The sequence below is a fragment of the Lissotriton helveticus genome, chromosome 9, assembly GCF_964261635.1.
Source record: "Lissotriton helveticus chromosome 9, aLisHel1.1, whole genome shotgun sequence".
In the NCBI taxonomy this organism is placed as follows: domain Eukaryota; kingdom Metazoa; phylum Chordata; class Amphibia; order Caudata; family Salamandridae; genus Lissotriton; species Lissotriton helveticus.
In genome coordinates this window covers 1181018314-1181090402 of record NC_136070.1, presented here as the reverse complement: position 1 = coordinate 1181090402, position 72089 = coordinate 1181018314, and the positions used below count along the sequence as shown (strand labels likewise).

Genomic DNA, 72089 nt, shown 5'->3' with positions numbered 1-72089 from the left:
TGAACTGCTCTCGTTAGTCCTGAGAAACAAGAGAGCTCTAAATATGATGTTGCCTCATATATGCATGGAGATGTGAGTCGAAAATGTAACTGAAGGGTAAACTGAGCAAGAGTTTAATCAGGAAATCCACTTGACCTCTCCACAGGTTAATCAGTCAATCAGCTAGTGTTTGTAAAGCGCTGCTTATCACCCCAGGGGGTATCCAGGCGCTGTGCTGTTGGTTTTGGTCGAAGAGCCAGGCCTTGAGTTCTCTCCTGAAGTGGATGGGCGAAGGTGCAGTGCGTAGGTGGAGAGGGAGGGAGTTCCATGTTTTGGTGGCGAGGTGACAAAATGGGCGTCCTCCGATGCCGTTGCAGCGGATGCAAGTAGTCTGTGCAAGGGCGAGGTGTGCGGAGCACCGGTTCCTGGTGGGTTGGTGGAAGGTCAGACGGTGGTTCATGTAGTGTGGTCCAATGTTTTGGAGGGCCTTGTATGTGTAGTTAGAAGCCTGGATTGGCATCTCTTGTGGATGGCGAGCCAGTGGAGGTCCCTGAGATGTTGGTTGATGTGTATTTTCTTGGGTAGGTTGAGGATCAGACTGGCTGCTGTGTTCTGGAACGTCTGGAGTCTTTGCAATAGTTTGGAGTTTGTGCCAGCATAGAGGTCGTTGCCGTTGTCAAGTCGGCTGGTGAGGAGGTCTGTGTCACTGTTTTTCTGGTGCTGGCGGGGAACCATCTAAAGATTTTTCAGAGCATGCAGTTGGTGTTTTGTGCAGGCTGATGAGACAGAGTTGACCTGGCATCTCAAGGTGAGCTCACTGTCCAGTATGATGTCGAGGTTGTGACCGTGGTCTTTTGGTCTGGGGGTTGGTCTGAGCTCCGGTGGCCACCAGAAGTCGTTCCAGAGGATGGTGTGTCTGCCGGAGATGAGGAATTCCATCTTGTCTGTGTTCAGCTTGAGGCAGTTGACTTTCATCTGTCTGACTAGGTTCCTCATGCAGTTGTTGAAGCCGGCCTTAGTCTAGGTGGGATTCGCTGTGAGTGAGAGTATAAGTTGGGTGTCTTCTGCGAAGGAGATGATGAAAATGTTGTGAGACTTGATGATGTCTGTGAGAGGAGCTATGTAGACATTTAAGAGGGTGAGGCTGAGGGATGAGCCCTGGGGTACTCCACAGATAGTAGGCTTGGGGTGCGAGGTGAAGGCGGACTCTCTGGGTGCTTCGTCTGAGGAAGGAAACTATTCATCTGAGTGTGTCACTTGTGATTCAGAACTGGCAAAGTCTTTGGTTAAGTGTGTGGTCTGACACCATGTCGAAGGCAGCAGACAGGTCAAGGAGCATGAGGGTGGTAGTTTTGCCTCTGTCTAGTGGGGCTCAGATGTCATCTGTTGCTGCGATGAGGGCTGTCTCTGTGCTGAGGTTGGCTCTGAAGCCTGATTAGGATGGGTCCAGTACATCATTGCTTTCCAGGTGTTCTGTGAGTTGGATATTGATGGCCTTTTCCAGGACTTTGATGTGGAACGGGAGGAGGGAGATTGGGTGGTAGTTCTGAGGGTCGTTAGTGTCAGCTGATGGTTTTTTAAGTAGGGGCCAGACCTCCATGTGTTTCCATGCATAAAGGAAAGTAGTTGTGCCTATGGAGGTGCTGATGATGGTGGTGAGTTAGTGGCTGATTTTATTGCTTCCAAGGTTGAAGAAATGTTGGGGGCAGGGGTCGGTGTGTGGATGGTTTTCATCAGGGTGGTTGTTGTTGGTGTGCTGAGTAGTTCCCAAGAGGTGATTGTGTGGTTGTACCGATGGGTTGCAGAGGGTGTCAGAGTGTTTGGGTTTGAAGTTTGTGTACATGGTCACTATCTTGTTGTGGAAGTGGTTGGCGAGGGAGTCGCAGAGTTCTTGGGAGGGCAGGATTGTGTTTTCTGTCACTGTGGGGCTGGATAATTCTCTGACGATTGTGAAGAGTTCCTTGGTTCATTTGGAGCTGATTTTGATGCGTTATGCGAGGGCTTTCTTTTTCATGGCTTTGAGCTGGCAGTGGTAGTTGTTGAGGATGGTTTTGTATGTGGCCTGATTGATGGAGTTCTTGCTGATTCTACATCTTCTTCCTTGTTGTTTGCATTTCTGTTTCACTGCGCTGAGTTCTGGAGTGTACCATCTGGCTCACTTGGTGGGTCTGTGCATCTTGGGAGGTTTGGATGGGGTGTCTTGATTGGCAGTAATGGTGATCCAAGCACTAATGTTTTCTACAGTTTGTTCCAGGCTTGCTGTGATGTTGGGCTGGGTGGTGCTGAAGGTGTTAGTCCATTGCTGCTTGATTACTGTGGTCCAGCTGCAGAGGTGGGCACTGTCTCAGACATGGGTGGGCTGCGTGCAGTCAACGAGGGTGAAGTGCACTGCACCATGGTAAGTCCAGGTGACTTCTGATGTGTGAGTGTATTAATTCTGTCGCTGGAGGTAAAGCTGGAGTCAGCGCGTGTCCTGCTCTGTGTGTAGGGTCAGGGAAGATCTGCTTGAAGCCCATGTTGTCAAGTCTTTCCAGGAGGTTGGTGGTGTTCGTGTCAGTGGGGTCATCTAAGCGGAATGTGAGGTCCCCTAGGAGGATGTAGTGTTTGAATTTGATGGCGAGGGAGGTGATTAGCACTGCAATGGAGTGGCTGATGCCAGTTCGTGGGCCAGGTGTTCTGTAGCCAAGGGTGCCTCTGATGGAGGTTCTGGCGTCAGCTTTGGAGCTGGAAGTTGATGTGTTTCATGATGGGTGTGCGGACGTTGATGGTGATGGATCAGGGGATGGATTCTTTGTGTACAATGGTGATGCCACTGCCTTGTTTGTTCGTGCAGTCTCAGTGTTTCATTTTGTAGCCGGCAGGGGTTGTGATGGCAACGTTGGGGGCTGATGCTGGAGTGAGCCATGTCTCGGTGATGAAGGTGACATCTGGGGCGTGGGTGTGGATGGTGTCCCAGACCTTGCTGGCAGGTTTCCAGAGTGATTTGGCATTGAACAGGAAGCAGTTGAGTGGAACTAGAGTGCGTTGTCTGTAGTGGCTGTGTTGTAGTTCGGCGGGTCATTGATTGTGTAGAACCGGCAGTGGATGTAGATGAATGGTCCCTCTGTGGTGCATGGTGAGGCGATGCAGCAGTTCTAGTCACATGGGGGTGCGGGCGTGGAGCTCTGTGGTCCAGTACCGGTGTGATAACGAATGGGCCAGGATTCATGGCGCTGGGCACGGTCTAGGCATGGACGGGAGCACACGGGCTTACCTTTGGCACTCCTTCGGCATGCTGGTGGTGCGCTCGTGCTGCAGACAGGTAGAAAAGGAGAGCTTCAAGGAAAGAAATCTGTTCAGGCTGCCATCATTCTCTTCATTAGCATACTATTGAAGCTTGCTTTAGGTGTGATCATTGGGGCACAGGAGCAACAGAAACAACTGCATGCTCTCATGGTCTGTGAGACACATGGTAACCCAGGTGCCTTTGACTATGATGATGAGATGAGGGGGATGAAAATCAAGTTCCATAAAGGAAAATGAATTGCAACCGCTCAAGGAAGATCCTAAGCATTCATACTCCTTCATCCCAATGACAAAGACACTGGGAAGTAATGTACTACATATATTAAGGCAATGATCTGATTAAAGAGTATGATATAATGCACAGGGAAATCACTATATTCAGAAGTAAAAGACTGAAGGCAAAGACTGAGGTGAACTGTGTTATGAAGGGACAATGTTGTTATGGAAAAATGTTTTCAGACATCAGACATTGCCGCTTTCAATTCAATCAGGGGCAGCACTCAATTCCCACTCACTTTGAAGTAGTGACCTTTAATAATGCCTACCAATGTTGATGCATCAAGTATTCATAACCCAAGAGCATGTTCCCAATCCTCCCTGACGACACCACCCTATGGAAGAAGGGTCTAGGGACTGGAACACAGGAAAAGAAATTACACCAGAAAAATAAAAGAAAAGAAAGGCCAGTATTTTGACTGCCGGTAGATTAAACCCTTCAAGAATCCTGAGGCAGCGCTCTGTAGGACAATATTGACAGACTGTATGAAGCTGGATAATAGCTTAGATATACCCTGGCTAAGGTATGTCAAAACGAGTTTTGCTAAGTTGGGTGTCCCAGAATATTATACAAATCCTGACATCCTAAAAAATGTATCGTCTGCCACTATTAAGTCACTCTTTTATCAATGTCATGAGCTGGCAGGCCTTATATGTAATCTGACTGGTCACCAAAAGCCTTTCTTTCAGCCTCAAAGAGAAGTTGCTCTTTATTTGCAAATTGATTTAAATGAAAGCCGTAAATTTCTGTTGACGAGGCGGCGTCTAAAAACTGTAAGTTTTTTTGTTGCCTTTCCCACTCAAGGGTCATGGTTTGCATCACTCCCGGTATGTCCCTGTGATAGCTGCTCATGACAAAGCACTACGCACTTTATTTTATTCTGTAGATTTTATACCCCCCAGAGGAAGCAGTTCATCTGCCAATTATTGCTTGCAGCAAGGATCAGGAATCATAAACTGACAATGGAATACCTACTCTCTCTAAAAACAAATGAGATTATATGTTGTATTTTAAATTATCTTTTTACTGTTTTTAAGATTCGCAGTAAATACTAGATATTTGTATAACTCTCAACCTTTGTGTATATGAATTTGCTGTCTTTTTTAACCCATTGACCGCTGCGCGAATTCCGCCGCGGTGCTGGCGTTTTAATCAGTGGGCGGGGTTCTGACGAGGGCCATCTGCAGCACTAAAGGGGTTAATGAATACATGTATGTGAAATCTATTCTGGCTCTTTTAGAGTCGAATAAAGTATTCCTGGCTTGGCTTGGACTGCGGGTAGGAGGGGCACATAGCTACATTTTGTCCACACAAACACAAACTCATGGATATAAGTTTGGTTGGGGTGAACCGGGGTGAGGTAGCAAGAAATGTGCCTTATACACAAAGTCTTCTTGTTACTAAAAGTGAAAGTGTCAAAACAGTGCTGTGTCCTGGCTTTGGTTCCTCGGGGAAAGAATTAACCGGTACCAATTATGTGCACACAAGTAGACACGAAGAGGGACTCCTAGAAAAATTATAACCATGGCTGTAGATGTAAAAATATATTTACTCACAGTAGCTATCCTTCTGCAACTTCCAGAACTGGTCATATTAGGGAATGCCATTCACGATTTGAAGAACTAGTGTATAAATATGATTCTCAGAGAGATTTGAGGTCTGAAACCTGATTACCTACTGTTGTGATAGGAATCAATCACAGAAGACCAAGAAAAGTCAACAACGTGTAAAGAATAGTAAACATTAGGGCTGCTGGCTGCTCAGCTTGCCTGCTGGCTTACCGCATTCAAAAGACTGGGGGGCATATTACCAACGTTAAGCGATATTTATCGCTAACGATGCTTAGCAACGAATTTTTTAACGCTAAGCATCGTCAGAAATTATCGCAGATAAACCTTGCTATTATCAAGGTTTATCGCAAATGCGATAAAAAACGGCCGCAATGCATGAATATCGCTGAAAAGTCCGCGATATTCATGCATTACCGAGCTAATGCTCTTAGCCATGTTATCCACCTCCCATTGGATAACATGGCTAAGAACTGCTCAGGGCAGGTGTTAGTTTTTGGAGATATTCGCGCTTAGCGCAAATATCTCCAAAAGTTGGTAATAGGAGATAGCGGTGTTAGCGACTGTTTCCAGTCGCTAACATCTTGGCACGCCCACTTTGCATGTCATTAGTGATAAATATCACTGACATGCAAAGTGGGGCCCAAGATGGTCGCTATCTCCTACTAGCTGTCGCTAACTGGTGTTAGCGACAGCTAGGTAATAGGGAGATAATTTTATCTCCGCTTTCTTGGCTTTTAAAGCCAAAAAAGCGGAGATAAACCCCCTTGATAATATGCCCCACGGACTTCTAAAATTGACTCTTTTTCCACTGGGAGCAAAATCAAGATCCCACGTTACGCCATACCTTACTACGGTCAAGGAAAGGAAATTAGATTAACCCTGTGCTGGCAAACCCACATTGTGAATGGGGCAAGGGGTGTGATGATCGAGTTATCTTGTGGCAGAATTAACCCAAACAGAAAATCTCGCTCTCTCAGTCTCGCCAAGCCAATCTTTCCTGTAAGTCTGGCTCTCCCGATGGCCCATGCCATACTATACATGGACACTGCCAACCACCAATCAACCAGATTCTCAATACATCTTTATGTTCACCTAAAGTCCCTTCAAACTGGCAGTTGTGAAACCCCTAAAAAAGAGCCCCCTAGCAGACACCACCATCCTCTTAAACCATAGCCCCATATCCCTACTTCCTTCACTGCCCAAAATATTGGAAAACAATTAATGGGCAACTCATCTCCGTTCTAGAAAATTCCTGTTCACTACACATCTGATAATCCGGATTCAGACCCAGAAACTCTTCTGTATCAGCTCTGCTAGTAGTATCTGAAACCATTAAAATTACTCTGGATGCTGGTAATAATACGGTGTTGATATTGCTTGGTCTCTCCGCAGCATTCAGTATTGTTTCTCACACCATACTCCTTCAGTGGATCCAAGTAATAGGCATCTCCCACAAGGCTCTATCCTGAATTAAATCCTACCTGAGTGACAGGAGACAAGCGGTAGCCTTAGGCTAATTTTCGTCATCTGAAAGACTAGTCGCATTAGGAGTTCCGCAGAGCTCATCCCTTAGCCCCACTCTATTCACTATTTCTATGACCCCTCCTTTCCCTGATAGCCTCAAATGGAATAGCTACCACATCCTAAGCTAACATTACACAGATGGTCGTCCCCTCAGAAAAAGGTTCTTTTGGCTCCAAATTTAATTTCCAAAATTGGTATACCAACATTATCCTCTGGATGAAAAACAATCACCTTAAATGCAACACAGATAAAACCGACATCCAGCTTTTTGGCAAACCGAACCTGTTCCCCACTATCCAATGAGGGGCCAACTCCAAGCCCCCGTGGAAGTTGAGAAAAATATAGGGGTCAAATCTGACACCACATTTCTTCTTTAACCCATAAGATTTGGGAGTAGCAGGCACTTGTTTTAACCAAATAAATCCCTAAAAATATTAATTGACTTTCTTTCTCTGGCTTCCAGAAAAACTGTCGCCTTCACCCTAATTACTTCAAGACTTGACTATTGCAAGAGGTTTTACGCAGAATGCTCCAAGCAGTTAATCCATAAACTCCATATGGTACAACATGCCACTGCAAGACTGCTGATACAACTTCCTAAACAGAGTTCTGCTTCTGCAGTCCTGGAAAAAATCCTTTGGCTACTAATCCATATTTAAGATCCTACTACTGGTCTTCACAGCCTTTAAGTCCACTGGATCCAAATACCTTACTGCCCGCTTCTGCCACTGCAGGACCCAGAAGGCACTGAGATCGGTTATCACCAATCTTTTGAAGTCGCCAACCATTAGACTCCAGTCCTGGTGGGGGAGGGAGTCCTTCATGGTGCTGGGCTCCAGAGCCTTGGAACCAACTCCCCAGCTCTCTCCGCTTCATTGCACTAAAGACAAATTTAAAAAATGACGCTTTCTTGCCCCTGACGCTCTCTGCTATTTCTTAATCTAGCCACTCCATCAATGTTTCTTTTCCTTCCAGTGCCTTCATGTACAAATCCATGTCAGTCCCCAGCATAGCACAAGGATGCTCAATTGCGAGTGATAATGCGCTGTGAGTTTAGTATTCATTAATTCATTTATTCTGGAAGAACTGCTTTTCTGCTGTGTTGCCCTTCTGCCTGCTACCCTCTGCCCTGCTGAGGAAGTACTGGACCCATCTCACTCAAACCCAGAGTGACTCCATGAGCATACTGGCTGACCCCCTGTTTTATGTCTCCTGGACATCAAAGACTTCTCATCAACCTGCAATAGCACCTGGATCATGCTTGCTCCAAGTCTTGCCCTACCAATTGGTGCAATTCCAGTCCTGGGCCTCTCGAAAAGGGTTAAAGTGCTGCAACTGCTAAAATCCATGCATCTACAACGTTGTGCCGATTGAAACCCGTACACCTTAATCAACACCAACGCATCGCCACTGCTGCACGGACCATGGACTTTGCATCCCCGACTGCAGCACATCACCTCCAGTTCCTGACGCATTGTCTACAGTCTGCAGCTCATCAATGACTCATCTCCGATTTGCACGGCTTGAGGACGATGCATTGCCTTTGATTCAGTGTTTCAACTCTAATGCATCACCGCTTTGCTTCTCGCATCCATTGAAAACGCATTCCGGGTACTTTTCAGCAGATCAAGGCTGGTCCCTGTTTTTCGTCTGTGCTCCATCGCAGTTGGCCTGAACAAAATTACCCCGGTCAAGCACGACCAGATGTCTCCGGTTGGCACTTTAAACTTTTAAGCAGTATATTTTCATTTATTCTTTAAAATTCATAATCCTGGTTATACTTATTGGATTTTTATTGTTTGGTCTTGTTATGTTCATCGAGATATAAGTTATTTTCTAACTTGGTGTGGAATCTCTTTGTGGTGTTTTCCTTGTGTTACTGTTTGAAGTGTTGCACAAATACTTTACACAATGCCTCTTAGTTAAGCTTGCTTGTTCTGTGGCAAGCTATCAGAGGGGGTACACAGTCAAAATATCGAGTTGAAAATTTCGACCTACCAAAATATCGTGTTTAAAATTTCGAAAGTACAGAATATCGATGTCAAGAATATCGTAGGACAGAATATCGACCCTGAGGTAAGTAATATCGAAATCATTTATATCGATGTAAGTAATATCGAAGTTAGTAATATCGATAGCATATATATCGATGTAACTAATTTCGATGTTATTAATATCGATATTTGTATTATATTTTTATTATGTATGTGTTATATGTTTTTGTTAAGTATTAAAATTAATTGATATTATATGTGTATTATTTTTATATATTAATAAATGTATTTTTAAGTAAATTATATGTTTTAGTACCGGAGCGGGTTGTGGGTTTATAGGGGAATAGGGTGGGAAGTAATTTAATTGTAATTATTAATTGGCAATTAATTATTTTAATTGATAAATTAATTATTTAATTGGTAATTAATGTTAATTTTTATTAAATGTTATGTTTTAGTACCAGAGCGGGTTGTGGGTTTATAGGGGAATAGGGTGGGAAGTAATTTAATTGTAATTAATTAATTTTTTGTTTAATTATTAATTGGCAATTAATTATTTTAATTGATAAATTATTTATTTAATTGGTAATTAATGTTAATTATTATTAAATGTTATGTTTTAGTACCAGAGTGGGTTGTGGGTTTATAGGGGAATAGGGTGGGAAGTAATTTAATTGTAATTATTAATTGGCAATTAATTATTGTATTTGATCAATTAATTATTTAATTGGTAATTAATGTTAATTTTTATTAAATGTTATGTTTTAGTACCAGAGCGGGTTGTGGGTTTATAGGGGAATAGGGTGGGAAGTAATTTAATTGTAATTAATTAAAAAATTTTATGTGTAATATATTTTGTAAATATTTATTAATTGGCATTCCCTACTGTTCCACCCTTTGGAGTTGGAATAGTAATTTTTCTCCCTACGCTATCCAACGCTTTCCCTGCTGTTGCACTCTCTGGAGTGGGAATAGTAATATTTCCCCCAACGCTATCCAAAGTTGTCTGTACTGTTGCACCCTCTGTAGCTGGAATAGTAATTTTCCCACCTACGCTATCCAACGCTTTCAATACTGTTGCACCCTTTGGAGTTGGAATATAAATTTTTACCCATACGCTATCCAACGCTTTCCCTACTGTTCCACTTACTGGAGTTGGAATAGTAATTTTTACCCATACGCTATCCAACACTTTCCCTAATGTTGCACTCATTGGAGTGGGAATAGTTTTCTTTCTCCCTACGCTATCCAACACTTTCCCTACTGTTGCACTCTCTGGAGTGGGAATAGTAATTTTCCCCCCTACGCTATCCAACGTTTTCCCTACTGTTGCACCCTCTGGAGTTGGCATAGTAATTAGAAAATCTACGCTATCCAACGCTTTCCCTACTGTTCCACTCACTGGAGTGGGAATAGTAATTTTTACCCACCGTTATCCAACGTTTTCCCTACTGTTGCACTCTCTGGAGTGGGAATAGTAATTTTTACTCTTACGCTATCCAACGCTTTCCCTAATGTTGCACTCATTGGAGTGGGAATAGTCATTTTTACATACCCGCTATCCAACGCTTTCCCTACTGTTCCACTCACTGGAGTGGGAATAGTAATTTTTACCCACCCGCTATCCAACGTTTTCCCTACTGTTGCACTCTCTGGAGTGGGAATAGTAATTTTTACTCTTACGCTATCCAATGCTTTCCCTAATGTTGCACTCATTGGAGTGGGAATAGTAATTTTTACATACCCGCTATCCAATGCTTTCCCTACTGTTCCACTCACTGGAGTTGGAATAGTAATTTTTACCCACCCGCTATCCAACGTTTTCCCTACTGTTGCACTCTCTGGAGTGGGAATAGTAATTTTTCACCCTACGCTATCCAACGTTTTCCCTACTGTTGCACCCTCTGGAGTTGGAATAGTAATTTGCTAATCTACGCTATCCAACGCTTTCCATACTGTTGCACCCTTTGGAGTTGGAATATTAAATATTATTTTTTACGCTATCCAACGCTTTTCTTACTGTTGCACCCTTTGGAGTTGGCATAGTAATTTTTACCCATACGCTATCCAACGCTTTCCCTACTGTTCCACTCACTGGAGTGGGAATAGTAATTTTTACCCACCCGTTATCCAATGTTTTCCCTACTGTTGCACTCTCTGGAGTGGGAATAGTAATTTTAACTCTTACGCTATCCAACGCTTTCCCTACTGTTGCACTCTCTGGAGTGGGAATAGTAATTTTAACTCTTACGCTATCCAACGCTTTCCCTAATGTTGCACTCATTGGAGTGGGAATAGTCATTTTTACATACCCGCTATCCAACGCTTTCCCTACTGTTCCACTCACTGGAGTTGTAATAGTCATTTTTACCCACCCACTATCCAATGTTTTCCTACTGTTGCACTCTCTGGAGTGGGAATAGTAATTTTTACTCTTACGCTATCCAACGCTTTCCCTAATGTTGCACTCATTGGAGTGGGAATAGTCATTTTTACATACCCGCTATCCAACGCTTTCCCTACTGTTCCACTTACTGGAGTTGGAATAGTAATTTTTACCCACCCGCTATCCAATGCTTTCCCTACTGTTGCACTCTCTGGAGTGGGAATAGTAATTTTTACTCTTACGCTATCCAACACTTACCCTAATGTTGTACTCATTGGAGTGGGAATAGTCATTTTTACATACCCGCGATCCAACGCTTTTCCTACTGTTGCACTCACTGGAGTTGGAATAGTAAATTTTACCCTTACGCTATCCAACGCTTTATCTACTGTTGCACCCTCTGGAGTTTGAATAGTAATTTTTACCCTTATGCTATTCAATATTATTTATATTTATTTATGTATTTAAGATGTTGTTTAATGTTGTATTTAATTAATTTTAAAAATATTGAAAGTATATTTAATTGTTGTTATTTATTAAATATAATTATTTATTAATATTTATGTTATTATTTTATGAGTGTTGATGTAATTTTTAAATTGTAGTATTTGTTAATATTTTATAATTGTTTAAAAAATTATGTATATATTATAATTAATTAAGTATATATTATATATTTTATTATAAATTTTAATTAAATGTTTAATATTTAATATGTATTATTTATTCATTTTAAACATTATAACACATTTTAACATAAGTTTAAAATATATATAAGTACTATTTACTTAATTTTACCTTTTTTTTAAAAAACGATATTTTTAATTACGGTATTTTTAACATCGATATTTTTGTTTCGATATTTTTGTACTTACCATGTTGTAGATAGGGTGTCGATATACTTGCCTTCGATATTCCAGCATCGATATTTTGTCTGTCGATATTTTCAGCCTCGATATTCTGTCAGAGATTCATCATCATCATCAATGTTCATTTATGGTGTGAATCTGACTTACCCTGACTAGTTATTGTGGTTCCTGCTTGGACTGGGTGCATACCTCTGCCAACCAGAAACCCAATTTCAAACAAAGTCCCCCTGAATTCTGTAGCTAAAGATCCTACAGACATGACATTCCTTGTAGCAACACATTTGCAATTCTCAAGGGATTAAAGGGAATTCAAAGGTAACTACACTGTTCTGTACCTTTATATATTTTCAAAGAACCAGGTCAGATGTCTTAAAGCGTTCTTCTTCCAAGCCCCCCTTGTTCTGAATGTTTTCAAGTCGGACCCTCTTCAAATCTATTTGGTCGGAAAGGTAGTGGGCAGGGAGGGATTGAGGCATAGTCTGGCAAAAAAGGGAAACAATCCGCAAAAGCCAATGTTTTTCATATTTGAAATATACACACAAAACAAAAACTGCTGATGTGTTTTCTTCTGGTATTTCATTTAAGTCTAGCCTATTCCTAAACTACTACTCAACATACAGATGTAGTGCTGGCACCCAAAAAACGACAACTTTTATAAGTTACGGTATGATGCATACTTCTCAATTTGTCGTGTCGCTAAGGAGGGTGAGATAAAAGGATTATGGAGGGTGATCCCATTGAATTCAATAGAAATTACTTTTTGGGTGGAGGAAAATAGTCAGAGCTCATGAGCCCACTCAAGTGAATGGGAGGCACATCCAGGGTATGGACGGTGATGATTCCAGGGAAGCTGCTACCCTCCAGAAGAGGGTAAAATGAGATGCATCCCTGATGCTCTCAGCCTCTTTGCTACAGAGACAGAATCCTTTGGAAGACAGAAAAAGCCAATCTCAGAGCGCTTTTTATTACTGATTGCTTTCTAATTTATAATATTTTCTGCATTATGGTAGAGAATCTGTGGGAAGAATTCGTGCCATTGGTTTTGTGATTCGTTGGAAAATCTTTTTTTGTGAATGTTTGGTTGCAGGGTTTTTAAAGTTTCAAGGCTGGGTTAATTCCTCAGACTTGGGGTCACTGTTCCAGAACTGGGCTACCACAACATAAACTTACTAACTTGTATGAGTCTTTAAATTAAATTTGGTCTCAATGAGTAGATTTGTATTACTTGACTTCAGAATGGGATTTGGTGAGTTGTAGGGACTAGAGCTTTGAAGGTATTTGGGCATGATTCACTTAAACTTTGAAAACAGGTCAGAGGAGTTTCATCTCTATTTTCTCTGCCGTTGGAAGCCAATGCATTGATTTTATGGACAGTGTTATATGATATGTTATCTTTAAGTTGAAGCAGAGTTTGACTGCACAGTTTTGAATTATCTGCAGTTCAAATGTCTCTTCTTTGGGGCTTTAGCATCTACACCATTGCAGTAGTCTAGCTTTGACAGCACCAAGGCCCTGATCAGTTCAGTTTGGAGAGGCACCTGAAATCTCAGAGGTGTGATGACCAATGCAATGCATTATGATAATCTTCCAGTTCTCTGGGAGCACCCAAACTCTCAGATGAGGGAGACCCTAAATTTCAAGCCACACATTCCCTAAGAGCAGTGTAGTAACAAGGTCCACGCAGACAGGTTGTAAAATACATTACATTAACATATGCAGGATACTACATATCCCCTTTCCTTCCAACAGAAGCACAAATCCAATATATGAATAAAATATAACGAGAGTAAACAAAGAACAGAGTGCAAGGGAGGAACAAAGGTGTGACAGAATAAACGTAAAGGAAAAGAGTAAGCAAAGCAGAGCGAAGATACAGGTGGAAGAAGATGAGAAGGAAGCAAAGAGCAAGAATACTCAAATGGGAAAGACCCAAACTCTACGACAACGAATACATTAAAGAAGCAAAGAAATGAACGAACAGGAAAGAGTGACGAGATGGGTGAAAGAAGCGAAGAGTAAATATACAGGAATGGAAACGATGCATACCCTCCAACAAGAGGTAGAAAGGTGAAGGAAGCAGAGAAAATACGAAGTAAACAACAAGTGAACAGAAAGACCTAAACGCACCAAAGGCTACCCCCCTACCCACGGGCCAGGCAGGCAAGCAAAGAAAGAAGGACAAGGCATGACAAGAACAGAAGACATACCCAAAAACAAGAAGAAGAGAAGGACGGACCTCCTCTTTTCTTTGGCAGGTCTCTGAAGAGCAGATGTAGACATAGGTTCTTCTCCAGCTTGCCAAATAAATGTAGTAACGAGGTCCACGCAGGCAGGTTGTAAAATACATTACATTAACGCGTGATACTACAGGCAGGTCTAAAGTGACCCCACACTTTGATATAGAGGTGGACGAGCCCTTGAAGGTGACTGTCTCTTGCTCAGCTCGACTTCTCTTGGACCCTTGAGCCCAACACGAGCTGAGCTTGGCACCAGCCCCATGGTAAACAAAGGATAATCAACAACCCTTCAAACCTGCCAGTCTTCAACTGTGCCTTCACAGGACAGCAAGGTGCGTTGGGCTGTCGTATTACACCAGCAGCACAATGGTAATAATGATTACCCAGCAGCTCGATGGTTCTTCCTTACATAGCGGCCTCTACTTGCCCAGGAGTGGAAAAGCTTCCACATAGACCTTACATTTTCATTGCAGTTAGCTAATTTAACTGGGGTGGAATGAGTTTAAGGACGGCAAGCCGATAACAACAACAATACCCATTATACTGAACAAAACAGAAACTGCCTTTGGTGGCTGTAAGTACAAAGATGGCGCCGTATATTTTGTCAATGGAATTCAGGTGTAATCGAGGTCGGAAGGATGAATGCCTGAAATTGCACCACTGGCAATTAAGTGTACAATTAGCAGATTATTTACAAAGCATGAGGCACATTTACCACCAAATTATCTTAATGGGATGTCAGGTCATGACTTTACAGGATTCATGCAGGAGTCTGAAACAGATGTGGAAACCCAATCAAATTAAACATGTTTTCAACATGGGCTGTCTGGGTTAAACCTGTAGTGTCTGACTTCACACATTGCAAACACATGGCTTCGAGTGCAGAGAGAGTATATAGCCTTTGCTGAGAGAGCGCTTAAGGAGCTTTTAGTGGGGGTGGGCGGTAGCTTTTGTATTCATTCACAGGTCACTTCCCTTCGTATCTGAATCACCTATTCAGGCTAATTCAGCAGCTAAAGTAGAGGTGAGGGGGCGAGAAAAAGAAGGGAGAGCGGAAGGAAGACATAGAATCGGAATGGAACAAGATCAGCAACCTGCTTTCGAAGGGAAATGTGGACAACTTGCAGCAACGAAAACGAATCTGAGTCCAGCCAGATCCTGATCAAGAATCCTTTCTGATCCACATCAGGGACGGTAGAGGCGAGGGACTCGACCTTTTCACTTCTCCAGTAAAATTATTTTTATTTGTTCTTCTCTATTCTCTGCAGTTGATAATTGTTTTTTATTATAGTACAGAATGCCGTAGTTTGCTGTTTTTGACTGCTAACAGCTAACTAGAGCTTCCTTTCCCTAATTTAATGGTACTCAGTTTGTTGACATTGTAAAGTGTGTAAAGGTGAATTGGCTAAGCCAACAGTTTCACTTTAGGCCTGCAGATCACACAACAGATGTCAGTAATGAGCACCTAGCTCACTAAGTCATCTTGGTGGTTAAGGGCCCTGTCAAAGTAGGGGCTGCATGAATGTTTCACTAGTCCTTTGACTCCACCCTCTCATGCTTAGGTAGAGGTGGGCAAGCTAACAGATTAACAGAGCCTAGTTCCTGTGCACGAGCTGAGCCCTGAAAATATGTGCCATGTAAATCATACAACAAACATCAGGTAAAATATGCTAAAATCTCTTCAACATTAAAAAAGTGTATTTCTTTACATGTGAAAGGTTTATCTTTATTACGTCACATTAAATCACTGCACTGAGGAGTGATTATTAAAAGTGAGTTTTAAAACATTAACTAAAGATCATTCCTGTCCCCACTCTGGTGACAGTGCAATTAGTGAACTAAAAGACAAGACAGTTTTCATGTGAACTCTATATGGCCCAGATTGTAATATGTAGCCGTATTTGTAAAGCGCACTGATACTCCTGAGTGTCCTGGCGCTGTACTCATACCGCTAGGGAACCCTTCCTGGTTTTTCCCCGTGAAATGTCCACTCCTGGGCATCCCCAGGGTGCAACCAGGCATCCCTAGCGCTGTAGGGGGCCGTTGTGGAGACTAAGCAAGCTATTGCCCAGAGTTGCAGCGTGGGACCCATGCTTAGAGTAGGCACCGAGGCGAGAAATCACGTCCGAGGAATTATGAGCCCAAGATCCACCAAGACCAGCCAAGGCAGGAATTGAACCCTGGTCCCGGGCCAGACCTCAGCATCAGGGTCTGCCGCTCTAACCATTGAGCCACACTTCTCCCATAATAGACAGAAGCAACATTACAGTTTATTAAATCAAAACACAGTAAGGTTTTTGTACAGCTCGTCTGTTGAACCCTCGTCTTTGAATGTGCCGTCATATGTGATACTGAATAAAACAGATGAGCAGTAAAATAACATATTTGCCTAAGATCACACAATGTGGTTAAGGCGAAAGCTGCGATAAACCAAGGGTTTTTGCTTTCACTTTGAACAAATCAGCCACTAAATGGGTATCTATTTCTCTCTCATTTGGACCTCAAATTTTAATGCTTTGTGCATAAAATTAGAGCGAGGGTGGCACGCAGACGCCTTATGAAAGCTCAGCTGGTTGTGGGCTTGATAATCCACTGGACCTCGAGCTCAGCCAGCGTAAGACTTCAGGGGGCAGATTTACAAGCCCCTTGTGCCACCTTTGCGTCATTTTTAACATGGGAAAAGTGACGCAAAAGTGGCGCAAAGCCTTGTAAATAAGCCCCCAGGTACTTAGTGACAGTGAAGTCGGGAGGTTCTCGAGAAACAGATCAGAAAGATTGACCTCCTTAAACATCAGTTCAGGGACCCGCAGAATCATGTAATCCTAGGCAAATTATTTACACTAATTGTCCTCCCCCGTCTCAACCCCACCCCATCCCTCTACCCTGTCGCCAACCCATTCATCCCCTCCCCCTTGCTTCCGCCGCCGCCTCCTCCTCCCACCAACACAGCATATCTTTCCTCCTTGAAAACCGCTCTCTACGCGCCCTCTGGCTCCCGCCACCCACCCATTTCTCCTGCATACAAAACGGATACAAACACACCTAGGAAACGGCTTCATTTTGTTTCCCGACCCTGGAACGCTTGTTTACAATGTTTTCATGACAAAAAAACACATAAATAAAAAAATAGGTGCTGTTTTTCATTCATCGGCTTATGATAAAATGAGGGTGTGAAACTGTCCTACAGAGATGAGACCCTGGAAGCAGGTGATAGACTTGTGCGCCCTAAATGGCTTTCTAACAAAACTATTAGCCAGTAGCCTTATTGTCTTCACCTGAATGCGCCAATTAGTGTTGAATATCATTTACTATTCATATGATTTTTATCACAAAGTCATTTGTTTCTGGAGGAAAAAAATATTACTCAGCAATTCTCAGAAAGTTGAAAAAAAGTCTATTTTTTTGCGATTCAGACCTGTCTTGTTATTGTACGAGAGATCAGTCAATTGACCTCTCATACAATAACTCAACATGATGTGCATAAAAGTGCAATCAATTAATTGGCAGGCTTTTTAGTTTTATAATTTGTTTTTGCCAGCCAATTTTTATATCAAACATCTTCAGATCAGGGCGCTGTAAATTATAGATGTTACTGTCATACTTTACAACATTCTGTGACCTAAAAAATGTAGAGAATTGTCAACGTTTTATATGTACTAATTAGCATAATAATGACATCAGTAGAAATAAATCATACTTTTTCGGCCCAATGAGATCCCAGTCCATGCTCTGGGAACTGAGGGGCATATTACCAACGTTAAGCGATATTTATCGCTAAAGATGCTTAGCAACGAATTTTTTAACGCTAAGCATCGTCAGAAATTATCGCAGATAAACCTTGCTATTATCAAGGTTTATCGCAAATGCGATAAAAAACGGCCGCAATGCATGAATATCGCTGAAAAGTCAGCGATATTCATGCATTACCGAGCTAATGCTCTTAGCCATGTTATCCACCTCCCATTGGATAACATGGCTACGAACTGCTCAGGGCAGGTGTTAGTTTTTGGAGATATTCGCGCTTAGCGCGAATATCTCCAAAAGTTGGTAATAGCAGATAGCGATGTTAGCGACTGTTTCCAGTCGCTAACATCTTGGCACGCCCACTTTGCATGTCATTAGTGATAAATATCACTGACATGCAAAGTGGGGCCCAAGATGGTCGCTATCTCCTACTAGCTGTCGCTAACTGGTGTTAGCGACAGCTAGGTAATAGGGAGGTAATTTTATCTCCGCTTTCTTGGCTTTTAAAGCCAAAAAAGCGGAGATAAACCCCCTTGATAATATGCCCCTGAATCTTAGAAAGGGGCAATGAGAAACAACCAGAGCTGGACGTAAAAAAAAACTGCCCGCAAAATACAATTCACAATTTGAGACCAGTATGTTTGCAGCCAGTGTGGTATTTTGTGAACCTACTCATGTACTAAGAGGTCAGATCACAAAATACCAATTCAATTCTCATGAATATCAATGTGGAAAGTCACAAATTGTGGCCCACTACATAGTCTACGATTCATAGCCATCACAGGGATGGTGGTCTGCTGAGGTCATCAGACAACGATGTCTGTGACTGCTTTTAAATAAGGTACAAAAGGGGGTGGTGAAATAAAGCAGTTTTTGTTAAATGCAACCTGTTTTCTTTAAAGGGTTGAAAAATAATATATAAGTTTAAGTAACGTTTATTAAGAGCAGGCAGTGCCAAAGGAACACTGCTTACTCTTAATAAATGTTTTTGTTAACATTCACAAAGGGAAATGGTCCCTTGTGTGGTCAGTAAAATATTAAGGTTTTGCCACTGGATTTCTCTTGCAAAACATTACTACATCCCATTCCAAATTGGCAGTTGAAAGAGTGATGCCCCTTCTGTGGTATCCTGTTCCAGGACCATTGTACTTCAGCATTATACCGGCGACGAGGATGGGATGTTCAAGGACGTAAACGACGTGGAGCCTGTGGCAAGCACTTCAAAGTTGGGAACTGTTGTATAGTGTATTCTAATCTCCCTATCTGTCATCTATCTTCTCATGCATTACAGCTTGCCTGTATTTAGAATGTTATAGATGTCATAGAATGCTTACTAGAGATGAGCCTTCACTTGGTGATGGAAGGCTGAGCATCCAGGAGGACAGCTCCTGGTGGGGCTTACTTACCTACTTAATTAACCACTTAACTACCACCATGATTCATCTGTATCACCTGTACTTTCAACCACAATAAATATCAACTTGGAACTACACCCTGACTCCATGAAGATTATTACATTATTACAGGAACGTATAAAAGTAAAGGATCAGCAGGGAACTCATAAATTGCAAGAGGTGTTTTGGAAGTGTGGAATACAACTAAAGGAACAAGAAGGGACGGTAGTCTGGCAGAGGGGCTAGTATGTGTAGTAAGTATTGTGCGGTGTGCCTGGAGATGAGCAGCAAGGTCCATTCTCCCGGGCTATGAGAAAAAGACCGATGAAGTTGCTGTGGTCAAGAAAACAAGGTCTGTCACTGTGTGAGACTAGGAAGCAGGCTACACATGGTATTCACACTAGCAAGGCCGATTTCCTACAGAAAGCACGTAAACGGTTGTATGTGCCGCCATTTTGTCAGGCTGGTTAATCCTATCAAGGTTTGCCTGTCGAACATTGTATTTTGAGTGTCTTTGGTGTAGTTCAAAGGTTTGGTCCTGTGAGACTGCGATGTAAATCGAAAGAGAATAAACATATAGTGTAGCTTTCATTTTGGAAAAAGACGGCAGTCCTGGGACAGCTAATTTAGATCGTTATGAGCCGAAGTTTCCTCAATTGAGTCTCTTGTGCTGTGAAACGTTTTCTTGCCAGGGTGCCTGCTTGTCTGAGTGAAATGCAAATGTGCACATCAGTTAATCTGCAGGTTTAAAGGTTGATTGGGTGCTGGTTATAGCTTTCATTGATCAAATCACTCCAAGCTTTGTGATGACAAAGATTTGGTTTATCGAGTGGTAGTGCAAAGAGTTAACAACTGAGCTGTGAAGTGCTTGCTTTTAATTTTAATTGCATTTAAACAGCCCTTAGTACACCTAAAGAGGTGTTGAGGGGACAGTAATGTAAAAAAATGCTGTCCCATATTAACAAAATCACGTAAACCTGGGACAGCTCCAAAAATGGACGCCTTCCCAGCGAAGGTGTAACGAGGAGAAATGTTTTCCTTACTCCTCGTTTCCTCTTTCCTTGTGTGCTGCATTCTGCACCTCACATAGAAAGAGGAAACGCCTCCCTGGATTGTTTTTGTGAAGGAAGGTGCCCCTTACTGTACAAAAACAATCCTGCCTAAGTTGATGCTAAGCAGCAATTTGTCTGCCAGTGCAAGGGGAAATGACAGGAAAGCACCGTATTTCATAAATACGGCTCATTCCCGCCCTTTCACATTGGCATAGGGCAGCACAGCAAGACGACTTGAGGCCCTTTGTTTTTAGCTACACCTTTGACTACACCACCATGCTCAGTGACCTTTGGTTTGCTAAACACTGTTTAATATTATATCTCCAGTGTAAAAATTGTTTGCTGTGGGAAATGGGGGTGTTTATTGTTGTTGATGATGACGGGTACCAGGTTAAAAACATTTTTGTCAGAAGGGGTTCTTTATACCTAAAAAAGTATGACAAGGGAGTGTCTGCATCAAAACATTTGAAGACCTCTGGATTAAGGTCATGAGCAGCAGAGGTTGACCACTTGAGTTGGGTTGTTGCCAATCCCCACTGTGCATAGATGAAGGCCATGCAAAGAAAAAATTGCTGCATTCTCCAAGTGCAAGGCCAATTTCTGCCACTCACGGCCCAATTCTTTATGCAGTAGGGGGTTGCCACCTGTAATGAGTTGGGGCTACTCGAGTTGTGTACGTCCTTCAACCAGTTCCTTCAGCAGACTCCCACTGTGCAAACTTTCTCCAGCGGTGGTCATGTGCTAACTGTGAAGACAAACTTGTCTATTTAGGGTACCACTGATCAATCATGAACTGGAGAACAGGAGACTTCTGCTGTGGAAAAAGTGGCAACTACATCTAAGGCTGCTAATTGGGAACCTTTTGCCTGACAATTTTTCACATATCCAAGATGTAAAAATAAAGTTAGTGTAGATGGGTGACCTGTCACCTCTATGACCAGGTCCTCTGGGATGTTTTTCTTGGCTCTACAAGGATGATCAATCTCCTCGAGGAAATGTATTCCTGAGAAATCTCATGAGCAGAAGTCCAATGAAGAAGACAGGCACAAGAAGAAGAAGTTGTAACTTTTGAAATAGTTGCCAGCATTTAAAGGGAGTCCAATACTGACTTAAGTTGTTTGCAACATATTGCATCAAGTGCAAAATAAGGCATGCCATGTTAACACTCCGCAATATGCGCCTCAAAAACCACCTCAAGAGGTTCACCAATAACTTGACTGACTACTACCACTGTTAAATAAATAGTAGAAAAAGTTTCTGTAACTGTTAAAATCATGTTAATGTTCAGCCGTGGTCTAGACGCATCCATAAAACATCACTTAGCATGGACAAAGTCTGTGAATAGTAGGGTTTGCCAACCCCCAGCGAATTAGGCAGAGGGTTATACACAATGGTTTGAGCGTAAGTGCTGGCTGTATGACTGACCCTGTGACTAACCTCGCTGTGCATGGCTCAAAGCAGTTTGCATCTGGCGCCCACAGCAGAGAGTTGCCATCTACGGCTGAAGGCCATGCACAGTGGATGTTGGCCTCCACTATTGGAGCTCCCGCCAGTAGCAAGTTAGGTGCAATGAACTGTTTGATGTGGCACATTATTAAAAAATCACTGACAATACAAAGGTTCAAGTATAGTTCCGATAAGCTATGGTTAAAACACTTCTACTTGAGAAAATCACTAAAAACACAATAAAAGTGTAGCTATGTTTACAAAACAAAAGCTAATAACCATTGACATTTACTAGTGTTGTGTAGGTAAAGTAACCATACTTATTTGCAAACTTCCTGCTCTGCATGTGACCTCACATATATAACCCATGATATGTTACATGCCACTACCGATGATGGCACTCAAGGCTTCTCATGTGACATCTTTGGTAACATTTCTGATTACATCTCTGATGACATCGTCCTTGATACTGCAGTTGATATTTTATAATGATGTGAATGATGAATATTTACATTATATTTAATATGAGCAAAATCTTTTTTTCTACGGTTATGTGAAAGCTTGTTTTTGTAAGAGCATTTTTTTAAAGTAATGAATACATTTTTATAGAGTATGTACGTTTTTTTTGCAATAAAATGGCTTTCTTAGGATGAAATGTCACCTGCATTGTAAAAATGCGCGTTTCCTTGATCTGAGTACCCATGTGCTTATATATATGGTATCCTGACTTTTATTTTACCCTGGTATTATAGGCATCCACGCCTGTGCACAAGGACGTAGACATGTCCCTGACAAGAGTTCCCATGAGCAGGAGGGGCTCACCAAGGCTGTCTTCAGTACAGACAGTTGACTACTATCCCTGTCACGGGTATAATGCATAGAGTGGTGTTGACTGTATACAGTGGATAAAAGAAAATCAATAATGTGACCACATCGTTTTTAAGTGAGTCATTCAAGTTGAGGCCTACAGGCCCTTCTGTGTAAAGTTCTGCTTTTACATGTATGCCCGGACCTTTGAGCTGACACCCTAAGTGAGTGTTCATTATGTTTGCATGAGTAGCAAGTGCACCATATGCATGGTGTGGGTGAACCAGACTGATGGAGGCCACTGGAATCCATTTTTAATATCCCAGGCCTAGCACAAGATGAATTTATTTTATTTATTGCATTTATATGGCGCAACAGCTACCCTGAGGGTTTCCCGGTGCCTTGGATCTATGTTACACATGGAAAGAGAGGGAGAAGCACTATTGATTGAACAGCCATGATTTAATTCCCTTCCGGAACCGAAGGTAGCATGGTTCCAGGCGTAAAAAGAGCGGAAGTGAGTTCCACAGTGCAGGGGCCAGATGGGCAAATGAGCGGCCACCCATCCGAGCCCGGTTGACCCTGGGAACTGTGAATTTTGCCTGGTTCATGGAGCGCAGATTACGGGAGGGTATAAATTTCTGGGCAGTCTTGCGTAGATATACAGGTGCTTCTCCAGAACTAATCTTCGACATGTAGCATAGTGCCTTAAATTTAACTCTGCTGGCAATCTTCAACCAGTGTAGTTTCTTAAGGTGATCTGTCATGCTTGTGCGGCCTGGGAGATTGAGGAGCAGTCGTGCCGCAGATTTCTGGACCACTTGAAGTCGAATGGTGTGTATTGCACTAGCAGACAGTGATAGTGTAAGACCTCAATCAATCCATCAAGTGACTTGTAAAGCAGGACTACTCACCCGTAAGGGTCTCAAGGCACTGGAGGGTGGGGTGGGGGGGTGAGATGGGGGGGGTTGCTGATCGGCTGAAACACTGTGGTTCAGTCGAAGAGCCAGGTCTTGAGGTCCTTCCTAAATTGGGGCAGTGATGGTGATTGCCTGAGGTGGAAAGCCAGGGTGTTCTAGGTCTCTGCTGTGAGGTAGGAGAAGGATCTTCCTCCCATGGTCTTGCCCATGGTCTTACGGATACGTGGGACGCCGGCCATGGCCAGGTTGACGATGCGGAGGTCTCGGGTGGGTGTGTGGAATGCGAGGCAGTGGTTGAGGTATGCAAGTCCTGCATTGTGTAGGGCTTTGTAGACGTGTGTTACACCACTGTACAGGAGAGTCCTTAATGCAGCCTGGCTGACCCTCCAAGCTCAGAAGGAAACGTTTGGGCAGACAGGTGGTAAGAGAATTATTTTCAAAATAAGAGCAAATTATTTTTGATAGTTTTGTCCAAGCATGTATGCAGTCTGATATTTATTTTAACATTTCATGTTGCCTTTAGCCAGTTTTATGTTTTATAATTTTATTTATGAATAGAGTGAATGTTTTCAAATACTACAATGCATTTAAAGTTGTATTTTTGGGTTCAAAAACAAATCATCTAAATTTGTGATAATGGAAATAATTTTTACATTTCCTACTTTGTGTCAACATAATGTTTCTGACACAACTTTCACATAACACATGTAGAATGTCCATTTCATCAAAATATGTTTGTATAAGACTGACACTCTGTGCATTTGATGTACTTTAAACTACCATTTATTTTCTTAAAAACGCATTTAACAACACCTTAAAAAATAAAATGGTAAAATAATATTAAAAATACCATAATCATTTTAAATATGTTTTTCCTTTTGAATACATTAATTTTTATGATAGGCAATTTGGTAAAGACGTTTAAAATATGAAGTTTGAAGATACATAATGTCATGAATTAATTTTTCTTTGCACAAGCACTTATCCTGCATTGAACTTGTGGTATGATATAATAATCATTTCCATAAAGGGTTTAAAAATGACTTTTTATTGTAAGTGTTCATGCACACAACACCACGGTCAAAGTTAGTTAAATTATGCACATTGTCCTTACATGTATTAGTGAGATAGTATTCCTTGAACAAATAAGTTCAATGTATATGAAGTATTTAACATAAACACTAAATTTTCCTTTATTTATTAATTTTCAGCGGACAGACCTGGCTGAGCACCATCAATGGAGGACCCAGAGCACATAAGAATTTTCTCAACAGCTATCCCTTAGGAGTGAGGGAGAGGTAGCTATCACAAGCAGGGAGAGTATACTTGCCCGAAAACTCTAAATCATTTCCTATATTATATGGGACTGTGCTTTTAATTATGGAAGGTGTGTTGCAGTATGATAATGAGAGTTGTACTTTTTACAGCAGTTGTGGCATGTATTATGGGGATTGTTTCACATTACAATGGTGCACGTATGGTAGTGAGAAAGGGGAGTCCTTTATGTTTTTTCTTTTATAGTGGTTTATGAGAGTGGTAGTCTGTCTCAATATTGTTGTGTGATTTTTTCAACAAAGGTTTTTTATATTATTGTATTTGATTAAGATGTGAAGTACTGTTTAGTTTCTGTAGTAGTGTTAACATATTACGTCATGGTGTGCTTATAGGAAAATTATGTGGATTCATATTTCTGCAATAACAGTATCTTTAAGCAAAATAATTAGTAAAAATGAATATACAAAAAAAACTGCTTGAAGGGAGTGATTATTGGCACCACGGGCTGATGACTTCAATGATGGCATTTGAGATGTAATGAGTGTTGTCATCAATGTTATTTAACATGTAATGAGTGTTGTCATCAATGTTATTTAACATGTAATGAGTGATGTTGTAAACAGTGCTTGACAGGAACATGAGATATCTTGGACAAAAGGCTACTCTGACGTAGCAGTGACAGAGTACCCTCTCTGCTATACTGAAGGTCTGCTTGCCAGATTTACCATCAGTTGGACCTTAATTATGTCAGCAATGGAGCCTACTATGTCTCTGAGGCTGAAATAATCCACAGACAGCCTGATGGAATACGGGCTGCTGGAGGGTTGGAGGGTTGACCGCTTGAATGCCCACCTGATTTCGAGTGGATGTTCAAATGGCCAGTTTTTACTATTCCTGACCACCATGAAAAACCTTGTAGTAAAGGACCACCACCACACCATTGGAGAAAACTCGTTTGTGAGGGTTCATTATTTTTTGTTTAAAATCCTGCTGTAGGATTTTGTTTTTGTAGAAACATTTTTAAGGATGGCTGTCAAACTTTAACTGAGTCAAATTTGAGTAGAGTTTTTTTTTTCCTGGACCGGCTGACAATTCAGAATTCAGAAGACAGGTACTTGGTCATGATGTCAGACATTTTTACCGGCCCGAACTCAAATTAAGGCACATATTTACTGCAATTAATGAAAACATTCCTGTTTTTAAAGTTTTTAGTAGTGGTTTGCGAAATCCTTGTACATTGCATTAGAGTATTTACTTGAAATTAAAAAGAAAATTACACAAATGTATGTGCAATTGTGTGAATTGTAAATGCATCATTCTGTGCTTTATTTTAGCGCAAAATGTGTCCTTGAGTATACTTTTGGCATGAGAATACATTTAAACAATAGCACTGTCAACAACAGCCACTCACATGTTGTGTACGTTCCTTGTAAATGCATACAGAAATGACATATTTTGTTGTAATTTTTAACACAAATGAGCATAATTTTGCAAAGAGCTGTAATGGCAATATGTTGGGAATTTCGTAACAAAACAAGAATAGTGCAAAATTCCTGAAGTTACGCCAGCGTAATTTAAATTTCACACTGGCCTACATTTTAATCATGTCAATTTGAGGTTTGTGATTCAAGCCCTGTGAATTTGTTAGGCCACAATTTGTTATGTAGACTGAGTGGCACCATGTATAGTACCCCGAAAGGAATAGAGCTACAAACTCTCTCATGATGAGGATATTGGTTTTAAATTGGTAAACCTGGTGCATGGCAAAGATGGCGGCGTGAGCGGTCACACTTCTCTACCTCTCCGTCCTCGCCACATCTATGGGCTTGATTCACAGAACTAACTTAAGACAAAATCCTAAATTTACTACCATTTTCGTATTCACAGAATGCACTTACTCATTTTGGTATTCATAGAACACACTTACTCATTTCGGTATTCACAGAAGTTAGGAGTCCTAACTTTAGGACTCCTAAATGCCTTCTGTGAATACCGAAAGTCTTAAAATTAGGATTTTTCTCAGTTTAGTAGTAGTAAATTTAGGACTCCTAAATGCCTTCGGTGAATACCGAAAGTCTTAAAATTAGGATTTTTCTCAGTTTAATAGTAGTAAAGGAGTCCTAACTTTACAACTACTAAACTAAGGAAAATCCTAATTTTAAGACTTTCGTTATTCACAGAAGGCATTTAGGAGTTCTAAAGTTAGGAGTCCTAACTTCTGTGAATACCGAAATGAGTAAGTGCCTTCTGTGAATACCAAAATGAGTAAGTGCCTTCTGTGAATACCAAAATTATAGTAAGTTTAGGATTTTGTCTTAAGTTAGTTCTGTGAATCGGGCCCTATACCATTATCCGAGGCCCCATCTACTAGCCTCCACTCCTCTAACATCAGCATGGAATGTCGTCCAGGGATACCCAGAGGAAGTAGAGCCTAAACCCATGGCTTCGCTTCAGGAGCGTCACACGAACTATAGTGGATGCGGCCCCTGTTGTCCCTGGGACGCGGCTGCCCTGGCGGTGCCTATCCACCTACTCTCTCCACATATTAAGCATGTCCGCGTCCTCTCCAGACCAGGCCGCAGCATTGGATGCTCCAGCTGGTGCCCTGGGGAGGCGGTGCTGCTAACACTGATCCATAGGACGGCTGCCTCTGGCCTTCTTCTGCCTGCGGCCTACATATGCAGCGGCGAGGTGCACAGTCGAGACGTGCTGGCTCGCACTGCCCCACTGGGGCAGTGCAATGGGGAATGCATTGTAATGGTTGGCTGGGGTAATGCCCTGCGTTGTAAAAGATTTTGCGGGGTAAAAATTGCAGGGTTTGGACTGCGGTGTAACGCAGTCGTTGTAAACCATGTTTACCGACCAACCAACGCACATAACTATCCCTCTAACCCAAACCACTTAAATAATATGTACTCCAAAAGTATTCAGATTTAGCCTACTGCATTTCACTGGAAAACCACATCACATATCTTACCACATGGCAAAACATTTCAGGGGCAGCCAAGTGAAAACTGAAAAAAACTAAAGTCTGATTTGGTTGTTTGCATAAGTTTTTATTGTGCAGCAATACCACACCTTTTCTCGCACCCAAATTCCTGGTTAAAACATGTGAAATTTAGTAGGGGAACTATAACAAGCACGGTCTGAGTTTTTAGAAGCTAAGCAATGAGCAAAATGACTACACTGTCCACTTTCTAAGGTCCAAACACAAGAATGGGAAAGAACTTCCACATCCAATCGTACTCGCATTTACCAAATGTGTGGCATTACGTCCCAAAAATATGGATAACTATATTGAGACCCTAAATAAGATTGCTAGTTTTTTGTTGATGTGGCCAACGTTTGAGAGAGGGTGGTCAGATGGTTGTGGTCGGCCTCGTTTAGCACTAGCAGAGGCGATGTAAACCATCATGGAATGCTGCTTTGATTGTGCAAAGGTGATAGCCTTAGAATTAAATAAAAAGCCTTCCTATTTCGATGGCATTGTATGAATCAATGGCACGTTATTGTTTACACTTTATTATTCCTATTGTCATAAAACATAAAGTATTTACTAACTCTCATAAAAGACATAAAGACAAAAGTAGGAGAACATCATTCCAGTGTGTCATTGGACTTTTTTTGTTTTTTAAATAAATCCTAATATGGCAAGTGTAGTTCCTACTGGAGCCCTTAAGAGAATTGAAAGACACCTGATAAGGACATTTTTATGATGCAAAACATTCCAATCATAACCTTTTTGTAATATTATATTATATCATATTAAAAATGTGATCTAAGCTAACGTACGTTTCCCTGAAACAAAACGTATGTGATGCAGTCTGCAACCTACATGTGAAAAAAAATAGACAGATAGGCAACACACAAAGAGATAAAAGAAAATATGACTGTATAGCTTAATGCTTGGTGAGAAACACAGGGACTCATTTACAATATTTTAGCGCTGGGCAGTGCTCCAAGGCTTCAAAAGAAGAGGGCAAAAATGCACCATATATCTATAAGATGTGGAACATTCTTTTCCTCTTTCACAGCGCAGGCGCAAAAATGTCGATCATGCAAGGGTGCCTGTGTTGAAATCCGGTTGTTCTTGTGAAGGAAGGGATACCAAATGCCACACATGTGGAAAGAGAAAAAAACAAGGAGAAATGTAAACAGTTCTCCTCGTTACACCTGCTCTAGAGAGGTGCATGGTTTTGCCACTGCCCCAGGTTTATGAGATATTGTAAATCTGGGGCAGCATCTAAGTCCATGGGTGTTACGTGGGAACACCCACAGCAACACCCATGGAACACCTCTTTGATGCAGAGAAAGGTAAGGCAGAGACATGCACTGGTTTGCCTTGCTCCATATCTACAAGGCCATGAAAAATCACCCAGGATAGCATTAAGTGGCCTTGTAGATAGATATAGCTAAGCCCTGTGCGCCACCGGAACATCAAAAAATGTGAAGTTCTGGTGGCATAGAGGGCTTGTAAATTAGCCCCACAGTACTTTATTTACTTTTTGGAAAATGTAGGTGACAGGTGTTTTTCTACTACACAACAGATAATCGAGGCCGGAATCAAATGATAACAAACAGAGCTGCAAAGACCTAGAGTCTAAGGGAGCAAAGTACTCAATAGAGAAACTGAGTCATCTATTTCCAAATAACTGCATAGATGCATTTAGTTGACAAATAAAAAACAAGTGGGCCTGGGACCTAATGCACAGTATAAAACTTTTATTAATGGTGAAAAGCTGTCATAGCATCAGTGCAGAAAAAATAATCACCAAACAAAGTGGAAAAGATTTACATTCACAACCACATTCCCTTTTGAGTTCCAGTCAAGCACATGTTGTATTGATTTTAGTGTTTACGGACCACCACCAGATCACCAGATGTGTACAAGAAACTCCACGCCCTCTTATGCAAAAAAATGGAATGTTGCTCCCAATCCCCCTAATTACACATTTACAATAGCTACTAATTAAGCTAAAGTGGGCCTCTCACTCTCCTCGGCCCAGGTGACACTGCACCTCCTGCACTATTGATAGCTACTCGACTGGCCACCGCACATCCATGTGAGGATAAAACTGGATACAAGAAGAAGTTAAACAGCAAAGTGAAGTTCTCATACATGTGGATGTATTTGTGATTTGAAGGTGCGTACCAGACACCAGGCAGGAAATAGGATATGACCCTTTTGGTTGGGTACTGAAGATATCATAAGCAGCAGACACATCCCAAGGAGACTCGTCGATTTTTTTACAGTTTTAACTGAGTGGTGAAAGGAGAGTTAGTCTCTACAAATGGGTAAACCCACAACTATAAAAGGCTGCTGGGCCAAAGTTCGAGTTTTAATGTTGTCAATGAGGAGGTAGCTCAGCAGGTACAACATTGGAAAGGTGGGGTTTCCTGCAAGTATTAAACAGCGAGGAGAGAATCATTCTAACATGTATTTAAATCCATGCTACTTGCCAGATGCACAAATGTGTACAAGTGACTGAGGTGTGAGGGAGCTGCAGATTCAGGTAGATTGATTTGGAGGTTCCAATCACCCCAAGACTGATGACCACCGCGATTCCTTTGCCTGCCCATCAAAAATCACACAGAAACATATACCTCCTCCCCTGAACCTAAAGCAGACATTTAACAGAATCCAAGCCCACATGTCCTTTGACACATGCTTCACCGCCTTAGTTTCCTGGCTAACAATGTAGTTTTCTTCTAAATTTGATGTTCAACACAATGCTCATGACAGGAGTGCAGCTTTCCAAGGCTGGTTGGTGCCTCCTTGACTAAAATGTGGATCACCAGGGCTCGATGATGGCAATGTCTCTCTATCGCCAGATGATGACTCTCTGTCAAGGCACAGTGACTGGTTGGACTGTGGTTGAACTGGACTGTAATATGGCTTACTGCAGTTGCACTGAGACATCACGTGATTGTGTGGCGACTCTCTGTGAGCAGTTGGTGACTCCTTTTGGCTCTGTGGTGACTCATACCCTTTGCATGATGATTCACGGTTGTGTGGTGACTTGTTGTAGCTATACAATGAGTTATTTGGTGACTGACTTTGGTTGTAATGTGATTGACGAGGTTTGCACGATGGCTTGCATTGGTTGCATGGTGACCTCCTGAAATCTTGTTGTGGAGAACAGTTGTTGTTCACTGGGGATCTCTGTCTGCACATTGAGGCACTCTGGATACACATTTGATCACCATCTCTGCACAGTAGACCAGTTGGACTGGTCAATAGGTCATTTGGGCTGCAGAGGTCATTCTGGTTGCATACATCACTCCGGAGGCGCAGCGGAGTGCTCTGACTCCCAGGCGAGTCTGTGAGGCAGCTCCACATCCCCCTCTCTAAAAGGTCTAACCCTTCATAGCGGTGAATGTCACAGTACCATCTCAGCACACCACACTCACAGTAGAACTTGCAGCAGTACTCTAGTCCCTTGCAGCAGCAGCACTCCTCGCAGCAGTGGTCAACATCCTGCCTCCAGCGACCTAGGGCCTCTCTGATGTGGTCAGACATCACTTGCTGCCCACCAAAAGAGTGGGATGAGTCGTGCCGGACTCTTCGAAGCGCAGAACTGTACTGATGTGGCGCTGATTGAAATTCAGACGCGGCCGAGTCTAACTCTTCAGGGCAGTCGCACCGGTGGTCCCCTGGACAGTACCACACTGGAAGGCCGCAGCAGCAGTAATCCTTGAACCATATCTCCAAATCATCAGATGAATCTAAAAAAAGCATATAATCATATGAAATAGGTTTGTGTTTGTTTAATAATGAATCACATTGAATTTCCATTTAGAAAAATGTGTTAATGGTATTATAGTACCAACTGTACATTCTGAAATTCTTTCCTCCCTTCTCCACATCTAATTTAGAGATTTCCTCTGGAAGTTGGGACCAGTGCGGCCACCACATCATTAGATGATATCTCTACTCTGATATTTGCAGAAGTGTGCTCTCTAAAGTTCCTATGGGGGAGGGGGGGATTGGGAATCATTTAATAGTGATGCATTTTGTGTGACAGTTTAGGAAGTGTCTACTTCATTGGTACGCTCAGTGTATACCTCAGTCGAGGTGTGTGTGTGTGTGTATGTGCACATGAGCGCCTAGAGCAGTTTAATTTTGACTCCACCTTTACAAGTCACCTTTTTACGTTGATTTGTGCAGATTGGAACTTCTTTTATTTTCTCTGGGCTAACATTCTATTAAACAAATGGAATTTCAAATGTATTTTTGAAATGTTCAATGATAAAATCTTAATAGCTTCATTCATTGTGTGGGTAGTAATGTTGAGGATTTTAATAACTGTAGTTCTCGTTTATAGCTATATGAATGTTTTAAGAATCTAACAGTTATAGGTAGTCATGATTTTATTCCCCATGATGTTCTATATATGTACTAATTGTGAATGCATGTGCATCTATAGTGAAATGTCAAGTGCATTTTAACTGCTTTTCTAACTTAGCATAATTACAGGCATCAAGTTCCTGAGATTCAATGTTTAAATTTCACATGAGAAATGTTTGCTTGCATATTTCTCTCCTCTGCAAGTGCAGATACAAGGCTTCGTTACTTAGTGAAAGGCCTGGTTTGTTTGTAGGGATAGTAAGTTAGAGGAGAAACTTTTGGCAAGGAGACGTGTTAACAAAGTGGGAGACAAGTCATCATGGTGAAGAAGGGATGTTCAAGGTCCCCTGACTGTACTTAGCTGAAGGAGGAGAACTGATTGTTGCCAATATACTACAGGGGAAAATGGAAATGTACTGGATAAGATGATGCTGGCTACCTTGGATACTTTGTGTGGTAATAGGTATTGCATTGTTAGCGGGAGAGGAGAGACCCATGTTTTCACAAGGTGCAGACCTCTTATGTTATTTCTCACTATGTGGCTTCATGCTATACTCTTTAGACTTGTAGTACGTTTACAAAACACTCCATTGTGGTGACACCTGTTGTTTGCTTCCCATAGCTTGATTAGGGTGCCGTGAAACTAGTATATAGTAGGACTAGTTAGATTCTATTAGAAATACTAATGACTAGGCAGGAGGATTAAATTCTGCAAATACAACTTCGGATTCTCTTTCTCATTTTCTGTATCGCAGCTACAAAGTTTTTTGGTGTGCTCCCTATGGTTTGGACTGAATTTCATTAGGAGGTTCAGATTTATTCTGGTCATTTTTTATTTTTATAAAATGCCTTTGAGACTCATCTACAGTCTGTTTCTGAGTTTGTAATAAACCATTTAGTAGTCTGGCCTTTATTGCATGACTACCTTTGTTTATGTGTTATCATAATCGAAAGTTTATCTATGAGACTAGGGAATTCTAAGTATACAGGTATGCATGTGGTTGGTAAGTGTGGGTGATTCTGATATTTAATTGTCAGACTGGGAACGTGCTTTGTGTCAAGTCTATCCCTCTATCCATGCTTGAGAAGGTGCCTACCTATGTCTATGCCATAAGCGCCTGTTAGGCTGATATACAGTTAGAATACAGCCAAACAGGTGCTGATGGCACAGACATAGGAAGGCAACTACCTTGTCAATCGGGCAGAGCTACAGTCACTCACAGACTAAAAGGAAGTTTTAGGTATGCATCAGCCTCTCTGTGTGTGCCTGTCTTGGTTGGTGCACTGTAGTATATCTGGTTGCGCCACTAAACGTGTCTTGCAGTGTGCATAACCTGCCAATCTAGGTATATCCAATCATATGCTTGTTGGGGGTAAGACATGCACACTCACTGTCAATGAAATAAGCGTACACCTGATGTGCCTGTATCCCTACTGTTCAAGGACAGAACTATGAGGGGTGGGGGGGTCATCTCCTGGTTGACTGTCGCTAATCAAGCAGATCTGAGGGTTGCAACTACTGCAGGCATGCTCAGGAGTATCCCACTTGATTACTATAACCTGGAACATATGTTGCCCCCGGTATCGCTACCAACAAGATTTGATCTTATTCTGAAATTCACTGACTAGTATGTGCAATTTTCCCTGATGGATTCCCGTGCATGCTCGTGTTGTAGTAGTAGGGATAGAGCAAGAGCTAGGTTAACGAAACGGAATGAAAGACTAACAGAGACGAGGCGCAGGCGGAGGGGGTAATTGGGGCAGATGGCGAAAAACAAGGAATAGGAACAGGGAAACGACAATGGCAACAGGTAAAGTCTGGAAGTGAGTGGAAGAAGATAGCAAGAGATTGTATTGAAGTGAAAGTTGGAAGGAGTGTGTGAAACAGAGGTTACAAACACTCAGTGGACAAGGGAAACCAGACTGACAAAGCAAATGATTAGAGAAAAAACGGAAGTGAATGCAGCAAAAATGACAAAGCAAGATGCATGGAAGAAAATATAAAGGACAAAGAAACAAGGAGATGATTCAGAACAGCATTTGAATATAGAGAGTAGTTCTACAGGGTACACCCTTATGTACTGTTATATGTCATTTTGCATCGGTCTGAAACATCCAATCCTCTGTTGTAGAGTGCAGGGGCACAGGGTAGAATGATACAGAGTAGAGTATTGCAGGTAAATCGGTGCAGAGTAGACTGGTGTGGCACAGCATAGATTGCAGTGGTGTATAGTTAGGGTGACCAGAATGTGAGGCAAAAAAAGGGACATTTCACAAAAAGAGAAGAAGGACTATAACTTTCCGTCAAGCGAGCGCACAGAATGACAGCTCTCCTCAGCAGAGATTTACAAAACAGGCAGTAAGAACATTCATAAGATGCAATTTTTAAACACAGTAGCTTGCCTGTGAATTAAACTGCTAAATATCCCTGCTTTGTAAAACATAAAAATCACCCCACCCCCCGCCCCAGTTTTTAGTCGACACTCTCCAATAACCGGGACATGAGGTAAATTTCTCGAAATCTACCCGGACAGCTGGTGAAAAATGGGGACCGTCCTGGCAAATCAGGGATGCCTGGTCACCCTATGTATTGTTCAATGGTGTAGAGTGGTGCATGCTGGAGTAGTGATGTGGAGTGCAGTTGCATAGAGTAGGTGAAGTGGTGCAGGGTATGGTAGAGTGGTGCAAGACAGACTGCAGATATAGAGTAGAATGGCATAGGGTGCAGGGGCATAGAGTGCAGTGGTGCAGCGTGGATTAAAGTGGCGTAGAGTTTAGTGGAGTAGAAGAGTACACTGGCGAAGAGATGAGCAGAGTAGAGTGCAGTGGCATAGAGTGCTGTGGTGCAGAGTATCATAGAGTTTAGCAGCAGAGAGTGCAGTCTTGCAGAGTAGAGTGACTTAAGAGTATATTGGCGTATACTGCAGTAGCATAGAGCAGATAGCTGTGGCATACAGTACAGTTGGTCAAAATAGAGTGACGTTGAGTCCAGTGATGTAGTGAACAATGGCGCAGAGTGGTATAGAGTGCAGTGATGTAGAGTGTTGCAGAGTATAGTGGTGGAGAGTGCTGTGGTGTAGATTAGTTGGCATAGACGGCAGTGGGGTAGAGTGCATTGGTCATTAGTAAAGTGGCGTGAAGGGTAGCGGCATAGAGTAGAGTGGTGTTGAGCGGCGCAGGATAGAGTGGAGTGGCATAGAGTAGTGACATAGAGTGCAGTGGTCCAGAGCAAAGTAGCATGGAGAGCAGCTGTGTAGTGGTGCACAGTAGCGGTCGGTGGTGGGAGTAGCTGCCGGGCGGTGACATGCGGAGGGGGAGGGGCAGGGTAGTAATCTATGGATTACGGAGGATTACAGGTAAGTAAACATATAAATAAATAAAACGAATTTCGTTGCGTGCACTGCATCGCATTTGGGGATGCAGTGCGCGCAACACAATTTGTTTTATTTATTTATATGTTTACTTACCTGTAATCCTCCATAATCCATAGATTAGCACCCCCTACCCTGTCCCTCCCCCTTCCCACGTCACCGCCCGGCAGCTACTCCCACCACCGACCGCTACTGGTGGTGCAGTATAGAATAGAGCGGTGTGCAGGTCAGTGATGCAGAGTGCAGTGAAATAGAGTGCAATTCCATAGAGTGCCTTGGTGTAGAGTGGAATAGAGTGGCAAAGAGTTGATTGTTTCAGAGTAGAATGAAGCGGCATAAAGTGCAGTGGCATAGAGTTGAGTGTCATAGAGTGCAGTATTGTATAGTGCAGTGGTGCAGAATAGATTTTAGTGACTTAGAGTGGAATGATGCAGGGTAGAATAGAGTGGAGTGATTCAGAGTAGCACAGAGTGTAGTGGCATTCAGTGCATTGTCATAGTTACGGATAGAAGAGTCCTGCAGAGTAGAGTAGTGTAGAGTAGACTATAGTGGCGTATAGAGTGCAGTGATGCACAGTAGATTGGTGAAAAGTTCAGTGGCATAGTGTGCAGTGTTTTTGAGTAAAGTGGTAGAGTGCATTGGAATTAAGTGCATTGGCATAGGGTAGGTGGTAGAGTAGAATAGAGTGGCGCTGAGTTGAGTGGTGCAGCACAGATTGCAGTGGCTCAGAGTAGATTGTTTCAGAGTAAAGTGAAGTGGCGTAGAATGGAATGGTGCATGGGATAGTGGAGTGGTGCAGGGTAAATTGCAGTAGCATAGAGAGCAGTGGCGTAGAGTGTCGAGGTGCAGAGTAGAGTGCTGTGGTACATGGTGCAGAGCAGAGTGGCATAAAGCAGAGTGGCAGTGCAGTGGTGCAGAGTAGAGGGCAGTGGCAGGAAGTTTTGTTCAGAGTAGAGTGGGGTATTGTGAAGTATGCATGCTGTGGTAGCTCACTGCCGTTACAGGCCACATCTTCAATTGAAATGACTATTATATTTGCACTGATGTATAGTTTTACTGATAAAAGTATACAGTGCACAGACTATAATGTGTGGAAATGTCATCACATAGTGTATTGATTTATTTGAAGTGTATTAAAATATTTATTTCCGCCACACTTTAGAATTCCCCCAGTAGGCAAAAAGTAAACACCAAGCTCCCACGGAAGCCGGCTTGATTTTTGACTGTGAATGCAGAGCAAATGTGACAAGAGTAAGATTTAGGCCTGGTTACAGAAAGGTAGCACTGGAGGGAGGGGGCAGGTTGATGTAACAAGGTTTGGGCAAGGGAAGGGACAAACTCAAGTTGAACAGCCTAAAACAAGAAAATGTGAGCTACCAACCAAAATGACAATGGTAAGCAAGGGGCATAATGAATTCCCAGGAAAGCTTTCCGAATATCCCCAAGATGTCTGCAGTCTGGCTAGCTCCGACCCAAAAATGTGCAAAGTATTTTCCCATGTGTACCGACTGCATTATATAAATACTTCCCAAATAATCCTATTTGATATGTTTTGCGGTCAATCAACAAGGCATGTCACAGTTTATAAATAGTACTACTGAGTACTACGTAACATACTCCAAACTCCCTTTGTGAATAGGTCCCTCAGACACGTCAATGAGTTGTGATGTATTGAGAATATTGGGTAATGAAAGAGCGTTAAATATCCCGGGTGATACTCGATACTGTCAGTAGACGGTATGGAGTGAAATAAATCAAATAGCGTAATAAATGGGCTGGGCAGGCAGGGTGAGCATCGCTGTGGCAGTGGGAAGAAATGTGATAAGAGGAAAAGGTGGAATAAAGAGAAGATGTGAGGAGAAGAAACCGAAAATTAAAGTAATATTGAAACATCTGGATCGAAAACAGAATCAAATCTCGCATTCAGCAGCGCACTGAAAAATAAGTCTCGTCAAGAGCTCCCCGAGCTGCGCCTGAAGGGGCGGGCGGGAGCTCAATTTTCCAGATAAAAAACGCACTACTCTGGGGCAGTGGCTAAACCCAAAAAGACCACACCCCCCTCTGGATATGTTTACGGGTCCCATATACTTCCGTGTCTCATCGATATTCATGAGCTTTATACAAAATATGGGGGGGGGGATACCCTGAAGGGCGTGGTCCCCCCAGCACCGATTTACCGCTCCGGTACGCCATGATCTGGGAACAGAAACGGCTGAAGGAATGCTACACACGCAAACATATATATGTATGTCTGTGTGTGTAGTATTCCTTCAGCCGTTTCTGTCTTAGATATATATATAAATATCCCGTGTAAAGGTGTGGTAAGTACACAATTGAGCAATCTGATGTTGCTTGCCACAGCCGCCGCTGACGTACACGGGCTTTAGGTTCGTGCACAGGTATTCGCAGTGATGGGGGTTCTATCCCAGGCATACTCAGGATCCCCCAGCACCGAATGTGTTAGAAGTAGGGCGGGAGCCTTCGCTGCTATTTAGTCCGCTCCGCTTGTATTTACGAAGCTCAGTGCTGCCCCGTAGAGTCTAATACTGAGCTAATCGCGTTGGGCCTGGGGAAGACCTGGTTACGAGTCCTGTGCCTGTGCGTTACAGGTAGCTCGACAATTAAAGGCGTAGCAAGGGAGCCCCAATGCAAAAAAAAGTAATTGCCCCGACGTCGATAACCTGGTTTAAAATTAAAAAAAATACTAAAAGTGACCCCTCGGACACACGAGGCCCCGGTGCAACTGCACCTGCTGCACTCTTTGTAGCCGCGCCCGTGTTTGCAATAGAGAGACCATGGTTGGTGGAGAATAAACCCGATCCTCTGTGCGTGTACAAGAGGGCTCTGCATTGCACGGATTTGTGAGTGCGGCCTTATATATCCATTGAGAACTGCTTACGTGAGTTGGCAAAATCCTGAAATACATATTTTTTAAGTGGGATTGATTTTCAATCTCCGTAGCCGCTGCCCCGGTTTAATCCACGCGCTCCCCGCCTTTCCTACCCCTGCCCCGCCACCTCTTGGCCTGCCCAGACGTCAGTGGTGATCGGGGCTGCCCTCTAGTGCACAGTCATCAGTTCTCACCTCTGTGCCATCCTCTGGCTCCCAAAGGCCGGCTCTCCGGGGCGCTCCTTGGCCCTGGTGCACCCGGGTGTCTCTGGAGGCCCAGCACGGTGGGCGAGAGGGAGAGCACCGGAATGAAGATCTGCCAAACCTCGGGCTCTGCGCTGGCGCCGGGGTCCCTGCGGGCCCCCCTCTCCTCGCTGGTCGCACCTGCCAGGGTCAAAAGGCCCGCCATCTTGCTCTGCTTTCGCTCAGGATTGTAGGATTGTAACCCCCGAAGCCCTCTCAGCTTCTTAAAGTCTGTTTCTTGGGGGATAATGGGAGGGGGGACTCGATGAGGGGCGGGGTTGCTCCCCAGATTCTATAGATATGCTAATGTGATCATCTTTCCCAGGTGTGTCGGTGCCAAGGCGCGAGGAAACCTGTCTCCTGTGACCCCTACCAGGAGAGGAGCTAAAATGTCGCTCTTTGTTATGGAGCACGACCCCCTGCTGTGGGGGGTCCAGGGCCTTCCAAACTCATTAGCATCTGAAAGGGACACCGAGGGTCCTGCGTTTCCAGCCCAACTGAGACCTGAGCCCTGCGGGACCTCACCTGCAGAGTCTAAACTGAACTATAAAACACTTTCCACTCGAGTGACAGACTGGGCAAACAAGGTTTTATGTAAACATGCACATAGCACATGCAGAGCGCGTGCCTTTAGGTGCACGGTCATCTTGTGTAACACATTATACATTCCTGAGGGTTCAGACTTTAGAAAGCTTCTGCTGCGTGCACGATCTAAAGACTCGGCGCACCTGGTTTCATGATGGTGGTCCGCAAACAGTATGGTCAAGTTTTAAATCGGGGAAGTGGTGCCTTCAGTGGCATAGCGATGTTATAAAGTGTCCCAGATGGTCAAACCATCCCATAAATAAACGTGGGGGAGCGCGCATTAACCTGCTATTTGTTTCACTTGGCTTCATGCGCCCCCACACTTCCCCCTTGCACCAGCAACCGCGCGTGCAGCAAACTACTCTTCCCAACCTGCTCTGCGCCTAGGGCCTTACTTTCTTGGTAAATCTTGCTTAGTACCTCTCTAAAGATTTACCTAATTGCTTTTGCTATGGAGGTTTTAAGCTACGTTCAGGTGTCAGTGGTAGCGAGAGCGAATCCATGGAGCGTGACAAATATTGTCCCAAATGTAGCAAAGGTAGGTTGTTTTTCGCATTTCACTTCAGCTTGTTGCTTCTCTTTCAGAGGAATCAACAGTGCTGTCTCGGAAGCCGCTTGTTTTTTTTAGTCATGCACGGCTCACCTGCTTTATCTTAGTACCTCGAGTACCCACCTCCCTGCAGAGAGTGTGTTAGCATGCAACACCATGCCAATGTAGTACCACTTAAAAGTATGTCGAACTCTTCTGAGCGCAGCAGGAAAGCTAATATTACGCGTTCATGTAATCACAGGTCAATTCTCCCCCTGGTCCTGTCCCATGCCACCCCCACTCATCAATTTCTGCTAGGCCCGCGTCACTCTTCCAAAGTAATGCAGTGTGATTCCCAACCCACAAAGTTAGGCTTACATAACTATTCCTCGTTCCACCCAGGGATGATTTAAAATCAGATTTGCAAGGCATTAAGGGAGGTGTAGTGATCTACACCCGATAACCTAAACTCACAGTTACAGAGAAGAAAGGCCCACCTTTACACCACAGGGTTTGGCGAAAATTATATGTGTAGTGCATTTTGGTATCACCTCTTACAACATGTGTTCAATTTATAAATCACGCTTCCTGGTGTTAAAAATTGTCCTCTCCCTCTGCAACCTATTGTTTTGCACAAATTGTGCTTGTCACACAACAAAATGCCCCAGTCACTTTCATGGTGAGGTTGAGTGCAAATCACCAATCCAGGGAGGTGTGGGTACCATGCACAAGACGCACAGAGCCACAACCCTTGTTTCTTCAAACCTGAAGTGCAACTTGCGGTCCACTCAGCACCCATCCCATCCAAACACTAGATCCAAACCTGGTAACACCTCTTGGAGCCCTGAAGGATTGCTCTAAAAGCCCTCACTCCTGAGCACCATCATGCCACCTCACAACAACCAGCTACCCTGCTTTCCTCTATCCCTGCTGAAGGACTAGCAATTCTACCTAAACTCAATTGAGAGTCGTGTGTGCAGAGGGAGTACATTTTTATCCAATTGGAGAGCAACAGTACCTGAGCCTCTGACAAACCAATGGTAAACAAGCATTTACAATGCAATGGTTTCGCCTTTGGAAAAGTTAGAGCTATTGGCATTGTAAATGACAAAATTTGTATTTATTTGGTTTTGAAAACAGATAAATAAATGGCATTGTCATTTACATTGCCATTAGCTTAATCTCTCGCAAATGTGAGACCTATTGTACCCTACGGACGAGCTCAGCAGACAGCAGTTACTACCACACACACCCAGAGCCACACACACACACCCAAAGCCAGCCACACACCCAAAGCCAGCCACACACCCAAAGCCAGCCACACACACCCAGAGCCAGCCACACACACCCAGAGCCAGCCATACACACACCCAGAGCCAGCCACACACACACCCAGAGCCAGCCACACACACACCCAGAGCCAGCCACACACACCCAGAGCCAGCCACACACACCCAGAGCCAGCCACACACACCCAGAGCCAGCCACACACAACCAGAGCCAGCCACACACACCCAGAGCCAGCCACACACACACACACACACACCCAGAGCATTTCAGCAATAAAAGCAAGCAGCATTCATCTAGAGCAAACTGTTCAGAATGGGGAATAATCTGCGACCTCAGATCCCCCGCAGTTATTCCCCCATTTCGATATTCAAACCTTATATTAGCACAGAACTGCTGCAACTGGTAATTACAACACTTGACATTGTCGGCAATTATAGTGTTAACGCAGCGTTTAAAGCTGACGTCATGAGACCCTAAATGGGAAAGATTGATCCTCTTGGAAACAGCGGGCTAGAATAATACTGCAATTCAATGTACAGGAGATACTCACAGTAATATTTTTAGGGTCAAATGCAGGCTCCTTCGGGGGCGGCGGGCGCAGGTGCTGCGGCAGGAGCCGCCTTGGCGTCCTTCTTGGGTTCAATCTTCTTGGGGGGCATGATGGGGCCTGGAGTCTGTGGGAACTACCCCCTGCAGGAGAAAAGAAGTAGCGTTTTCAAATCAGCAGAGAAAATGAGGAGCACAGTAGTGAGGTGCGTTGAAAAGAAGCGCAGAGAAGCCAGGCAAGTGGGGGGAATGAGGCTCAGTGAATACTGACAGCTGAAGAAAAAGACGAGCAGACAAAAACGGGGACGTAGCACACCAGGGTGAATAATGAAAAGTAGATTATAGTCTTGGGGTAAATGGAGGACAATGGCGCGGTGAGGTCAAAGAAGAAGCGGAAAGTACCACTACGAGTGGAGAAAAGGAGGAGCAAAAAGTAATTAGGATAATGGAAAAAAGGAGGAACAAGTTGCCCTGATGTCAATGATGAGCCATGAAAGTAGAGGAGTAGCGGGGGATGAAAATTTCTTCACAAAAGGAGGAGCAGAAATACCGAGATGAACGGAGAAGAGGAGGAGCAGAGAGCACAGAGGTGAGCAGGACAGCAGGAGACGTCGCTGCACCCCTATATACCTCCAGACCTTGGCTTCTGGGGGCGGACCAGCCGCAGGAGCAACTCCGGCTGACTATAAAAGGAGGCTGCCCGGCGAGAGGGGCCTGGCGGCAGAGGAGGGGCGCGGGCGGTGACAATTGTCCTTTGTCAAGAGCCCCCATCACCCCCAAGCTGTTGGTTCATCCCCGAGGGGTGGGGCACGCACATAATACCCTCGCAAAGCAGGCCCGGGAGGCAGCTATAGATAGGTCACGGGCACAGCGCCCGTGTACGCCTGTACGGTGTACAGAGGGGCCTGGACTCGGGAGGGGACTCTGCAAATAGCCGATTTAACCTTAAGGAAAAAGCTAGAAGTGTTAAAATGGGAAAAGACGCAAGGCATTCATAGAGGCGAGCGAGAGCTCAGGTGAATATAATAGCATTGAGATCGAAAATCTCCGAAGCAAGGGGCCGGCCGCTCTCTCGGCCACAGCCCGGGGCTCCTTCCACAGGCCCAGCTCCGAAATGTTCACTGAAAATCGGAATGTTTTGAATGGGGCTTATGCCCTCTCTGCAACCTTCACCAGATGACCCCTCCCGTCACCCGCTCAACAGTTAAGTAATCTATTTTTTTTATACAATTGGAGCATTTTGATGGAGGAGGGAAATTCATTTAATTTAAGTAGACAATGCACGTTTTCTCGCAGTTTTATTTTTAGCCAAAGTCTACAAAAGAAGGAAAAGGACAATGCAGGAGCGAGATTCCAGATTTAACGAGTTCATAACAACAGCGAGGAAGCGGCGCACAGATCTTACAGGCTCTCAGAACCTGGACGTTTGTTATGAGACGTTGCAGCAGGGCGAGCTGACCTGCTTCCTGCGTCTCAGCGACTGCAATTGCGAGCTATTGAGATCAAACTGTCTCCAGGCGGGGAACCAGGATAACGAACGGTGCCGCCACCTTGCGCTGCCCACGAGATCACCGTGACTGAAGTGGCGCTCTGCGGGTGCAGCCCCACCGGGAAGGGACGTGCGCAGACAATGCAGCGCGTGACACAGCTGCAGCCCTTGTGAGCAGCGGCTTGATAGGATGTCTTTCTCACCTGTGGCCGTCATTAACCAGCTGCCGGAGCTTCCGGGACCCGGGCGCAGCGTTCCTACGGCTAGCCCGCTGGGGACAATTTAAGAAGTTATCCATAACGATGCATTCGGCGATAATGAATGTGCCCAACCATACGTTTTTTTGACGGGAAGATGAATTGTTGCTAGTTTATTTTTCGACTAAATCTGGGTAGAACGTGGAGTTAATCTGCTGAGCCGTGTACAGTGAAAGCAAAACGTTCTGATATCAATCACTTTCGGTTACTTTACATAATGTATTTGATAAATCTGTGTACATCGTTACTCTGGTTGAAGACGTATCCTCCAGGCTAGCCGTACACTTGCTCAGGAGTCTAACCCTGCTAATGAAGGGGCACGTGCAGACAGGGTGACGTCAGAGGACAGGCAGCTGTCAGCGAACTGAAAATTGTGCGGGAGAGAACACGGAGGACGGGAGGGGGGCGGGAGAGAACACGGAGGACGGGAGGGGGGCGGGAGAGGACACGGAGGACGGGAGGGGGGCGGGAGAGAACACGGTGGGCGGGAGAGAACACGGAGGACGGGAGGGGGGCGGGAGAGAACACGGAGGACGGGAGGGGGGCGGGAGAGAACACGGAGGACGGGAGAGAACACGGACGACGGGAGGGGGGCGGGAGAGGACACGGACGGCGGGAAAGGGGAGGGAACGGGAAAAAACATAACTCCGCCCTGGGAAAAAATCTCCGGAACGCCCCCGAATCTGGTCCAGCCTTGATGGACAGATCCGGCACTCAATGGCTAGCCTCCATTTATGGAGCTAACCAATGAGAGCCGGGGGACGTTCCAGGAGTCCTTATTGACGACATAGGATTTCACCTGCGCTGAAGAGCTGCGCAGAGCGCAGCCTTCGGCAGGCGAAACCCAAAAACAGCACCTACTATTTATTTGTTTTATTTAGCGTTTATTAAATGCGAATTTGGCCCAAGGGCATTAGACCTCATTATGAAGGAACTCACCATGAAATATGAATATTTAAGACAAGCAAAGAAACGAGTGAATATGCAAGTGAATGTAGACGTCATATTTAAGGTAAAAACATAAGTAGGTTGCAATACAAGGTGAATAAAGACAAAAGTAAGATCGCTCAAGGGTAAAGGCCAGCTACTGCTGTATATGGTAGCCTGAGAGGTTGGCAAATGGGAGCAGAGTGAAGTCTCGTTCACCAACCACATTTCACGGCAGGTGACAGCTGTCCATCTCAGAATCAGGTGAACAAATCTTACATGTGGGTTTTCACATGATTTTGCTGAATTTTAACTATGTGCATCTCGACTCCCTATTGGGACCCATAACATGTTTGACCCCCAACCAAATGATCCTAAGAATTAAAAAAACGACAATGTTTCCAACTTATCCACCTAACTTTGTGGTTATAGCCAAGTTGTGCTTTAATCCTTGTGAGTAACTGAGTAATTGAAATAAGTTCTGCGCACATAGGGCCAGATGTATGTAGATAATCATTTGCGATTACCAAAAAGGACATTTTTGAGATTTTGTATTTGATAATCGCAAACACTCATGTAAATATGTGTGGTTTACCCACTCTGTGACTCCCAGTGGGTCGCAAATAGTCCTACCTTATAAATATAAAGAAGCTAGGTCTCAGCTTGTGACCCTTTGGAAATTGCAAAAATCACAGAGATGGCGGCCTGCAGTGGTCAGCAGACCACCATGTCTGTGATTACTTTTAAATAAAGCAATCTTTAAAAAAATGGAGCTCGTGTTCCGTAAAGGAAAATGGGATGTGTTTCAAAAAGAAAAATGAAAAGTTTTCTTTTCATTTTTTAAGAGTAAGTAGCGGTCCTTGGCGCCACTGCATGCTCTTAAAAATGTTTTAACAAAGAGGACGGGGTTCATTGGGGACCCTCTCCTATTTGTCAATGGGTTACTACCTACATGAAGTAGGAGTAAAAGGCCAGATGTACCACCATCAGGGTTTGCAACTCGCAAATTGCGATTTTTATTGACTCACAATTTGCAAGTCTATATTTAATAGTTCATGATCAATTGCTTAAAATCTTTACATGTAAACACCTTTAAAACACATTTGGCAATGTATCATTGTAAAACTCGTAAAAGGAAAAAAATAATAAGAGTTGACTTTAGTTTTAATACTGATGTCGGGTTGATATGGTACTTTGCTGTCCCTTCCAGCATTGCCGTTTGGGCTTTGTGGCCTGCTAGTTGTTGTTAATGATTTTGACTGTTTGTGTCAGGGCGGCCTGGATTGCATCAGTTAATTTCCCCAGTCTGGCTAGGGTTTGTGTTGTGTTGGCAGAAAAACACAGATCTGAGACTTCTCTGCAGTGTCTGAGGCCATAGGACCTGCAAACTGAAGTTAGCAGGCAACGTCGTTCACTTGCCGTCTTTGGACAGCAGCACAGCAGGTGAAGCCAGGATTCGCACTTGTAGCGGCGTAGGCGACAGGCAACGGAGATGTCCTGCCGAGCCCAGGACGGATTGAGGTCCATGATAGGCAGTGCTAGCAGTCTCATGTAGGTGAGTTTCTTTCGTGCCTGGGCTGTCAGTGCTTTCTCCAAATATGGCTGAGCATTGCCCAAGATATCAGAGGCTTCCAATGCAGAGAGGTTTGATTCATGACATAGACTTTACATGTCCCTTTCAACTGACAATTTCTTGACCTGTGAGTTCACTATTTTTTTCCAGGCTGTCACCGGGATGTCCCAGTTTTGCAGATTGCAGACTTCAGTTTCAAGAAGGCTTGTGGACACTGCCAGCTGCGCCTGCTATGGGGATCCTGCCTCTTCAAAGATAGGTTTGATTTGTTGTTTTAGTGAGGATGCTCTGGCACGATTACTTGTTTTCCCCTGAGGCGGAAGCCGGGGGCATTTCTCTTTCCTAATTTGCTACAAACCTATCTTTTGTGAGAGTGTGTGAACTGAAAGCCTTTAAACTGTATGCGTGGTGATTTTACGACCTCTGTACAGTCACGCTGACCGGCATTTTTTAAAAATTGTACATATCTTAAACAGTTGTATTTTAAGTATCGGACACTGACCGCCTGCATGTTTTGACGAGATCTAGTCGTCACAGGGGTCCCGATCTTCATTCCTCTACCGGTGCAGCCGAGCACAGCGCTCTCGCCGGCTGGGTAAAGCGGAACCGCCATCTTGGGGGGAGGCAGGGTAGCGCTCCAGCTCCTGGACGCCTCCCGCCCTCCCTCACTACATAAGGAGTCCTGGTGATAATTCATTCAGATTACTTGTTTTCCCCTGAGGCGGAAGCCGGGGGCATTTCTCTTTCCTAATTTGCTACAAACCTATCTTTTGTGAGAGTGTGTGAACTGAAAGCCTTTAAACTGTATGCGTGGTGATTTTACCACCTCTGTACAGTCACGCTGACCAGCATTTTTTAAAAATTGTACATATCTTAAACAGTTGTATTTTAAGTATCGGACACTGACCGCCTGCATGTTTTGACAAGATCTAGTCGTCACAGGGGCCCCGATCTTCATTCCTCTACCGGTGCAGCCGAGCACAGCGCTCTCGCCGGCTGGGTAAAGCGGAACCGCCATCTTGGGGGGAGGCAGGGTAGCGCTCCAGCTCCTGGACGCCTCCCACCCTCCTCCCACCCCCTAGCAAGACATGAATAAAAGGAAGGGGCTCTCCCGTCCGCGCAGCGGGCGGGCGCAGCGGGCTCGCCGATGGCGCGCCTAAGGCGAGCCCGTCTGCGCCCGTCCGCGCCGGACCCGCGCTTAGCGCCAGAACCCCTGCTCCACACGCCCCAGGAACCCGCTGGTCCTCGGATCAATTGCTACACCTCCGTCCTGCTACTTGCTTCCCCTTTATCTGCTGCAACACTCTTAGCCTAGAATCAACTGCATATTTCTGCCCACACTGCAATTTTTCTCTTCCTGTGGTCTCTAAAGCACCGCTACTTCCCTCAATTGTTAATGATCAGTCACCCACCATCTTAAAGGCCGCATTAGTTAACTGCAGATCTCTTCCAGCTCACGCCCATGATATCTGGTTATCTCTTGACACCCACAATTGGGATTTATTGTTTCTTACCGAAACTTGGATAAAAGATTCTTCCAAACCGGACATCACTTTAGCTACTCCCCCAGGTTATTGTTTTACTGGCATAAATCGAGACAACTCCAAGACCGGAGGGGGTCTTGCGATAATTGCTAAATCCCATCTCAAATTAAACTTTACGAAAATTCCTAATCTGGGCCTCATTGAGGCCGCTTATTTTACAATTATGAACTCCGCTAGCACCATCTGTGCAGGCATACTGATCTATAACCCCCCTGCTGTTACCTCTTCCTCCCTTAATACTTTGATGCATTCTATTGCTGATTTTTCGCTCAAACATCCTCATTTTACTGTATTAGGAGATTTTAATATTCACATTGATAATCTTTCCTGTACACAAGCCTCCTCTCTGTTAGAAACTCTACAAGGACTCACCCTGTCCCAATTAGTGACAGGCCCGACTCATATTGCAGGCCATACACTTGACCTCATTTTTTCTAATCATCCTACCATCTCCACCCTCCCCCCTACTCCTTTGACGTGGACCGATCACTTTCTCATTCCTTTCTCTTTCACGGCCCCCACCCCTCCTTCCCCTATCCCCCTTAATCGAGTTAGAGGGCGAAAATGGACTAAAGTTACTTGTGATTCCTTGGAAGCTCATCTTCATTTTCAACTGAACCAGCAAAAAGACCTCAATTCAGAAACCTTGAGATTTAATTCGTCTCTCTCAGATGCGCTTGACTCTGTTTCCCCCCTTGTTCCTCTTACTTCCTTTAGATCCCGTCCCTCTGCCCCTTGGTTTTCCCCTCTGCTGCGTGAGGAAAAGAGCAAGTGTAAGCAGCTGGAACGCAAATGGAGACTGAACTTCGATCCTTTAGCCAATTCGGCGTACAAATCTGCCCTGAATAAATTTCACAAACTCATACGCTCTTCAATGAGAGTTTACTTTTCTAATCTTATTCAACAGGCGCAGAATTCCTCTAAAACTCTTTTCTCCATTGTGAAAGACTTTGTAAACCCCCCTGCTTTGAAATCCCTTTGTACCCCCACTCAAGATCTCTGCAATGGATTGTCTGATTACTTTCAGGAGAAGATAGTTAAACTCTCCTCCTCCTTTGCAGTGACGACTCCTAATCACCCCGAAGATCGCCCCTGTCACCTCTCCTGCTCGTTTAATTCTTTTAGCGAGCTAATTCCAGACCTGGCGTTAGTTTTGCTACGCAACATTAAGTCTGGTTCCCCCCTGGACCTAGTCCCGGCCAAAGTCATGGGCATTCTTGCCCCCATTCTAGTGAACCCGTTTCTTTCCATCTGGAATGCCTCTCTGTCGCGCGGCCAATTCCCCTCAGTGTGGAAACAGGCTAGGCTTGTCCCCATACTGAAAAAATCCGGTGCCGACCCTTTACTATTTAGCAACTATCGACCTATTTCGATCTTGCCCAAACCTGCCAAGATTCTGGAGAAAGTGGTACAGAAACAGTTGGCACTGTACCTAGAGTCAAACCAGCTGTTACACGACTCTCAGTCCGGCTTTAGAACCGGCTATAGCACTGAGACAGCGCTGCTTGAAGTCTCAGAAATCATCAGGGAATCAGTGGATAGGGGCGAGGAGGCCATGTTGGTCCTCCTCGACCTATCCGCTGCTTTCGAATACTGTTTCCCATAAAAAACTTACCACCCGCTTACAACAGCTAGGGGTTGGTGGGACAGTGCTGGCCTGGATCACTTCCTTTCTGTCTAGTCGTTCTCAAAGGGTTACGATGCACCCTTTTGAATCCGAGGACAAACCCCTCCTGTGCGGAGTGCCCCAGGGCTCTGCTTTAAGCCCTTTATTGTTTAATGCTTATGTGGCTCCTCTGGCCAAGGTAGTTGAGTCCTGGGGTGTCAGGGTGGTCTCCTATGCTGACGATACTCAGCTTATCTTTTCCTTTCGAGACCATTCTGACTCCCTCTTTTCCAACTTTAGGAACTGCCTTGGCAACATCTGCACTTGGATGTCAGCCAATCATCTTGCCCTCAACACCGACAAAACGGAGGTCCTTTTTTTCAGCAAAAAATCCCCCCCCCCTGCAATCCTTTGGTGGCCTACCATCTTGAATCCTCCACCCACTCCTGTTCAGGCAGCTCGTAACCTTGGCTTCACTTTTGACAACTCTCTGTCTGGAAGTGCCCAAGTCAACAAAGTGGTAGGGGCCTGTTTCTCCAAATTACGTATGATCAGGTAAATCTTCCCCTTCCTCCCTCAATCTTCACGCAAAACTGTGGTCCAGGCACTCATCACCACCCATCTAGACTATGCTAACAGTCTATATGCAGGTGCCCCCCTTTACCTTATCGACCGTCTGCAAATAGTTCAAAACGCGGCAGCCCGGCTCATTGGTAATATCCCCGCCCGTACTTCAGTCAGAGCCTACCGAGAAGAGCTTCACTGGCTCCCTATTTTACGACGCATCGATTTCAAAATTCTGACCCTGACATTTCGTGCTATTCATGGAACTGGCCCGCTCTATCTGAGAAAGCGTCTCAAAATCTCTGCTTCAGTCAGACATCTGAGATCCAACAGCCTTCGTCTCCTGATGGTACCAAGATTCAGGCTTTCTCGGAGTGGCGGCAGATCTTTCACCGTCACTGCCGCCAAGCTCTGGAACAGCCTCCCACTTGATCTCAGGTTTTGCGAATCTGAGCCTGCCTTTCGACGCAAACTCAAGACCTGGTTGTTCACTAAGCGTTAGGGCTTGGTATTGTCAGACCATTGTACTTTCCTAGTCCCTCTGTGGGATATGATTCTGGTTTATTCTTTAGGGGGACAATCATGTAACTCTAGCGCCGGGACACCTCCGCCGGAGGTAGCTGTGCGCTCTACAAGCTTCATAAATAAATAAATAAGGGGCTGATGTAATATTTTATTAAATCCCATTAGCATATGATGTCTGGACAAGCAAGCCCCAGCTCCAGCTTCACCCTGGCTCTCTTGGCCTACCGGGGAAGTGTTACATTTTTCTGGTTAGCAGAGATTTGGAAATTCGTGAGGTACTTGTTCAGTACACCAGGGAAAACTAGGTGAAAGTAGTTGAGAGAGGGGACTAGTTTGGCTTTCAAAACTTTTAAAATTGGTTCTGCAAATTGCAATTTTTATTGACAATTTGTGAGTCACAAAATTTGATGTACAACAGGATCTGAGACACTGTTTGTGATTCCCAAATGCAGCGTTGGAGTGGTAACGCGGGCACTCGGGCAATGCCCAAGGAGCCGCTGTCCAGTTCCAGCTGTGGGCTCCTTTTTTAGCAGTCTGGGGGGCGATTTGGCGGTTTCTGCGTTCTTCGGATGCCTCCAGCGGCCCAGTAGATACCTGAGTAGCCTTTCTGGAGGCAGATGGGCCTCAATTACTTCCATTTTATCAAAGGACAAAGGTGTCACTCCCTTTCTCTCGCTCGGTCGGTGCAATAACATATGCCTATTGAGCGGGGCAGGGGGCCGGAGCAAAAGTGGCCTCACTTGTATTCAGGTGTGTTTCAACAGTGCAACCTAATCCGTGCATTTTTTTGACCCCCCAGCTTTTTAAAAAAAAATAAAACTTCGACGAAGCAGTGTTTTGCATAGGCAACATGCAAATGTGGGCCACTTTTATATATCGTGCCCGGGCCGATTTTTAATCCCAATCCAACCCTGCCCAAATGGGTCGAAAGGGACCACTCTCATTTTGCGACCCATTGGGAATGGCCGGCATGCCCAGGGATGGTGGCCTGCTGGGGTAAACAGACCACCACGTCTGTGACAGCTTTTCAAATAAAGCTGTTTTTTTAATACAGCCCGTTTTCATTGTAGGAAAAAGGGATGCCTTTCAAAAATAAAAATGAAAAGTTTTCTTTTCATTTTTTCAGTGTGGGCAGTGGTCCATGGGACCACTGCCTGCTCTGAAAAAATGTTGGCGCTCCCATTCACAATGCGAAAGGGTGGCCTAAGGCCCCCTTCCCATTTGCGAATGGCTTGACCTCCAATTTTAAATTGGTGGTTAACTGCGAATGTTTTGCAACCGCATTAATTGTCGCAAAACATTCCTACATTCCAGTTTGACCTGCTATTAGGAAGGGACACCCTTTGCACGCCCCTTTCTAATAGCGACTCACCAACCCTATTTTGGTAATAGATTACCAACTCGCAAAATAGGATGGATACATTTGAAAATCAATTTTACTGAAGTGGTGTAGAGTGCCTTGGTTTTGATTAAAGTGGGGATGGGCCGCTTGTGACCGGTAAAATGTACTGTACATCTGGCTCAAAAAATGAATGTTTTGCAACCACATTTTGGTCGCATAAAATTCACTCATATCACTGTGATTCAGTATTAGGAAGCAATGCCCTAAACACACCCCTTCCTAACACCGAATTGCAAACCCAATTTTTGATTTGCTAATAAGTTACTGAATCGCAAATAGAGATTTGTAAATTTAAAAAAGCCTTTTGTGTTCGCCAATAGGCCGGTTTGAAAAATCAGCACTTTTGCAAAAAAAACACCAATGTTTCTAGATCTGGTCCACAAGGTCCTAAACTTCAAAATAATGAGATAGACAGGCAAACAATTAATCAGTCACTTCTTAGAGCCATATCTTACAAATCCATCAATGATATCCTATTGCAAGTGTGCAAGATTCTACAGCTGAAAGTAAATGTGTTGTCTTCAGTTGTATCCTTGGCTCAACAATACAGACCAAATATATTGGCTTCTTCTACCCACACACACAACACAGACCCTCTCTCTCCCTCACATTCACTCACCCACACACACAAACAGTGGCCTACACTTTTTTGCGCTTTTTCATTTTTTATTTGCAAAACTAACAACAGCCATAGAACCCTGCGGTGTTACACAAGGGAATTAGGTCACGTGACCTGCCACCCAAACCCTTTTCGAAGGTGAAGAGCCTAGACATTTCTCTACAGAATGATTGCCAGCAGAGGTGTGAGCCTTTGATCTTACACCTAACCTCTCTCAGCTGAAAGGTGTAGTCCGTGTGTTGGGGTCATTTTGGACCTTCTGTTCCAAAGGATTGCTTTCCAATTGTTTCTGTGGTTGGCACACTTCTAATTGTTTCTGTGGTAGTTGCTTGGTTCTGCAGGTGCAGTATATATGGCTGCTTGACTTTGTCGAAGTGTATAAACTGAGCCAGGAGATGGGGGTTACTGAATTGACAGGCTGTTCCCTTTCCTGGAGCATAGTTTTTAGTGTTTTGTTAAGGTCGATGGTTCACACTATGTTGTGCCTTAAAGCTTCAGATGTAGGTGAGTGGACTGATCCCCTGGTGGATATTATGCAGTAGACTGGTGAGTCTGAGTGCCAAGAGGTGAGTGCACCAATATACTATGATGAGGAATCATCAGGTGCAGTACTGGGCAGAGTACAGTGGGCACCCTTTAAATAAGAGTGTGTTGGCAGAAAGCAGAATGTTATGTACAGAAATTCCTTCTGACACAACTATTCTGTCCTAAATATCATTACAAAAATATTGTGCCACTGTGTGAAGGTTTCCTAAATGCATCTACGATGGGCAATATTTTTGTAAACTTTAATTAGGACACAATATTTATGTGAGTCGATATTCGACAATTATGGTACTACTCCGCATTGGCAAATAATGGCCACTATTCATTCCTGATGAGACTGAGTGAATAATATTTTCTGAAACATTGCTCAGGAGTAGCGGAGATACAGACGGGCAGTCGGGACTTGACTGGGTTTGTAATATCACACAGAACGCAGCCAGTCTGTACTGTGTCCCATCCACCGTTGTGTCATTGTTGGAAATTTGCTACAGCACGTAGGTTGCCATCATACACCTCCATTGGTGTGTCCAATTTGCCTCAACATTTATGTGGGATCAGGTTCTCTAAATAAATTATTAGAAAAAACAACAAAATTAAATATTAGAACTTACATACCTTATTTTAGGGAGTGCCTCATAGCACACATCTGCCCTTCCTAAGCACTGCAACTGAGCATTTGATCTCTTCCCATAAGCGAAAAAGCAGCATTTGGAGGAGTCCTTTTTAGGTCTCGCCTAAGCTGCGAGCATGCGCTGCTTAGGAGAAGATGTGCACGCGTTGCATTGCTTGCAATGGCAACACGTGCACGTCTGGCGATTTCCTTGCGGGAGCGCGTGGCGCCATATGGTGGCACCATATGGTCGCACGCTCCCGCAAGGGAATCTCGCAGGCCCCTCCCCTGCTGCCGCGCGAGGCCCGCTTTTTTTCTAATTTTCAACTGTAGCACTCCATCAGAGTGAATCGTTATTCAGGCTGTCCCTTCCGGTCCCTCATACCCTGCCTGGATCTGTTTTGCTTGCTCAGTTATCCTCACCACTTCCTTCCTGTCGCTTCCTGCTCTCTCTGACCTTCCGTTGCTGTCCACAGATTGCACCCTGCCCCAACTGAAATGGGTTGAAGTCTCCGAAATCTAAACTTTCTGCATTAAAAGCTCCCGTAAGTGAGCCAATATTGAGGCCATCTTGGAACTTAAGGATTCGTCTTGACGTTCTTCAGAAACTTCCCCAAAAACCATCTTAGTTAATGCAACAGACTGTGCAAGTTCTCAAGATTGTGAGTCAGGCAGCAATACAAAGTACCTAACGTAGTAACAATTAAAAGCGACAAAGGTAGGTTTTTCATTTCTATCAAAAGTAATGCCTCTGTATATTGAACAAAGCATATGTACTTCTAGTAAAACGCTTGTTTTGACAGTATGGTGAGTAAAAGCGTATTTTCGCATAACCACTTTCATTCCAACATGGCCAGCACTGCTTTGTAACTGTGTGCATGGTCTAATATTGTTTATGTTTTGGAGCTGGCCTACATCTCCATACATCACAGAAGAAATCGCAGAGATCCGATGGGGAGCTGCAGGGGGTCTTGCTCCTCCTTGAACTGAGGCTTTGTGTCTTTTTTTTCTCCGGTCTTAGTCTGCTCTGCTCTTAGTACATTTGCCTAATTACTGCTCACTTCCATTGCACTAACATCAAGCAGTAGAACATATGCATCGCATATCCGTAGGGATTTTTTTAAATATTGGTTTCAGCAGGGAAATGTTTATATTTTGGCAAATAATGTAAGCCGAATTCAAATTAATGTGTGTCATTTTTGGCAGACGTGCTACTTTTTTTGTTCGGTCCGTGCAAAATTGTTAATTCAGCAACTCATTCTGCATTGCATTCAAATAACACGGGACTGCATTTATTTTACATGTCTATTGGGGTGATCTGTATTCGGTGGCCTCTTTACAAGAAACTACCAGACTATTCCTATAAACAAAATTAAAAAGATTACTTTTTGAGTATAAAAAACATAGTCAAGCAAACTTTTTTGTCGCCAGTGTGCAAGATATATATAGGAAAAAAAGCCAAAATTGAAACACAGGAAAACGTGGTCTTAAAAGTATGCATAAAAAGGCTCTGTTCGAGGTTTCAGTGAACAGACATGGATCTGAAAGTCAGCTGGGTGCACTTGGGTTACGATTAGAATTGCAGTGAACTTTAAAGTTATTTTGTTGCGTTTCACACTTGTTTGCATTTTCCAAATGGTTTACTGTGGTTTTATCAATATGGCAATCAGTATGCTCAGCATTTGTACACTAAAAACCTTGTGTGTTTTTGTGTCAGAAACCATGTGTGTGTGTTCCAAACGAAATTCTTTGTGACAGGAATTGCTGATTAGGAGTGCTTTGCACCCGGACTAAAAGGGGGAAAAAACATTCAAGAAGCATGGCAAAGGTGAAGATAAAATATCGGAGGGCGGGGATAATATACAGAATCACACTGAAGGAGCACTGAGACACTCTGATTGGCTCCCTATAACAAGTAGTATAGGTAGAGTTCTTTTATGCAGTGTTTATTAAACCATTATTTGATCGGACATTAGTCGAGACTTTTTGATTTTAGTAAAATTATACATAACAGCGCAGCCTCGTCATCCATTGCTCTGTTGTTGTGTCAAATACAAAAAGAACAAGCATTGGCATAGCCAATAGCTCTCGCCTTTGGGACCTGCTGCATAACTAAATACTTACAAGGTCCCAAAGGCGAGGCCTATTAGCTATGCCAATGCTTGTTATTGACTTGGGTGCAGAAGTTGGCACCGCATGGCGAATTCCATTTACGATCCTCAGCCTCAATGTAAAGATGTGCAAGACGGTGGCATTGCCGCAGCTAGGTATGTCTGAAAGTGTAGACTCAAGATCACCCTCCAATTGAAGAAATATTTGCCCAACAACCTACGTACTTACACCAATTAGTACTACTGCTGTAATAAAAAACTAAAATAAGCGCTGTATAAAAACATTTACAATTATATTTAAAAATAAAGAGCCTTGCAAAACATTCGTAAAAATACTGACCCTAACGATTCCTGTCAATGCTATTGGGCATGTTGCCCCCCCCCCCCCCCCCCATGTGGCATACTTATTTTGTGGTTGTGGCACTGCGGGTGAGAACAGCACCGATTGCGCAAGCACGCTTCTAACCTTTCTATTCTGTACATTAGCAAAAGCAACACTAAAAATAGTCACTGTTTCTTTTATTGAGCGTTCCATACAGCAGGCCCGCCGTTTAAAGGTGAACAACGGTTACGCCTACTGCCTAATGTTACCGACATTAGAAGCCTACGCTGTTTAACCAGGGTTCGTACTCGTGACTATGAAATCTTTGTGGCAACCACGGTTTGGAAACCACAGATCTTTGTACCGCGTACTTCCATTATCACTATCAGCGACCCTTGGACACGCCCCCCCCCAAACCCCCTCTTAACTCTGGCCAGTATGAGGTCACGAGCATCTGTTACGAAACTCCAAAGTTACTTCCGTTCCCTCGTTGTTGCCCTGCAGTGACAAATGTTGCGCCCACTCTCCAGGCTTTCTGCACCCCAACGTGCAAGGTTACTTTGGAATTTGAATTGAAGGCAGTAAGTCAATTGGCTCGCATTGAAACTTTCTGAAAGAGATTTAATGTCCCTGCAGTACCCACACAGCATTGAAGGGGCCCTTGTACATTCCAGAGCCTTGGTATATCTGTGTACTGACTGCGCTTAATTTGTGCCGGCGCATGCAGGTGGTGGGCACCAGCACTCAGTATCGGGGACTGGGAGCAATTTTTCGTCGTCACACTTCGACCCAGAAAGAAAAGCATGGAGAAAACAAAGACAAGATGGTGTTTTAAAAAAAGGAAAATAGAGGCAAGGCCAGAAAGCAAGGATGAAATGAACATGCATGTTGGGGATAAAACTACAAGTGTAATATGTTGTTGATAGAAAGAGGCATGAGGTGGGATAAAGCAGAGCCGGACTGGGGAACCAAAAGGAGCCTGGGAAAAATGCTCAAACCAACCTCGCTCTCTTCTTTTTTCTCGCTCAATCTCTTACTTTCAATCCATTCATTTATCTCCCCCCTCCTTTTCTCTACACCCACCCCCTCTCGTTCTCTCTCTGGTGGAACCTGAACCTCCCTGTGCCTGCTGCACTTGCCCCCACCGCCTACCCCCGTTCTTATTTTATTACATGTTAAGCACTGACGGTAACGAACCAAAGTGAATTTTTAGGTTCACTTCTCCATATTCGGTGGGGACTTCGTTATTTTGCCATACACCATTGGCTCCCGTTTATTTTATCAACACCAAAAAGGGTGTGCTGCGAAGCCTGAAATCAGCAGTCACTAAGCATTGCCTGTTGCAGCTCCTCTGCTCCCCTCGAGAGTGGACGTGTTGCAGGGATGTGGGGACGAGGAGGCAATGTCGCAACTGGGTCGCCAATCATATGTATATATCTTTCAGTAAGAAGTGTTGGTTTGTTTAGTGAGAGACGCGTGGGGCATGTAACTTGTGGTATCGTTTAGGACAGGTGATAAGAAAGAGCATCTCTTAGAGACGAACAGACTCATTCTCTCGGTGTCTGTGTGATCAGCTGACCGCCCCCCCCCCATCTCCCAAAATACAAGTGAGTGCTTTTATCAGAATTTATTTAATTTCATAACAGTATTTTATTAATACGGTGAAACCAGTCAGACGTGTTTTGTGGGATGTAATTGGAGAGGGGATATTGAAAAGATATTTCTGAATCTGGTAAGTGATGCTGTGCATTAAGTGAAGGTGGGTTTATGGAATTTTTAGATGCATAGTATTAAGCCTTATTGTGTGTTCCTTTTCAGTTTACATTTGCTTGAAGTCGTTAACTTTGAAAACACGTAGGGAGCTGGGGAAGGGGCGAGGCAGTGCCAGGGGCTGCACCTGGCCTGGGGCAGTCGCCTACAGATGGTTTGCCCATTCTGAGGCTCTTGTCGCCGATCTCCCGCCTGAACAGGAAGATCAGCGCCTCATCATCACGGGATTACCTGGACTCCACCACCTCCCGGGGTCCTGGGATCTTCCAGAGACCCCTGACTCATTCAGCCCCATCAACGGCCCATTCACAGGGCGGGCCGTGGACTTAGCTGTTTTTTTGGACATGGGGGTGGGTGAGCCTGAGCTCGTTTCAAACACATGAAAACAACCAAACAGCGCGTGCAAAATCACTGACCTCTGGGCGACCCCAGCGCACACCGTTATCCGAAGTGAGATATGTGAAAGGAACACTGCGGCCTTGGACACGGTTCACACTGCTGTCCTCGAGAGGAGCACGGACTTCACTGGTATTCGATGTAAGATAGTTAGTATATGTGCAACCAGCGCTTCTCCACAGCCCCTCATATTGCACGGCAGGATACTACTCATAGTGGCATCCCAGCACTTTTCATAGAACCAATTCAGCTTGGTGCAGAGACCGTGGGGCTTATTTACGAGCCTCTTGCGCCACTTTTACGTCATTTTTAACATGGTAAAAGTGATGTACGGGGGCGCACGGGGCTTGTAACTAACTAACTACGCCCCTGAATTCATACGAACGCTCAGTGGCTTATTTACAAGCCCTTGCGCCGTCGATGCGTCACTTTTAATATGGGACAAAGTGATGTACCGGCAGCGCAAGGGACGTGTACCAAAGCCCTTAACTCCCTGTCCACAGTCAGGAGAAGGATGTTCCGTTAAGGCCAGAGCGGTCGACTTGGGAACCACGGAACCAAGGGCCATATTATCAAGAAAGGGTGATACATTATCGCCACTTTTATCGGCAGGAAACTGCCGCTAAAGCGGCGATAATGGGCTTGATAATACACCCTTGTGAATTCCCATAGAAGCCCAGGTTCTGGTGTTAACCTGGGCTTCTATGGAAATTCACAAGGGCATATTATCAAGCCCATTATCGCCGCTTTACCGGCAGTTTACTGCCGATAAAAGCGGCGATAATGTATCGTCCTTTCTTGATAATATGGCCCCAAATTCGAAGCCCTGGGTCGGCTCAACATCCTGTGATTCTGGGCAAATACCCGTGCCTAGAAAAAGGAATGTGTCCTTGTGTAATGTAACATGACAAGCCATTCCCTACTTCACAGTTAAAAACTCACTTCAAGCCATCTTATAGGTCACTGACCGTTGAAGAGCAGATACATAACATTACTTCTAACCCCTCACCCTTCCTAAATCTGGTTCAGGTCAGGTGTACAAAACGAACACGCAACTCTTCTCAACTGTAACCGCACTCTACTCTGGGGCAGATATGCAGCACCTGCAAACTCCAGACGATGATGTCTAAGGGAAGATGTACAAAATAACACCTCATCTGTCGTTCACAGCCACTGATAATACATGTGGGTCTCCCAGTTCACCAAACGTGCATAGTCCGTAAATATGCTATTTATTCTGTGATCTACTGTCCCCTAACATCAGCGCTAAGAAGCCCTGTGGCTTTACAAAATGGTATAACATTATGGACCGGATCACAAAACATTTTTGAAAGCCTCTAGTTTGTGTAGTTGGTGGGAAGTTGAGGCAGTACTTGCTTAAGACACCTTTTTACCATCATAGTCTGAAAACAGGATTCAGCAGGTGGCAATGTGTGAGAAAAGCATATGTCCACATTTGTTGTGGTGGTAGTGACATTCGGTAGTTTCTAGTGCTGCTGTGGTTTTGTGCTGCATTACTGCAATGTGATTTTGTTGTGTTTTTCTGCTGTTGTTATGTTATATTCAGCTCTGACTGTTCTGTTTTCATTGTGCTGTGTTATGTTATCCTATCTATGTTATTACAAAACATAGGAGCGTGAAATTCTCATATAAATGCCGGTCTCTAATTTCCTTATTACAGGGGACTTGTGATGTCTCTAGTCACCTATAATGAAGAAACTATGTAGCAGCTGAATTTCAATAACTCTTACAGTTGAGCTCCGATGTCACAATGTCTGCTGCCAACAGCCATGGTGAAAGGGGGGGCACACAAAAACAAAACCTGGATTTCCTTCTTCTGTTCAGTTTTTTTTTTAGATGAATGGTGATCAGCATGTACTAGAAACTTATGGGAACATGTTTATTAATTGCACGCTTTGGTTAATTACAGGAAAGATAGTATTTCTCTTCATGTTTCTACACATTCTGATATACAGCCCTTAAAAAAAATCTGCCTTGTATTAAACTGCTTTGAAAATCTTTTTACAACAAATATCTAATTGCTTTTAGGTGAATGTCTGACAAAATATCGACCTATAAAAATATTGGAGCAAAAATATCGATGTCAACTATATCGACATCCTATCTACAACATGGTAAATACAAAAATATATAGAAAAAATATTGATGTCAAAAGTATCGGAAAAAAAATATATCGCTTTTTTAATTTAAAAAAAGATGTAAAATAAATGCAATAATACTTAAAAATATAATGAACACAGTTAAAAATATTTTATAATATTTAAAATTAATAACTAATATACATAAATTAATACAAAATATTTAAACATATACATATAATATGTAATATAGATACTTAATCAGTTTTAATAATTATTTTAATGACGTATAAATAATAAAAAATATTATAAATAACAAATTCATATATACACATAAAATAATACCATAAATAAAAATTAAATAATTATGCAAAACAAATTAAAAACATTAAATGTAATTTTTAAAAAATAATTATATACTACATTAACAAAAACAATACAAAAAATATTAAGTAACAGAGGGAATAAAATACTATTCCAACTCCCTGATTGACCAAGCAAAATTTAGCTCCTGCCCACTCTACATGGGGTTCATCGACTTCCAAGCGGCCTTTGACAATGTGAACAGAGCAAAGTTATGGCAGAAGCTGTCCAGACTCAATATTCCACCTGACCTCTTAAGAGCCATACAACTTCTACATCAAGATACATGGGTCAGGATTAAGATCGGGGACGGCTCGAGATTATTCCGACAACAAAAGGCTTAAAGCAGGGTTGTGTTCTGGCCCCGATAATTTTTAACCTATTTTTATCTGACCTTCCTGACGCCCTAAATAAGGTTAACTCTCACGCCCCTTAAGTGGCTGATCTGCTGCTGTCAAACCTTTTGTATGCTGATGACGTGGTCCTCCTCACCAAAACAAAGATTGGAATGCAAAGGCTCCTGGATGCGACCTCTGAATACGCTATCAAGAACGAGCTCCAAATCAACAATAAGACGAAAATCTTGGCAGCAAAAAAACTGTCTTGGAATTTGAACAAGGAAAGTGTTGTGGAATCACACAGCCATAAGTATCTGGGAGTTATTTTCAATAACAACAATAAATATAAATCCCACTTAGAAGAAAGGAAGGGTGCTGCACTTGCTTTTGCAATTGGTTCAATTCAGAAGAAACTACAAGGCCCAACTTTCGCACCACTCTATACAGGTCGCACAGGCAAAAATCATCCCTACTCTAACCTATGGTAGCGAAGTCTTAAAAGGCCTGGACAGCGGCCAATTGGACAAAAATATTACAAAAATATATAGATCAGTATTTAAGCTACCACCCCAAACTTCACCGGCACAAATAAGGTTGGAACTGGGAATTTGCCATCAACCACTTGCCAGGGCTATGACTTTTCTTGTGTGTTGTCACAAACTGAGGTCGTCAAAGGAAGGCAGCCTAGGACATTACTTGTGGGCCACCCTCCAATCGAATTCATGGCGAGCAGGCCATGATTACTGGTTAAAAGGGATAACAACCCTATGCCTGAAGGATCTTTGGAGCATGTATGTAACTCAGAAGGAATTCAAAAGGCTGGCGAAAATAAGCACCAAACAGCTTTCAATAGTCAAATACAAGACGCGCCTAGCTAAAAGAAGTCACGGGTGGCTGACTCTGCAATCGTATTCCTTGTTGATCCCACAGCAGTATCTAACCGTATCCTTCACTGCACGAACGAAATTAAGCTTTTTAAAATTGAGACTGGGAGCTCTTGACTTGTTGGTTCATTTGCCAAAATGGAAAAGAGAGCAAGGACGAGACTCATGCCGACTTTGCTGGGAGTATAAGGAAGACATAATACATATCATTTGTCTTTGCCCCAAGCTGCTGACTGAAAGACGGCCCTCTTCAAGTACCTATGGAATACAAAAATGATTAGAACATGTAGGGCAGCAGTCCTAGCTTTCTTCGATCCGAGGAACACTAAATTAAACTGTGCCCTTGTCAGATTTATGGATCACGCAGCAAAAAAACTTCGTGAGGGGTCCACAGTCTGTGGTCACTCCTTAGCCCAATTACCTGGTAGGCTTCACCAGTTATTTTTACCTATATCGGACCTTACTTACTCATATTGAATATTATTTATTCACTCATTTAAATGAACTTTTAAACGTATTTTAAATGACACTTTTTGATACCTTCTAAATCCTGTATTTGCAATGGTTTTTTAAATCACGCAATAAAGTTATTATTTGTTGAACTCCCAAAAAAATAACAGTAAGGAAAATGTTGGACAGCGTAGGGTAAAAATTACTATTCCCACTCCAAAGAGTGCACCAGTAGAGAAAGTGTTGGATAGTGTAGGGGTAAACATTTATATTCCCACTCCAGAGAGTGCAACAGTGGGGAATTGGATAGTGTAGGGGTAAAAATAACTATTCCCACTCCAGAGAGTGCAACAGTAAGGAAAGTGTTGGATAGCGTAGTGGTAAAAATTACTATTCCAACTCCAGAGAGTGCAACAGTAGGGAAGGTGTTGGATAGCGTAGGGATAACATTACTATTCCAACTCCAGAGAGTGCAACAGTAGGGAAAGTGTTGGATAGCATAGGAGTAAAAATGACTTTCCCCACTCCAGAGAGTGCAACAGTAGGGAAAGTGTTGGATAGCGTAGGGGTAAAAATTACTATTCCCACTCCAGAGAGTGCAACAGTAGGGAAAGTGTTGGATAGTGTAGGGGTAAAAATTACTATTCCAACTCCAGAGAGTGCAACAGTAGGGAAAGTGTCGGATAGCGTAGGGGTAAAAAATACTATTCCAACTCCAGAGAGTGCAAGAGTAGGGAAAGTGTTGGATAGCATAGGGGTAAACATTACTACTCCCACTCCAGAGAGTGCAACAGCAGGGAAAGTGTTGGATAGCGTAGAAGTTAAAAATAACATACTTATAAATACAATAATTTTTTTAAATATCTAATACATTAATTATTAAATAAATCTAAACTATTTACAAATACCAATAAATACTTATTAAAAACATAGTTAACAATGAATAATTAAATAACAATACATTAATAATAATAATACCCATTAATAATAATTAATAAATAGTCATTACCAATTAATAAACATTGAACAATAAAATATTTTTTATAACAAAAAACACATTAACTATTAAAAAGTCATTACCAATTAACTAATATTGAGCAAATAAATAATTTGTTATGCCAAAAATAATAATTATCAAACATTAATTGTAAATTAATAATTAATAATATATTATAAAAAAATCAATACATATTATTTAGTAATATTTAATTACCAATTAATGATTAAACAACAATAAATTAATGTTCATAACTAAAAAACTATACCTTTAAATAATTACCAATTAGCAATTAATATCAAATAAATTAATTACCTATACCCAACTATAGATGTATTAATTACTTAATTACATATCAATTACTTTACACAGTATTCCCCCATAAACACACAACAAACTCAAATGATAAAATAATATACTTAACATAATTATCAATTCATCAATTAATTATAATAATGACCAATTAATAAAAATTAATTACCAATAAAAAACCAATTAACAATAATATAATTAGCAATACCAATGAATGAAAATAAATAACTACTTAATTACATTTAAATCACCTACCACCCTATTCTCCTATAAACCCAGAACCCGCTATAGAACTTACACACAAAAATTAATTAAAATGAATTAATAATTCCTAAAAATTATTAATAAATTTAGTATAATTAAATTACTGCCCACCCTATTCCCCTAGAAACCCACAACCCGCTACGGTACTAAAATACAAAATTTACTTAAATAACATTAAAAAAAAGAACGCATACATATTAAATACATAAGAATATACATAAAAATCATATACAAATCGATATTAGTAACATCGATATTACTAACATCGATATTAGTAACATCAATATTACTTACATCGATATTAACAATATCAATATTACTTACCTTTGAAATTCTGTGCCTTTGATATTAAAAAAAATCGATATTACTTACCTTCTATATTCTGTCCCTTCGATATTATAACTTCGATATTATTGTAGGTCGATATTAAAATCTCAATATTTTGTCTGCTCACCCTTTTAGGTCTATTTAATTTTGCACCACTGATTCTACTTTTTTTCCCCATGTCTTCCAACACTCTATCTCTTTTATACAAAAAAGCAGCACACCAAGAATTGACACAATTTGTGAGACGAGTGCTGGTGTTACCAGGTATTATAAGGATTTCTGTGCACCTGCTGTACATTATAAGGCTATTGCAAGTCACCTCAGAGTTCCATTATCTTATAAGGGAACTCTATTTGGTCGTAGAACTGCTAGGTGGCATGCACTGTTGTTACAAGGCAGAGGAGGAGGTACCTTATTCCAAATATTTTATGTTCTGTTGTTTACTTCAGAGATGTCAACAAATGCTGATACATTTCCAATCAAAAGTGGCGCACGTCTTGAAAGGTTCTGTGACAGGCTACTATATACCGCTATGTAAGGTGGTAAACTAACACTGCTCCATGCTCTTCTAAGATTTGAGACATTAGTCAGCACAAAACTGTGGCATAGACTTTGTCTTAACTTACTGTTCCGGGTTCCCACTTTAAGTGGTATAGCCCTGCATATAATAATTCATGTAAGGCATGGGCCAACTTTGGATCTAGACAAATCAAATGCAGGAACATCTCATTTTCAGTTGAAAGGTGTAGGCTAATTTAAGGGCTGGCTACCAGAAATTTCTTTACCGGTTCTTTAAAATATACATGTTGTGGACATGGGTATCTCATAGTGGCTCATTTATCTCATGCATTTGGTTATTTGATATCATTCTGCCTTCTATGGTATTGCAATGTGTGAGGGATGTTGCTCTAAACAGTAAAGTTATCTTCAAACTTGTTGTCACATTAAGTTCTTTCATCGCATAAATGCTTTATACCCACTATTAGGAATTAGGATACTGGTTGACTGGGGTGTGAGTCCTGGTCAAACAGCAACCACAATCCTAGTTAGGGTAGGGTACAAGCATTGTGATTAATCAAAGAGGACTAGCTTAAGTTGACCAAAGTGTTGCAGTACTCTAATTAGTTCTGTCACAGGCACCTTGTTGGTGTATTCATGAAGCCCTCACCCACCAACCTAGTTGGTGGCATGCTTCATTATCGGGCCCACCCAGTGACACCTAGTATGTCCCGGGTGTGCTACGACGCCTGATTACAACGGAGCTGGTATATTGCTGAGAGTGCAGTGAGTGAGGTTGAGTGAGTTGTAATTTAAAACGGCTTGGTGGTGGTCCCAGTACCCGAGGGTAAATTAAATTGTAATAACTGGGCCGTCACCAGCGGTTAAAAGTAAGGCTACAGGACGCGTGAGGGTGGCGAGTTACTGCCCCCTGCGTCCTTCAGATGGTATGTGATACACTCACTAAGGCGTTTTTCTATATGTGAGAGGGGGATTCCCTTCTCATGCATACGCTTTGGGTTATTAGCCAAGGCTTCCTGGAGGGAAGCGGTAAGGGGATGACCAGTCTTTCTGGTCAGTGCCTGCCTTGTACCTGTTGTCCCGCCGTCGTCCTCCGGTCCCCCTCTCACATATAGAAAAACGCCTTAGTGAGTGTATCACATAATCTGTACCACAACACTAAGTTTTATTTCACCACACCTTTTAAAAAATGGTCCTGAGGAAAGCCAGAATACTCTAAGGCACTGGCTGAAACATGTCGACCATCTGAAGGACGCAGGGGGCAGTAACTCGCCACCCTCACGAGTCCTGTAGCCTTACTTTTAACCGCTGGTGACGGCCCAGTTATTAAAATTTTATTTACCCTCGGGTACTGGGACCACCACCAAGCCGTTTTAAATCACAACTCACTCAACCTCACTCACTGCACTCTCAGCAATATACCAGCTCCGCTGTAATCAGGCGTCGTAGCACACCCGGGACATACTAGGTGTCACTGGGTGGGCCCGATGATGAAGCATGCCACCAACTAGGTTGGTGGGTGAGGGCTTCATGAATACACCAACAAGGTGCCCGTGACAGAACTAATTAGAGTACTGCAACACTTTGGTCAACTTAAGCTAGTCCTCTTTGATTAATCACATATAAACCCTCGGGACACGGACTAGCTATCTAGTCCTCTCTCTCCCTCTTGTTACACGCATAGGGTACAAGCATTCCCAGAATTAAACAGTGCTCAACCCCCGGTAGCTTATCACAGAACAGTCAGGCTTAGCTTAGAGACAATGTGTAAAGTATTTGTGCAACACTTTAAACAGTAAAACAGTGAAAACAACACACAAAAATATCTCACACCAGGTTAGAAAAATAAAGCTTAATTTAATAAATAAAACAAATGTATTGTTATTAATGACACATATAAATTTGCTGTAGGAGTCGCTCTTCTTCTGCTTTATCTTTCCCAGGTTCGAAATTTAAGTGTGCCAAAGAATTACGTACTTGAACACGAGCTCTTGGCACTCAAGCATCCCTGAATAGACCAGCAGCATTTTTAATTGGAAGCAGTCAAATCTTTTGAGGTTCAGGCAGACCATTGAAATCTCCAATTTCTGCAGAGTATGAGATGTAGACACAACAGACAAGTGTGCCGGATTTACTTCTTTTTACAATATGATTTTTTATTGCTCGCATACCTGTCACAGAGAATGTTCTTGCTGATACTTTGTCTAGATGTGGTTGAAGATTCTGAGACACCTGTCCTTTTTTCCCTGACAAATGTGTCCATCTGGCAAGATCTTTATGGTAGCTCGTGAAAGACATTCATGCTGAGATCCCTCTGGAAGTACTTGATGTCCTGTTGATCAGTATTAAGAATCTTCAAACCGTAGTGCCCGCAATGTGTCATAACACCGCAACGGCAGGCCATCACATAGTTAAACCAACTTTGGAATTGGTCTTGCATTCCTTTTGATGGCCTACTGTTCACCAGGATTTAGAGTTCTATGTAAAAGCCTGTCTCTGTTCACAATCCAAGGCAGTACCCATTGAATCCATCAACCTCTATCCTCTGGTTATCATCTGCAACCCAATTGGCCAACTGACAGAACTAGACAGACTCTTGAGCAGTATCTAAGGCATTTGTCAGGAAATGAAGCAGGTTGTTTTCCGCGCCTATCCAACGAAGGACTACAACACCCAGAAGTCTGGGGAAAGAGGCGGAGAATATTAATACGTCTGCATACCCGGAAACGGGTTGTATTGTATTTTGTTGTACTTGGTATTGTGGCTCGGCTCTTCGCTGATGCTGCTGTTGTTCCGTGGTGCTTCGCTTCGCTGGATTCCTAAGCGAAGACATGGACGTTCGGTTGTTGGTGACCTGGCGTTCTACCGGGAGCGTTTCTGAGGGGGGTGTCGGCTGACGCATCCCGACCGCGTTGTGGTGCTTCGCTGATCTGTTCGCGAAGACACGAACGCGAGCAGCTGGAGACTCGGAAACCGGAGCGGAGAGCCTAGGTGAAAAGTCTGCTGTTACGGAGGAGTGTTCTGTGGTGCTTCGCGTTGTGCCTGCGAAGACACAGACACTCGTATCAGGGGTGAGCAGCCAGCGGAGGTAAGGACGGCGAATTGTAGACTGTCTGCCTATTCTGCTCGTGAAGGAATACACTTCGCCCTGAGGATTCCATGGACGGCTGTCCTGGGTCCGTGATCAAGTTTGTTTGTTTTCCTTTGCTGGAGTTCCAGCCGTTTTTCATTTCGTGCCGTTGTCCCCAGGAGCAACATACGCAAAGCCAGTGAGTCTCTAGGAGCCCAGTACTTTGTTGACTCTTGCTACAGAGGCGGGTTTGTGTGAGGAACTGCTGGGAACTTGGGGTACGGTTACTTGTGTCTGAACTTCTGGACTACTACCTTTATTTTCTTTTGGGCTCTGATGCTGTTTGCCTTTGGAGAAGGATTCACCTATCTGTGACTTAACAGACCCTGGCCTTTCCTATATTAGAGACCCTCGTGTGATATGTGGTATGTGTCTGTTCGTATGTGTTGGCAAGAGAATGTACATATGGCAGTGGGGCGGAAAGGGTAACCTGTGCTTGTGTTTTGCAGGGCTATCCACTCACATACTGCACTAGAGACGGCCATACAGTGACCTCTTCCATCAATACCTTATGGTGTGTTAAGCAAGGTATGTGTACGATATAAATCGAGCATAGGAAGATAGCAAATAGGGAGTTGGACGCATTGTTAATAAGGTGTCCTTGTCTTTACAGGTCGCCTGACATCCGCGCAGCATCATCCCGGCCCCCCTCCTTTTTTCCCTGGTCTGATCACCTCTAAGCTTGGGTGTATATTAGAACCAGGCTTGGGGAGGTCTGGAGGTGGACCCCTCTTGAGCATCACCCGGATCCCGGAGAGCGCTGTGGTTCCTGACAGAATCCAATACCCAAGAATTCACTGCTCTTCCCGGTCCGGTTGATTCACCAAGATGGCTAACATGGATGATGTCTTGCAGGCCTTAGTTCTAGTTCAGCGGGAATTGGCCGATTCGAAGTCCGAAACTGCGGCCCTTAGAGAGAAGGTGGAAAGGCAGAACCGTAATCCTTTTGATGCCTCTTCCTCTGCCAGTCCACAGATACATGTTACGGTGCCCCCACCTGTTCCATTGGCTTCTCCGGAACGGTATTCGGGGGATCCGCATAAGATTCAGACGTTCCTTACTCAGATCGCCTTGCACTTCTCTTGTCTGCCTGCGTCCTTCCCAAATCATTTATCAAGGGTCGATTTTGCGATATCTTACCTTACGGGGGATGCGGCCGACTGGGCGGTGCCGTTGGTCCGGAACGATGATCCTTTACTATCTGACTGGGAGGAGTTTAGAAAGGAGTTCGAACGGGTGTTCGACCGTAGGGCTACCACATTTAGTGCAGACAGGGAGCTGTTAACACTTAAGCAGGGGAAAAGGGATTTGGTGTCCTACATGACGGCATTCAACCGCTTAATAGCGGAGACCGCCTGGCCAGAGGAAAAGAGGATGTCTCTTTCTTATCAAGGCCTGAGAGAGGAAATGAAGGATGTATTGGCACAAATAGACCCACAACCACGCTCCTGTATCGATTTGATCAATCTTACCATGAGACTGGATCATCGCATGACCGAAAGACATGGGCGTAGTCAACGGGGGGATCGCCAGACTCTGATCAAAGAACTAGAGCATAGGACTCCGGCGAGCCCTAAGGAAGCAGGATCGGAGCCCATGGACGTAGGGGCCGTTAGATTACCCCTGACCCGGTCGGAAAGAGAGACCCGCCGGGTTCAAGGGCTTTGTATGTACTGTGGAAAAAAGGGCCACTACGTCCGTGAGTTCCCGGCCAAACCCAAGAAAAGGAACACATATTTCCCTGGGAAGAAGTTGGCTGTAAGTGCGGTGGGCGAAACAGCAAAGGCCCCGTTGTCTTCTGTAGAAACCGGAAGAGAGGTACAGTGTCAGGAATGGCAGATACCGTCCTTGTCCACCCCAGAACAGAAAAACACTGAGCCCCATGTGGTGGTAAACATGTTGTTGACAGATCAACATAAGACTTACCCTGTTAAATCCATGATAGACTCCGGTGCCACGGGGAATTTCATTGATCTAGGCCTGGTACAGCGAATAGGGTTGACTAGATTACGTATTGAGAAACCGGAGCCGGTTTTGGCAGTGGATGGCACTCCACTGAAGTCAGGCCCTATAACTGAACACACCGACTCGTTGGAGCTAACGCTTCCGGGTGAACCACAGGACCGCGTGGAGAGTATAGTTCTTAATATCATTGAGGCTCCTCAGTACGAGCTTATACTGGGTATGCCGTGGTTGTGGCGACATTGCCCTTCTCTGGACTGGAGACAGAAAACCATTCGGTTCCAGTCACATGAGTGTTTGTCGCAGTGTATGAGAGACCATCAGTCGATTGCCTTGTCGCTTGCCCTGGTACACCATATCGCCACCGCTGCCGAGAAGGAGGTTGTGTTATCGCGGGAGTATGCGGCATATCAAGAAGTGTTTAGTGAGGTCAAGGCAGAAATATTACCGCCACATCGTGAATACGACTGCCGGATTGATCTGGTGGACGGGGCAGTCATCCCATCCTGCAGAATATATGCCCTGTCAGAGCCAGAGAATAGTCATCTTCGCGCATACTTAGACCATTACTGCGCCATAGGGTTCATACGTCCCTCTCGATCGCCTGCAGCCTTGCCTCTTTTCTTTGTTGCGAAGGCCAACGGGGATCTACGGATATGCATAGACTATTGCGTCTTGAACAAGAACACCGCGAGGAACCGGTATCCGTTGCCACTCATCCCGGTACTGCTGGACCAGGTGAGAGAAGCTAACATCTATACTTGCCTCGATCTTAGAGGGGCCTATCATCTGGTCCGCATACGCAGTGGGTATGAGTGGAAGAAGGCGTTTAAGACGCGGTACGGCCTCTATGAATATATGGTCATGCCGTTCGGGCTATGCAATGCCCCGGCGGCATTCCAGTACTTCCTAAATGACGCCCTAAAGGAATATCTGGACCGAATAGCGGTCGTCTACATAGATGACATCCTTATTTATTCAGCTTCCCCTGCACAACACACCAAACACGTATGCATGATATTACAACGTCTGCAAGAGAACAACTTATTTTGCAAGCTGAATAAATGTGAATTTGGTGTACGATGGGTGGAATTCCTGGGTGTGATACTGAGTCCCCAGGGGTTCAGTATGGCGGAAAGAAAGGTGGCAGCCGTGCAGGAGTGGCTGGTCCCTAGGAATGTGCGTGAAGTCCAGTGCTTCCTTGGGTTCGCCAATTATTATCGGCGGTTTATAGCTCATTTCTCACAGTTGGCAACCCCCATTACAAGGTTGTTGAGAAAAGGCGTTCCCTATCTGTGGACCCCTGAGGCTACGAAAGCCTTTACGCAACTCAAGGAGGCCTTTTGTTCTGCACCGATTCTACACCATCCCAGGTCGATGTCCCTTTCATAGTTGAAGCCGATGCATCGGACACAGCCGTAGGTGCAGTTCTGTCTCAAAGGGATCGTGAGACCGGACAGCTACACCCAGTAGCGTTCCTGTCCAGGAAATTGAATCAGGCCGAAACCAATTACACCGTAGGGGAGAAGCAACTCCAGGCAATAAAGAAAGCCTTCCAGGACTGGAGACACTACCTGGGGGGGCGCAACATCCCGTCACGGTGTACACACACCACCGCAATCTGCAGTACATGAAAACCGCGAGACATTTAACGCAGAGGAAGATGCGATGGACATTGTTTTTCGCAGAATACAATTTTGTTATCACTTTCTGTCCCGGCTCGGACAACAGGAAAGCCGACTCGCTGTCAAGGCAGGGCGATGAAGGGACCTCCCAAGTGGCTCTTCCTGAGGCCATCGTCTCACCTGAGAAGGTGTTGTGTGTTGTCACTGTGGACAGTTTTTTAGAACAGGTAAAAAGTTACCGTTCCCTGGTTCAGTGGCAGGAATGGGCCGCTAAGGATAAACAACGTACTCTTCGGCATGGGATCCCGTTTTACTGCAATCGGTTATACCTGCCACAACACGAGATACAGCAGAAGGCGTTCAATCGGTGTCACAATGCGGTCTTAGCAGGACACCCGGGTGGTCGGAAAAACGCTTTTGGCCTGGCAAAGGTCCTTTTGGTGGGAGACCATGGCGAAGGACATTAAAACATGGGTTTCCCAATGCGACACATGTGCCTGGGCCAAGGGAGAGACCTGCAGAGCCAAGGGTATTTTGATGCCACTACCTACCACTTCCAGTCCGTGGCAGACCATCAGCCTTGACTTTGTAGTGGGTTTACCCCTGGACCAGGGGTGTAATGCGATACTGGTGGTGGTGGACAGTTTGACCAAAGCGGGACATTTTCTCCCATGTAAGAACCTGCCCTCGGCTGCCCAGACCGCCCAAATGCTGTTACAACAAGTGGTTCGGTTGCACGGTCTTCCCAGGGTTATAATATCCGACCGGGGTCCCCAGTTCGTTGCCAGATTTTGGAAAGCTTGGTGTAGGGCTTTGCAGGTGGAGGTAGCCCTGTCTACAAGCTTCCATCCGCAAACCGATGGACAGACGGAGAGACTAAACCAGACAAGAAGTTCCAGAGATGCTATGCGAAGTAGGCTTCGGAATCCTGGGTTTCCCTGTTGTGGTTGGCGGAACCGACGTACAACAGCTCATGGCACAGTTCCATTAAAGAAAC

General features: G+C 43.8%; 1 protein-coding gene across 1 annotated transcript; it reads right to left on the bottom strand.

Annotated features, from left to right (window-relative positions):
- Positions 1-30494: 30494 nt before the first annotated feature.
- LOC144783392 (uncharacterized) lies at positions 30495-38777 on the bottom strand. The gene is made up of 2 exons (XM_078662388.1): positions 38564-38777; positions 30495-31486 (listed from the first exon to the last, which is right to left on the bottom strand). Exons 1-2 carry the CDS (start codon positions 38775-38777, stop codon positions 30495-30497), a joined length of 1206 nt encoding a protein of 401 aa, XP_078518514.1.
- Between the last annotated feature and the right edge of the window lie 33312 nt (positions 38778-72089).

Coding starts and splice junctions, on each gene's coding strand:
- LOC144783392 (XM_078662388.1), bottom strand. CDS start 38,777: ATGGCGGGCCTTTTGACCCTGGCAGGTGCGACCAGCGAGGAGAGGGGG. Junction 31,487..38,563: donor AGCCAGAGGATGGCACAGAG/GTGAGAACTGAT, acceptor TGCTTTTTTTAG/ATTCATCTGATGATTTGGAG.